This window comes from Astatotilapia calliptera, chromosome 5, assembly GCF_964374335.1.
Source record: "Astatotilapia calliptera chromosome 5, fAstCal68.1, whole genome shotgun sequence".
Lineage (NCBI taxonomy): Eukaryota > Metazoa > Chordata > Actinopteri > Cichliformes > Cichlidae > Astatotilapia > Astatotilapia calliptera.
In genome coordinates this window covers 21281844-21337443 of record NC_137426.1, presented here as the reverse complement: position 1 = coordinate 21337443, position 55600 = coordinate 21281844, and the positions used below count along the sequence as shown (strand labels likewise).

At 40.7% G+C, this 55600-nt stretch overlaps 2 protein-coding genes and 1 non-coding gene across 3 annotated transcripts; all 3 read right to left on the bottom strand.

Moving 5' to 3' along the window:
- Positions 1-1101: 1101 nt before the first annotated feature.
- Positions 1102-6435, bottom strand: ip6k2b (inositol hexakisphosphate kinase 2b). Its single transcript, XM_026167997.2, has 5 exons — positions 5846-6435; positions 3398-3629; positions 3126-3286; positions 2844-3019; positions 1102-2740 (listed from the first exon to the last, which is right to left on the bottom strand). Exons 1-5 carry the CDS (start codon positions 6057-6059, stop codon positions 2147-2149), a joined length of 1377 nt encoding a protein of 458 aa, XP_026023782.1. The 5' UTR covers positions 6060-6435; the 3' UTR covers positions 1102-2146.
- A 28509-nt stretch (positions 6436-34944) lies between these two features.
- Positions 34945-35017, bottom strand: trnaf-gaa (transfer RNA phenylalanine (anticodon GAA)). The gene has a single exon. It is a non-coding gene; the product is annotated as a tRNA-Phe (tRNA).
- A 3798-nt stretch (positions 35018-38815) lies between these two features.
- On the bottom strand, positions 38816-55157 carry LOC113022519 (G-protein coupled receptor 22). The gene is made up of 2 exons (XM_026167996.2): positions 54761-55157; positions 38816-41683 (listed from the first exon to the last, which is right to left on the bottom strand). The coding sequence occupies exon 2, from the start codon at positions 41573-41575 to the stop codon at positions 39887-39889; it is 1689 nt and encodes a 562-aa protein (XP_026023781.1). The 5' UTR covers positions 41576-41683; positions 54761-55157; the 3' UTR covers positions 38816-39886.
- Positions 55158-55600: the final 443 nt, after the last annotated feature.

The window sequence follows — 55600 nt, the reverse complement described above, 5'->3', positions numbered from 1 at the left end:
ATTAAGGAGAGATGTTACTTTCATAAAAGAAAGCATTGTTTGTACCTGCCTAATATGAACAATGGATAATGGATGGAAAAACTCATAGTATCAGGTGCAAAAAAAAGACGCATGTTTTCCACACCATTGATTCCTTATTTTACAGTTTTACAGCAGGTCTAGTTTCAGCATTGTGATATTTGATCTTTTCCCCATTCTAGCAGTTCCACTTCAGCAAATGACTCTTACTGATAATTATGAGTCACGTCTTCCTCAATCTTTGACAGCCTTAGGTGTATTGAAGTGCAGCTTCAAGTTTGATTCATTCACACTGGAACATTAAGTGCACTATGAAAACATCCAATACCTCACACATGACCTCACTTGTGATCTAAATATGATGTCTCCAGTTCAAATGCAGATGATAGTCAACACAAACAATTTCATTTCAGGTTGTTGTTGTTTTTTTTAGTTTATTTTTATTTTTAAATATAGCGCCAAATCACAATAGTCACTTCAAGGTGATTAAAACTGTACAGTAAACACCGTGGAGTAATACAGAGAAAACCCAGCAATCAGATGACCCCTACCACCCCATGAGAAAGGCCTTGGCAACAGTGAGAAGGAAAAAGTCCCTTTTAACAGGAAGAAACCTCAGGCAGAACCAGACTCATGGAGAGGCAGCCATCTGCTGATCAGGGGAGGGACACAGAACATAAGACAGACTTCAGGAGAGACAGCCAGAGTTTAATAATAACTAGTGATGAAATTCACAGCAGTGTATAAACACATGCAGTAAAAGGAGGTGACTGAAGAAAACCTTATTGTATCCTGGGAAGTCACCAGCAGCCAAGGCCTATTGCAGCGTAACTAAGGAATCGTTCAGGGTCACCTGATCCAGCTCTAACCACATCCTTTATCGAAAAAGAAAGATTTAATCTTGACACTGGCAGAGGGTGTCTGTGTTCCCAAATCAAAACTGGGAACTGGAAGTACCACTATTAGTCAAAAGTACACAGTTTTTGGCACACATTAGGATCCTCACGATCTATTTCATAACCCATACTTGTTTCTGAAATTCAAACCCCAAACATACTATAAACACAAACCACAGACAATGAATTTTATCTCAATGAATGCCTTTATTTTCAAGATACTGTTAACACACAGTTATATAAGAGAGCTCTTCCAATAACAAAAGAAATCCAAGTCTGTATAAGAAGGACGTAACATTTATAGTGGTAATATGGAATGTACTTGTTTACATTTTTAACAATCCGTTGAAATAAATAGTCTATAGTCTTTTTAGTGTTTTATCAATATATTCTCTTTGTCAAGTCAAATTTTCAGGAATGAAAAAGAGGAAAAAGATAATGACCAGAAAAAAAGGATAATATTCCCTTTCCAAAAAGTCTTTTGTTTATAGGCAATAAGTACAGGGGAACAACTGTTGAAAAAGGCAGATCCCTTCTTATTGAACTAAATAATATTCTTCCACCAAAAAGTGTAAATCCAAGTGCTTACTTGAACACACAAACCATATAAGGGTCTTAATAGACACAAAATGTCCTTATTTGATGCAAGCTTCTCATTTGCTACAAGGCTGCTGACCCAGCCAGCCAAGGTCAGCTTGTTCAATCAGCTTCCCCATGATTGTGTTGTGCTGTTGGGGACCAGCAGTCAAAGCGACATCCCAAGGGGAAAAAAAGTATCACAGGTAAAGCACCACGACAGGTTTCTAGTTACCTACAGCTTCAATGTTCTCTGCCTCAGGCTTTCTCTCTCAGAGAGAACTTAACAATAAAGAACTGTATCTGTACCAGGGGGCGAGAGGAGGGAAGAGAGCCCTAGGATGCTACAGAAGTCTCTGTTGAAGGACCTCTCTCATACTACACTTCTCCTATCATGTGTTACAAAAAAAAAAAAAAAAAAAAAGGAGCAGTCTCTGAAAAGTGCAAAAAGGGCACAGGCAGCCCAATCCTCTGGCAGGTGAGTGAGACCACAGGTACCACCATTGAAACTATCCCCTCACGCAGAGGCGTCCAACGTTCCCACCAAGCAGACCCCTACATAGGCATAGGGATAATGCATCTTGGTGTAGCAGGGTTTCAGCTCAGTGAGCTCATCCCACGCTTAAAATTTAGACCATGCTGACTAAAGTCCAGCCTCAGTCTGCACTGTGATCCTCGAGCTCAGAGATGATTGTGATCAGGTTCTGGAGGCCGAAGATGAACCCACTGTCCTGGCCTTCGTGCACTACACTGTCTTCTCCATAGTGGCGACAGGTGGTGTGAGCAAAGTCAATCATGCGTACATCCACCACAGGGCTACTAGCCTCTCCTGCGCTGTGGGATGAGCGACTACCGCCACTGTTGCTGCTCCCTCCGGACACACCTGCGCCAACACCCGCAGAGGAGGAGCGAGGGAAACCAAAGGCACCTTCTTCCTCCTCCTCCTCATCAGATGGCTCATCCTCATCACCTTCCTCCCCACCTCTATGTCTAGGTCTAGTGGGAGCCCTGGGAGGGTCGCCATCATAGATGATGAGCAGGGAGCTAGAGTAGAAGCGGTAAGACTCGCAGGCCTCGAGGGCAGCTTGCATTTCGCGAAGTCTCCGCAACACTGGAGACAGCAGCTCATGACGCAAGCGATGCCCATTGTGGAAAAACTGGTAGAGAGCCTCCTTGAAGCCTGCGAGAGTCAGCTTTCGCCCATGGTATTTATTCATGAACATCAGCTGGCCTGGTTCTGACTGGTACACCTGCAAAGGTACCACAGCAACATAAGCACTACAGCGGCACATAAACAAGTAAATACAAAACCCCCCCCACGTATATATGGTTTCATTTATAAATATACTTTACCTGCATGCCACAAAGTCGCACCCCAATAGATGCAGATGTGCTCTGTTGACACTTTCGAATCTGATTGGCTTTCTTTTCCTCTGATGCATCATCTCCATGCTGACGAGTTCCCATCTTCAAGTCTAAGACACACGGTACTCTATAGCGCCATGTAAGGTTTTCTAAAAGGATAAATTCTGTAAAGGGAGAGTCAAGGATCACATGGCAAAAAAAGGGAACACTTCAGCCACTTCAGCAGACACTGAGAATTCTCATATCTTCAAGCATGTGGTAAAAGGATACTGTATTGGTTACGGTGCTTTGCATTCTCCTTCATCCTCTGTAAGTGCTGCTGGTGACATTTGAGACTCCAGGGGTTGTGTTTGATCTGTGACACCACATTGCCTTTTTCCAGGCTAAAGTAAAGTACCTCTGCCTGCTGTTGCATCTCATCACGATTATAACTGCAGAGCAGAGAACGAAGAAAGACATCAGCTTCAGCGCTACAGAGCTTCATAACAATACACGTCTTCAACATGACTTATTTCCGTGAAACAGTAAAGGTGCTCTCTTACCTCATAATCTTGTCTTCTTTACGACTGTGTCTACCTCTGTCTTTGCTATAGTTGTCATTCTCAGGGCCCAAAGGGGATTGCTTTTTGTTGCTCCACTTCACCATCTTGCTCTTGGGCTCACAGTCTGTTGAGGGGTCTTTGTTTTCTAGGTCCCCTGATTCGCTGTGGAGGGGGTAGGCGATGAGGCACAAATTCCCTTCCTCATCCTCTTCAAAACTGACTGAAACTACACCTGAGAGAGTGAGTGAGAGAGAGAGAGAGAGAAATAGAAGGAGAGGTTTTATCTTCATGTTTGTTACTTTTACAAATTCTCACAATTTGAAAAAGCAATTGCACAAAGAAAACTATATGATCCACCATGAGTAAAAGAGATAGAAAATGTAACACTGTAGTAGTTAAAGCATGATAGAGTTTTAAAGTGTCAAATCATAATGATTCAGACACACAGATAAGAATATAGATACTGATATTAAGCAGCAAGTATATCTACATAGTTCATATTTCAAATGCACTACCACATTGTGCTCTGAGGGCTTCAGTTAGTAATAATTAACACAATTTGATAAACTCATGGACTAATGGATGTTTCTGGAAGGCCTTTGATGCCAATGCTAATTTCTGACATGACCCGCAAAAAGCCACCGGGGTCACCCCCCCCCCCAAAATAAAACTCCCTACAAGGACCTGAGTATTGCAGGCAGAGTGGGGGAGGTGTTGCACTGAGAATAAACATCACAGCTGCAAAGGCCGAAACAGATCAACCACAGACAGGAAGGAGGGAGGGGATGTGGTCGAAACAGTTCAAGAGGAACTGTTTTAGATCTGGATGTAACATCCAAGTTACATGACACAAAACACGATACCAAAACCAAGCAGCAGTAGGAGTCATTACAAATCAGCCACTGAATTAGAAAATTAAATGACAGTTTATTACAATGACCAAAAAACAAACAACAAAAAACAGCCATGCAAATAACATGGCACTGGATTTGGATGTTAAATGGCAGGCCCCGGGATCATGGGTGCCATCCTTCTACGCAGGCGGAGGCTTGACTTATGTCATGCGCACTGACGTCATCAGTCTGCAGGAAGCCCCGCCTCTGAAGGAATGTGTGCCTCAGCACTGCACTGTCATTACACCACTGCAGCCAGCAAAGGAACTTATGAGTCACTCCGAGTTTCTTTCAATAAAAAGGCTCATAAATTTGTGATAAACGTATATCAAGTGCGCGATTATTGCGCCCCAGTTGCGCAAATCGAATGTAGTACAGGAGTAGGGCTAAACTGACTTAGACATTATTATTGCTATCAATATCATTTTATTAAGTACAAACGTTCCTGTCCAATCTTTTTTCAGGTCACTGTCGTGACATTAAATTGCAATATAGTATCCTCTACACAACATAAGTGACCCCTAACTTATAAATTTAATCTACATCTGCTCAAAAGTCTTAATGTTTCTAATCCAGTATTCCACTGCAAGATGTCCCTAAATCATCAGATACTGCTGAGACACATTTATCTACAATCGCGGATAAGGAACCTTACATTCCTTTAGAAGAACACAGCTCTTTCCCCGTCTCTCATCATAATGTGAAATGTAAGACTGGAAAATGCTAGTGGGGTTGAGCATTTGAAGGCCCCAGACGTCTACTATACTATTAGCTCCTCACATCCCATTCCATATCCAGGACCTTTTTATAGCCCCATGCTGCATGGCCGTGGATTCAGTTACCACACATCACGTCAAAAGATCTCTGCCTGAAGATCTCCGTATCAGCATGTACTAGGTGTAATTGTCTGTAGGGGAAACTGTGAGAGACTGAATGCAACCAGGGAACATAGCATTCCTGCTTCAGGTCTGTGTGAGTCTTTATGCGTGTCGTTCCCTGAAACCAGACCTGGAAATCTCCTCAAATGACTTGTAAATTATTACTCTGGTGATCTGCCGCAGTTATTTTAGATTTGCCGTGGCCCGCCAATACGCATCTTGAAACTATAGCTGCCTTAAAAGCGTCACACAGTCAAAGACCTCTGGATACTCTGGCTACTCATTCTCTTGGCAGGAAGTCAAGCCATTAGGTTTGACGCTACTTGAAACCCTGCCTTGCACATGAGGGATATAGCCAGAAAACGGATAGCTGTGTCTGCCAAAGGCTCCAACATGACTGACAATGTAACGTGAGTTATTTTGAAGCCAATGCAATCAGCTTACAAATATTCAACATACATTCTGTAGTGTTGTTGTGTACACAATGCACTTTAAGGTATTGCAACGGCAAATAAGCGCAAAATTTCATGTAATAGAAGTTTTGTTTTTTTGCAATGCAATATTAAAAGCACTCATGAGACTCTTATATAACGCATGCACAGAGGTGAGAAAATTAAAAGATGCATGCTGCTCTAACGGGCAGCTCAATAGTTCATATTTGGGATGCACAGACTCACCTTTATATTGAGGGGTGAACTTCCTCATCTCTGGTGGGAGACTCTTATAGAACTGGTGTTCTCGGGGGATGAGGGGTTTGCAAATTGTCTGTTCCCCAAACCGTAGCACACAAGAGTGGCCCCCAACTTGGTGCACGAACGGCTCAAGCATCACCCCTTTTCCGGGATAAGGAGTCCCTTCCGCCTGCATGAGGGCTTCCAGAGCGGGACTCATCCTCACCCCGCATCGGACAGCTGAGCTGGGGGGGCCCACGTCGTACGGGAGGCAAGAGGCTCGGCCGCTCGTTTGGCTCCCTATCCTCAGGCTGTTTCCTGTTCGCTCACAGGGGGGCGCTGCTGCTCTCCCACTTGACCGAAGCAGTAAAAAACAAAGGGCTGAACAGGAAGGACGACGAAATCCCGTATTCCGATTAGTTTCCTTTCCCGCAGAGCAAATTATAAGGCTCACCGACTAAGCGGTATGTTCGTTGTGCTTGTACATTTAGTAAAAAAATGATTATAAAGCTCCTACAAGCTGCCTGAAGAAATTCAAGCAGCGTAAGCAGCGACCACACTCGTCGCCTCCTTTTACCGAAACTGACGGCTAGGCTGATCCGCCTGCTAGAAAACAGCAGAAGCAGTGAGCAAGCCCCACCCCTCTTCCAAAATCACCCAATCAGAAACACGCAGCTGTCGCTGGGAGGAGACGAGATACCTAGGAGAGGATCAAGCAAACAAAGAGGAAGGAGAGAAAACATGGGGGAGGGTAGAACATGAAAAATGCTTCATACAAAACAAAACAGTGGAGATTTATTTTAAAGTTTGCTGTACTTGAAGGTTTCATCGATGTTTTTGCTTTAGAGATCGGCTACAGTTTTCAAGTCCTGTTATTTTAATTTGCACCAAACATAAGCAGTGAATTTAACACCAAAGCAAGCAGGAAATCCAAATTGTTCTTACACTATACCTCTTTGATTATTTTTTCTTTTCGGGGGGACTTTTTCACATCCCATTGATCAGGGCAAAGGTGTGAAAGGTGTATGAGTGAAATACACAACAAATGAGATGGGTATGAAATCTAGATGTTGCTTGTGTTAATGTCATAAGGGAAGGTGGCTCAGGTGGCTTCACATAAAAAAAGCTCTTATCTTTTTTAGATGAGAATGAGAGCATTTGCCTTAAAGCAGGAGCTCAAGAAGTTAATAACTACTCCCTCATATGGAACAGATCATACAGATCACTTCCTTGTTTACAACTTTCAACTGCACATACCATCCATTAACATGCATGGGTCGTGTGAGGGCTGAAATGTGTGTTGCCAAAACAACATAAGTTCTTATAAATTACCTCAGAAGTACAGTCTTTAAGTTTATACTTAGATGAACACTGGGCTGGCAAAGTGAGACCTAAGTTCAGACCTAAAATAGAGATGCACTGAAAGAAAGACACACACAGTGTCATCATTCATCAGGGATGACCATGTTTCATCAGGTACCAATAACAAAATGGCACACAATCCAGGAAGCCCAGTTTGCATAGCACATTTATCTGTCACTCTGCATCTCCCCAGTGCAGTTTCAGGGAAAGTTGTTTATCCAAATCACGTGCCAAAAAGCCTTTTGCCAGCTCTCTTGCAAAACCATTTCCTTCCGCGACCCCATCTGTTGATTTTACAGAGATAATAATACACACATGAAAACAGCTCTCATGAGCTCAACACCTGGGTTTTGTGTGGCACCCAAGCTGTCTCCAAGCAGTAAACTCAAGTGAATAACTGAGGAGGTACAACTTTTTTTTTAAAGTACTTTAACAGCATCAGAGCCATTTATTTACACTGAATACAAACAAATCATGTTACTGTTGATACAGTTTTCACTATCTTGACAGTGTCCCGTCTGTAAAGAACAACATCCTTTTCAATAAAGTGCACATTCCATTAATAATTTCCATTATTCCTTTATGAAAAAAACATTTGTCCAAACAGACTCCAGATACAAGAAAGAAGAATGAAAGACCTCTGAAAGAATCTTCTAGTCAAGCTAGCTAATATAACCCGAAAATCCCCTTCAATATCAAAGAGGTCATTGAAAAGCCCCAAAACTTCTTTTTGAGTGTCAGTTAGCCTAATAAGTTTGACTAGTGTACCAGGCCACATCAAGGTGCATGCACTAATCTCTTATGTTCCAGTTCTGTACTGGGATTACACACAAGAGGAAAATATCCCAGAGCCATACAGGGAAGGATTTTAATGGTCAGCACACAGAAAAGGCACCCACTTGTACTTAAAAGCTTGAAATTGTTGAAAGCATTATTTATGAAAGAGGAAGAGACCACCTGGCTTGTTATCACCAGATAGCTCCAAAAGAGGCAGGGTACAAAAATGGCTTATATTTCTAAGTCACAGTGAAATCAAAAAATACAGTGCTACTAACATTAAATGTACACAATTTTTGAGTTCACAAATCTACATAACAGTTGTGATATTACAGCAGATCCAGTCTGAGGATACAACAAATCGTGTGGGTATTTAAACATAATGAGCTGTCAGCTTTCCAACGTAGTCTCCTTAGCCACAAATGATGGATCGGTGTTATGTCAGCTTAGCATGGATCCATGTCTCTGGAAAAGAGTGCTTGGTTGTGCCACGGGACCCGCAATCCAGCTGTGAATCAGAGCAGTGATTCAATTTCCTTGAACCTCTCTTCATATATGCACACCACATAATGCTCAAAACCCAGGAATCACTGCAAACTCTGTCCACCATAGATGCAGCAGAAAACTCACTGAACAAAGGCATAAGTATCTTAACCAATGAAAAACAAAAATGGTCTGTTTTAATGCAACAACTTTTAAATTCAGTACTACTTATAAATGGATCGGTCTGATCTTAGTGGCAGGTTCTTAGTGCCATGGTAATACATGTTTACATATAAGCAGTCAAGCAAATTAGTGGTTAACACTGTTACCTGACAGCAAGAAAGTCCTGGATTCTTGCTGTTTGGATTTTGCATGTCCTCCCTGAAACTGCGTGGGTTCTCTCATGTACTCTTGCTTCCTCCCACACTCCAATGCATGGGGTTAGGTTAACTGGTGGTTCTCAGGTGTTGATGTGAAAGTCAGTGGTTGTCTGCTTCTCTGTCTGTGTTAGCTCTGCAACAGATTGGTGATGTGTCCGGGGTGCTTACTGTCTCTCAGCCTATGGCAGCTGAGATTGGGCCCAGCACACCCGTGAAAATCAAAGAAAATGGGTTAATGGATGAATATGGATGGATGGATGGATGGATAGATGGATGGATGGATGGGTGGGTGGGTGGGTGGGTGGATCGAGCCTATATCAATAGAAATAGTGGATTTGTTCAGAGCAATGCAACTTTCAAAGGGTCATAATCAGGTCATAATCAAACCATAATCAGCTCAACTTATAACAGAGAATACACGTACAGCTGAAGGTAGCTACATCTAGAAAATGTGACCTATCTTGTTTTTCCATAGCAAGCTTAGGAAACACTATCCATCTACAATTGTCTACAATATACCCAGTTTGTTTAATATACTATTCTTTTGTATTCTTACTCAAACTGATGCCAGTCATTTCTTTAAATGGCACTGGTTGGTCACTGGACAGCTACAGCTTAATAATGCAAATGGGCCATAGTTAAAGTAATTTAACTTAAGGAAGTAAAAGCTTAAACAAAATCAGTATGCCACACTGCAGCCTACACTGTGGATGAAAATGAGTGCCATGAAGCTATGCCTTCAGATGAATTTCTTGGGGACATCACAACAGTGTTATGCTCCTAATTTGACTTGGTATTTTCCAGTCAGTCTGTAAGGCCTTTTAATCATTCCTGCTCTCGTGAGGAAGTGACACATGGGTGTGCAGGGGAGCTTACCAGCTCTGCCCTGTGTGCTGATAGTGATGAATCCTGTTGGAACTCTGACAGCTAATGCAAAGTCAAGGACAAGCTTGTTTATTCCTGCACTCCCCACTGCCACCCACAATCCTCATATAACTCCTTCAGTCATTCCCTTTGTCTAGAATGGAAAAAGGCGCTAAAATAAAATCAAAGCACCTCTTTGTCAGCTTTTGTGGATCTGTCAATATAATTAATAGCACAGATAATATATATATACAAATGCACAAGTTCCTGGATGGTGATTCCTGGTTAAGAGTAAATAAAATCATAAAGCGTGACACAAGGCAATATTCAGTCACTGAGTCAATAATTCATTGGAATGATAAGAGTTTCTCTGCTGTTGGTGTGTATTTCCTTTTTAAAACTAAAAGATAAGGAAATGCAATAAACTCTCCTAAGTATATAAGAAAAACAATCTTTGGCATGGTGCTTAAATAAGGACAGAAAGTAATATGTGGCCAAAAAAAGTTAGGCTTTACACAGACTGATAGTACTGGGGGTGGAAAAAGGCTTATGTAAATAGTATCTTCTGCCAGTGGTTCTCAGGGGTAAGTTCATTTTAATCATCAGAAATGGTCACAAGAACAACAAAATTGAGACTACACTGAATCAAAATGCCAATGATACAAAATCCCAAGTAATACAAAATCTGAGCTGGCAATGGCCTTGTGTCGATATGACATGTGGTTGCTCAAACTGTAGCGGGCACCTAAGCAACCTGACGGATTTAACAGCATTATCTTCAAATACACTAACACATTCCTCAAGTACATTCCTGGAGCTACATGGAGCCCATTAGACCAAAGTGCAGTCACGTCCTACAGTGGGATGACAAAAGGGGAGAGGCGGTCTGCATAGTTTATCCCCATAAAAGTTCATGTTGCTGATGTCCTCCTCACTGATGATGTTAATGAGCAACATGGACATTCAGTTTTAGAAGTTGGAGGCCACAAATCATTGTGCTTCTGAGTGCTGAAGGTGCGTGCGTATGAGTGACAGTTTAAAATATTAACGTATTGCTTCAAAGAAAGCTACTCGGTGCACTGAGCTATGGCAGCAAAATCCTTTTTAAACTGGTGGAGACAAATGCATGCATTCACCAGATGCCTTGACATCAGATAATTGCAGTGATTAAAGTTGCTGTGTCCTCATCAAGCTGATGTTGAAGATAATGCTATGCTATGAGACGCAGACTTTCATGAGACAATCAGCTAGAGCGTAACGTCCCCCGCCCCCTACCCCCACACCCACAGGAAACATCTTGTCTATTTCTCTTAAGTATAAGGAAAGGTGTGGACAAGCCTGGAATCTCTTGTAAACATGTCATACGTGAGAAACTGTATGGTCAAACAGATCACTGGTAGTGTCAAAGTTTATGGTTCCATCTTTGTATTTGTCATCACTCACGTGCCTGTTTTGGAAATACTGGGACATGTTTATTGCCTCATTGTTATGGCTTAGTTTCTACAGTACGTGCAGCACATCAGTGCTCGGCCTGCAACAGCACGTCACCATGGGAACAGTTTGGAAGGGATGGTGCCCAGAGAATGGAGTAATTTAGGAGAAGATGCAGATTGGTTTTCCAAAGTAGAAGTACTAGTTTTTAAAAGAGAAATTTAAAGGTGTAAATGAAAAGTCAAATAAGGAGTTCACGTTGGACTCACTTATTAATATACATGAACACATAGGACACGTCGACGTCAGGCCCCTTTCGACATCTGTCTGGTGATCTGTTATAGCTCAGCTGACACATTTTTCTCATGTATAAACTGCCAACCAAGCCACTGCCAATACCACCCCTCCTCCCCCACACAACCTTACCCTTGACTCCTAACCTCCAGTAAACAACAACAAGTTAGATTTGTACTAACACTGTACACTGATACTAGCTCCTCAAGACCTGGAAAAGAAATTAGGTCAGATTTTTATGCTCCTTGTCCAGGATCCAGGTGGCCAGGTTCTGTCTGCAAGTGGGCTTTGGGTACAAGCCAAGCGGCCGCACCAAGTCTGTTTCACATGATCTGACCCAGACAGTCGCCAGTAGCCCGGCTCCCTCCAGCCCGTGCCCCACATCCTGACTGGCCAACCATCGCATCCAATTTTCGCTAAAGTTAAAGGAAAGTAGGTGTCAGTCTCGGACAAATGGACCAGAATGAATCAGCGCTTGGAGGGAATTATTGAACATCTATAGCTAGGGCAACCTATAACATTTAACACATCCTATCCAGTGCTGCAGAAACCCTTCATCATCCCATAAATCTGCTCTGCACTCACTGCCACCAGCGTTCATTTTGCAGCTTTGTGAAACATAAAATATATGTGATGATGATGATTTTCTGATGATAAAGGTGCAATATTTTTATCTCTATTTTTTATTTTGCACATTCTCTTACTTTTTTCCTTTTTATACCCAGTCACTGGAAAACATTATGGATATTTTTTGTGTCTGAACCCCCCCCCAATATACTTTCATACGTAAGATTACAAAGCATCCTATCAACACAGCAATCCTTGATGTTTTACTGCTCACTGTATCTGCACTCCAAATCAATGTCAACACCTCCACGATTTAAGAGCATGCTGCATGGCTCATGGTTTCTGATGCACATGCAAAGTCTGATGCACGTGCACAAACACACACACATGCACACAGAGATGCACACAAACAATCACAAAGTATACTTCACTGAAAAACAACAAATCAACTCCTCTTGATGCTAATCGCCAACATGTACATTCAGTACAAGCACTGTGGTCATAAGTTTAAAGCCACCATGCTTCCCAGTGCTGTAAACAGGACAAGTGCAAAACAAAACAAAACAAAACCACACACTGTCCACACTTAATTTGATTTTGTGCTGGTAAAAAAAACTTATTCAGCAGATAAGAAAAGTAATGGGTACTTCTTTGTTTTCATGAAATGCAATTTGAACCTCTATGCATGTTCTATTTTGCTTTCTCAAAACAGCAGCGGAGAGTCACAAATATTAACTGCCCTTGACTTCCAACTAAAATCTGGTCTCATGAATGCATTCTTTGAGGTTTACTATGAAGCTGAGCGAAGTTTCCAACCACGAAAATTAGTCCAAATGATATTATCTGTCTTAAACTGTGCAAACTTGCAGGACTTGTTGTGCTGGGCTCTTCCTGTACCTAACTGTACATTAACAAGTTGCATATAACCCAAGTATGCTGAGGTTGAGTGAAGGAAAAAAAATGCTTCTTAAAAACACCCCCTCGCTCCTCCAGTTCTACACGTGTTACACAAGATGTCACGTGGCTTAGAACCATCAAAATGTAGAACCATAATATTTTGATTTTCATGCACACACACGTGCACACTCAAACACATGAGGCATGATTAGTCTGAGCTCTGACTTGTGCACGCTGAAGAGTCAGCCCCAAAACAAACAGCGCAGGGATACAATTACCATTCAAGGGCTTTCATGAAACTCAAGTTTATTAGGGCACATGGAAATAACTCTTAGTTCAAACTGGAGAGGCATGACTGACTTTTTTCTAGTGGTGGTGAAAAGTGAATTCATAATTGTTTTTCAACTTCAAAAGCCATGTACATGAGTGCTCCTGCCGTGTGCAGTGGCCTCCTCACTACTCTGTGGTGTATACCAGTTTTCTTTTTCCAGGAAAAATGGGGTAAACATCATCTGTTAAAAGTCAAATTCAAGACTCCTCCCACTTGGCTGCACACAGTAAGGTTTTTGTTTTTATTCTGCAGATATAAGGGCTTCTGGAGTTCCCTTGCATACCAGTGGTGTCTGAGCTTGTGCGAGTGTGTGTATGTCTCTGTGTGGCACATGTGTGCATGCCTCTGGGTTTGTGTGCATGTGCAGCTGTACGTGTTTGAGAGGGAAGGAGTGAATATAGGTCCTGTCTTCTCATGCTGTGTTATGTAACAGTCCAGTAAATTCAATCTGTCTGTATCTGAACCCCATGACATTATATTGATACAAAGTGCAGGCTGTCCAGAGGTGGCAGCTCTACGAATTCAAAAACACAGCCATGCTGTTGCAACTAATTTCAGTCTTACCATTAAACTGCCTAACCTCTAATTCGTATATGCTGCCCCTGTCAATTCTGACAGTTCAAGCTGGGAGGAGTTTTGAGCATGACTTTGAGCGCATAATGTTTACCTCATTTTTCCTGGAAAAAGAAAGTACATATAGTGGTGAGGACTCGCGTACAGGACCTTTGCACTTTCATTTTTCACCACCTCCAAAAAAAGCAAAAACAGGATTTTATTTTTCACTGCATTAAGAAAAGTTTGGACAGCAAGCAGCCTTTGACAATGATGCAAGTCAAATGCATGGCCTCATGTATCAATCCAGTTAAATGTCTTTAGAACTGCGAACTTTGAAAGAATGTGAACCTCCAGAAGTTATCCAACTCCCTAGAAACTAGGAAATAGTTCAATATTTTGGTGGGAAGTCCTTAAAGGGAGATGCGTCTTAAAGGGAGCTAAAATGTTTCGTTTTAGCTCAAAACAGAGAATTAACTGCAGGGCAAAAAAAGATGATTTTGAGATTCAGAAAGAGATTGTGATGTAGCAGGTTAAGTTCATCAGTCAGCATAAAGGTTTGCTTACATGCCCTATTTTCCCATTTATGTATTCAGTTTTGAATTACATTTGAAATTTACTCAGTCATGTGATGTACTATAAAACTCTCGATGTTTAGTTAGTGACCTAGCCAGTTTGTACTTCAAAACTGAAGACTGAGTAGCCTGACGACTGTGAGAAACCATCAATACTCTATCACATAGAATGGCTTTAAACTAGGCTACTATTGACTTTGGTGCTGCATCTGCTTTTAGTCCTGAGCACTGAAACACACCAATGCAAAAGCTGAGAGTTGATCTGTTTACAGCACAAACCTACAGCCACAAGAAACTGCTCTTTTGCATGAGTCCATAACGAGTTGCTTAAGACATTGTCCAGATGGTGTTGGCTTTGTGGGGCTCACTGCCAATATCGTTCACATCAGCATGTATTTGAAAGTGCCATCACATCCCTACTTACTCTGGTACAAGTTAGAAAAAAAGAGACCAGGGTTCATATGTTCCCAAGGCTGCTGTCAGAAAAGAGTTACTGTGAAGCACTTTGAGAGCATGCATTCCCAAAAGTCCATCTCTGTTCCAAAAACTGAAGTGCAGTTCTTAGTATTATGTTTCCAAGAACTGAATGTTTTTAGTTTCATATCATAGTCTGAGAGTATATCAGAGGAATAAAGTAAAGTAAATGTTATCTGCCACTGCAGAGCATTTTGCTTAGACATCTCTAATCCTAATTCCAAAATAGTTGGGACACTGTGTAAAATGTAAAAAACAACAAAATGCAAATCTCTGCAAATGTCATAAAATTTCATTCACAATAGAACATAGAAAACATATCAAATCTTTAAACTGATAAAAGTTTGAATGTGATGACAGCAACGCTTCTTAAAAATGTTACATTGGGGCAACAAATGTCTGAAAAGTAGGTGGCACTAAAAAGAAATGGCTGGAGAAACATTTAGCAACTAATTACATTTATTGGTAAGAGTTCAGTAACATGACTGGATATAAAAAGAGCTTCTTAGAGAGACAGAGCTTCTCAGAAGTAAAACTAGGCAGAGGTTTACCAACCTGCATCCACAAATTGTGGAACAATTTCTGAATAATGTAAAAGAGTTTCAAAATGTCATCATCTACAGGATATAATATCAACAGATTCTGAGAATTTGAAGAAACGTCTGTATGCAAAGGACATGGCCTTGGCGTTAAGGCCTGCATTAAAAACAGGTATGGTTCTGTCATCAAAAGCACTTCATGGTCTCAGGAAAACTTCTAACACTAGAAATCGATGTCTGTGACCACAGTCTACTGTGCCATCTACAAATTCAGGTCAAAGCTATATCATCAACAGAAATGTTGTTGTTTTCTCCGGGCCAACGTTCATTTAAAATGCACTGTCTGTTCTGTCAGACAAATCAAACTTTAAAATCATTTTTCATAAAAACACTGCATATTGCTTCATTACAACAACATAGCTTCACAGTGGTGCTGAAGGCCACACCTTTTAGCAACTGAAACATCTGGCACATCATTATATTACAAAAATGAAAAAGAGGACCCAGGGCTGTTGCCTCAGACAAGAATTCCTCATTTCTCTGCCAAAATTGTTAGCACACATGCTACACAGATGCTACACAGTGGTAAACATTTCAAGTTTATCTAACAAGCAGCAAAATGTTCCTCCGGCTTTTTCTTTGTAGAACCTAGACTTGTAGTCAAGACTGCCTAAACCAAGACCAAGACAATACCAAAACCAGAGGGTATCGAGACCAAGACAAGACCAAGACCAAGACCATGACAGACCGAGTCAAGACCAAGACAAATTTGAGACGAGACCGAGACAAAAAAGTCTTTAAACTGCAGCCAAATGCTGCTTCGTTTACGGGTGTCAGGCATATTTATGTGTTTTTGCTTTGCACTCGCACAGCCCTCCTCACCACTGTCTACTGTCTCACTCACTTACTGAGAGGACAGACACACGCTGTCACGTCTCTCACCTTCTCTGTTTTTCACATAATGATATTATCCTATATCCTCGCATGCGATTGGCCACAATATGGAGGGATTGGAGCATAGCTGAGCCACTGTGTGAGAACTGAGCATCGAAAGGAAATTAAGTGAGGAGCCGGCTCTTGCTCAATGGGAGTCGACTCTTCTGATTCACTACAAAGCACTCTCTAAGCACAGCTCTTAGAGCTGAAGCTTTTGCGCATGACACATTATCGAACGTCATGTCATAGATACTGTTGACTCCAAATCTCCCGACCACTATGTCAATCTGAGACAGCAAGACCGAGACATCGAGACCAAGACAAGACCGAGACCAAAGTTTGTCGAGACCAAGACAAGACCAAGACCACGTAAAAGTGGTCTCAAAACCGGTCTCAAGACCAAGACCAGTCTCGAGACATCCAACTCTAGTAGAACCACTTACTGTTCCAGCCCTCTGTTATCCCAACCCAACTTTTTGGAGATGTGTTGGAGCCATCAAATAAAAATGTTTGTTCTTTTTAAGTTTAAACATATTTATGATTTTATGTTCTATTGTGAAAAGAAATGGCTGCATGAGTTTTGCAGATCAGTGCATTCTGTTTTTAGAACAGCCAATTGTATTTCAGATCTCAATGTAAGTTACATGCGCTTAGTAACTTAACTCGAGCTCTTTGCAACATGAATTAGTTTTGTGGAGTGTTACTCTTTCATTTTCAATATTAAACGGTCAGAGCCTACTTTATAACACACTGATTTTAGTTGAAGAAGTAACCCCATGATAGAAGTAAACCTGCAGATTTCAGAGGTATATGTACTGCTGTGTCCTGCAGCAGCATCACACAAAGTTAGATTTCTCTGAACATCCCTGAAAGTGCTGACTCAAAAGCAGTACTTGACTTACCTGAAGTGCGAGTCACTCTTGAAACAAATTGAAACATGCCAAAAACAGAACTTTGATTAAGGAGAGTGAGTGGCACTTAGGACTTAGCCTCATTGCAAATAGTGGTATCTAAAAAAAGTGGACTGAATGAGAGCTGGCACAACACACATTTTGTATTCACGTGTCACAGTCCTCCCCTATTTTCTAACTACTTGCCAGCCCATCTGCAGTCTGCATGTTGTTGCTCAATAACACATTAGGTTAGTTACTCTGAATCAATCTGTATGCTACAGTGATTGTTCTGCAACACTGCAGTGGCTTTTTTCTGGCCCTGTGTTTTAATGTCACGTTGATATCTAGCCACAGTGAATTGTTCTGTTCATAACTTTAATGGACAGAATACACAGGTGTAGATAAGTGCTCAGTGGTCCTGGGATCAAGTCATTGCTTTATGTAGATGATGTCGTCCTGTTGGCTTCATTGACTGATGACCTTTAGCTTGGGATGGGCTGTTTTCTTTTCAGGCTGCTGCAGCATCTGTAATCTGGGTATCTCTGAGCTCCTGAGCACTTACATATCACTCTAATTGAGGTAAAAACCGAGCCACTGATAAACGTGTTTCCAACCTGGTGCACAAGTTACAAAAATCAACAAGCTAATACAACACCAAAGCACAGTGGGTGTCAATGATGTCATTTTTGGTGCATAGCACTGTTCACAAGCGTGAAAAAAACCAAGTGCTATGAGTATGCATATTTGAAGTGTGGAAATAAGTGATAATAAATAATATAATGAGTTCAATTTACAATCTAAATCAATCTAAGAATCTAAAGAAACAGCTGAGAAACAAAGTCCCTGACATTTATCAGTCAAAGAGTTACAAAGACATTTCTAAGGTTTTGGGCCTTTGGTGAATCACAGCGACAACCATTATCCAGAAACAGAAAACAAAACTTGGAATAGTGGTGTACTTTACCAGCAGTGAACAGCCCACAAACTTTACTCCAAGAGTGCATGGACAACTCATTCAGGAGGTTGCCAAAGAACCCAGAACAACATCTAAAGAACTACAAACCTCACTTAAAGGGAACCCCGGCTAATACCACATATATGTTATTGAAAGCACAGTGCATATTTTAGTGCAAACATGTCTTAATAGCCGGGGTTCCCTTTAAGGTCAGAGTTCATGACTGAGCAATAAGAAAGAGATTGGGCAAAAATGGCATCCATGGGAGAGCTCCAAGGAGAAAATCACTGCTGACTGAAAACGACACAAAGCAAGCAAGCCTCTGTCTGATCTGTCGATGTGCGGTAGAGGAACTCTATAGGGGGCTTTGCTGTCTCCATTCCTGTTCACCTTGTACATCTCAGGCCTTCAGTACAACTTTAACCTGGCACACCTACAGCAATACTCGAATGTTTCTATTGTGGTTGGATTTTTATTGTGGTTGGAGCACAAAGCGCTAGTGGATGATTTTGTGTAGTGGTCTGGGGGGACTCATCTGCTTCTGAGTATGAATAAGGCCAGAGAGAGATGGTGATGACCTGTGTCTTTTATGGCACAAGATGTTGATGTGGTGCACACTGACAACAACTGGAAGACCAACACGGAGGGTGTGTAAGCCCTATTTCCTAAGGAAGCTGAGATCCTCCAACGTGTGCAGCAAAGGGATGATTGAGATCGACTCAACTGAGATCAACTGTTTTTCCATAACAATCCAGCACTGTCCAACGTGCATGGTTGTCGCCATAGCAATGCATCCCAGTGTCTCATGACGTAATTAATATGCAACATGAACACTACAAAAAAGGTGGAGGTCACGGCAAGAGTATACCTGCTGCTTGGTGTGTGGCTTTTCGTCAGACTCGGAAACCACGGCGTTGTCTTTTATAGTCATTTTCCTCATTGCCAGGTTTCACAAAAGGCGGTTTTAATTTTTGTGAACGAGATGCTCTTATGACTTATCAAGTGATTCTACTGACCAGCTAATCGGTGGCACTGAGTTTGACAATGTCACATTTTAGTACCTTCTCAGATCACTTCGAACCCTGCAGGTACTAAAAAAAACCTGGTACCAGGTATGTGGCGAACTGTGCTGAGTCGATCCGACTAGGTACTACTGGGAAAGGGGCTATTGTGACATCACTGTTACAGGTCTTTCAAGCAGTCCTAGAAGTGTGCATATAATACCAAATTCGCATATAATGGCAAACATCCTCTCGGCAATTCTCAATGTCAGCAATGCCAATTAAGATCTAGCCTCAGCTCAGTACACTTACCCAATTACAGGACCTTGTTTCCATTTTCATATCTTGAACTTCCATCTGCAAGTTTTGGAGAGTGCAGCAACTCGCAAATTTCTCCCTTCCTTGGTTTCCATGTGTCTTTAATGTGGGCAGAAGAATTCAAGAATCTGCAAGGTAAAATCTAATTTAAATGGTCTCTTGCTGCAATCCCCATTCGCCTCAGTTTATTCATAGCAGTTAGCTATGATTAGTCACTTATCTAGTGCTATTTAGCGATCATCTTAATTTTGTCTGGAATTTTCTCTTGTCAACACTAAAAAACCCACTAAATTTCAGTTCAGTTCAATACTTGCTTCAGCTAGTCACTCCTTGTTAACAAACTTAAATTCCTTGTCTAATCATTCAGCCCAATCAATCCAACAGCCTGATCATTCACATTCATCTAGTGTTAAATCTGCAGCAATTCTAGCTAAAACGATTGCATTTAACCCTCCGGAGCTTCCTCCTCGTAAACCTTCTAAAATTTCAGTAGGGTCATGTTTTGAATTAACTGCACAGATAAATGCCTTTTTAGTTCTAAGAGTCATGAGGTGCATTTCCTTAACCCTAACCTGTATAAGCCCACTACACTGCAATAATTATCACATTAAAGCTTTTAAGTTTTTCACTACCAAGTTATATGAAGTAGTCAATGTTTATCTGCAGAATTCAGTTGAGGGGTCCCAGCAACTTTATCGGGTAGGTCTGGATTCCAGAAGCCTCTGTATATCGCAGCTTCAGCCTGTGTTCATATCCTCGTTTTAATCAGGAACACCTTGTTTCCGTATATCCTGATAGGATGATATGTTTAGCTTTGATTTTTATATCCACATGAGCCATTTGTACAGAAGTTCTTTCAGTTCAGTACAATGAGCCTTACATAATAATAATAATAATGATACTTTTCTGTTAGTCTGAGAAACATCTATTAGGTAAATCTCTCTTGTTGTTCACATGTTGATTATTGGCTTACTGACCCTTACTAGCCAATTCAAGCTTTCACCTCATCTTAGGCCATCTTATTTCTTAGATGATTTTGCATACCATGTGTGCAGTTTCTAGGCATTTTAAGTATCCTAGATAATCTTAATGAGTTAACCATCTATTAAGCTTTAGCTTCCTCCCCTGTTTGGCCATCTGACTCTCTTTACTCAAGCCATTGTTTGTCTTCAAATCATTGCCGACAATCATTTTCTCGTGATTATTCATCCTGGCTCTCCAGTGCGACTTCTATTACTTTCTGCCATTAAAGGTTATCTCGGAAGGTTTGCCATACCTGCTCAATATTTTGATTTGTATGTCCTTTTCTATGTCTTCATATTTCCTCTGTCTTTGGGGTTTTAAACATTTAGCACCATGTTTCAGGGGTACTATTGTCAGTAATAGTTAGAAGGAGTAGCCCACCTGAGTTTCTGCTGTTTCCTGTCCTCCACAGGAATTATTCAAGCATGCTTCTTATAAAGTCAAGCTGGCAATATGTGCATTCTAAAGATGGATCCTCGAAACGACCTGAAATTAGAACTAGTAAATCAGTATCTCCATCTCTGCTGTTTCATGGTGAAATTTCAAGTTCAGCCTCAGCAGCTTTACAAGCCTTTCCATCCCATTTATTTATATAATGCCAAATCACTCAAGTCTAAAACTCTTGGCACATCAGCACATAGCTGGTAGTGGTATCGCGGTCTCTGTCTTTTCTCCTGCTTCGCCAACTCTCAGCCTCATTACAGTCTCTGTGATCTATCCTGGCCAATAGTGGCCTTGAGCCTTAATGCAGGCTCTTTTTTCGCCTCTTCCTTTAGCAACTCTCAGTCTTATCGCAGGCGCTCTGCTTTCTCTGCCTTATTGCATGTTCTGGCTTTGTCCCAGCCTTCAGTGGCCTTGAACTTTAAACCAGGTTTTCCTTTCTCTCCTGACCTTTGCCAAACTCTCAGGCCTATTGCAGACCTTCTGCTCTTGCTGCTGTTTTTGCAACTCTCAGCCCATTCAAAGACCCTCTGTTGTCAACTGGCCTTCAGCGGCCCTGAGCCTTAGTGCATGCTCTTCTCTTTTCTGTCTTGCAACTTGCAGCCTTTGGCAGGCTCTCTGCACTCTGCTGTACATCAGCTCCAAGCCTATCAAAGACTCTCCCTCTCTGTTATGCATTTTACGCCTTGCCCTGTGCCATGCATTACTGCCAACATTCATGCATTAATTTCCCTGTAGGTAGGATCTTCCTGCCACGATAAGACTGCTTTCTTTTCCTTGGGAGTCCTGGTGGCTAATCTAAGGTTTATATCACTTCCACATTCCCACACTGTCAAGCTGATTGTGACAATCAAGCTGATTGTCACAATCAGCTTGTCACAATCAGTATGCAGAGTGAAGACTGATTGGCCTTCTTCAGGCCAATCAGTCTTCACTTTGCATACTTTAAATCTCACTGCACATTTGTCATTCTTCCTTGCAGACACTTTGTGGAATCCACCTCCATCCCATCACTGCCTCTCTCTCCTGGATCAGGTTCCATTCAAGTCTCCACCTGAATAATAATATTGCCCATAAGTTAAATATCTAAATAATATCTGTGACTATTTGCAAACAGGCTTGCAATAACAACCTGAGGTGATAAGTAACCACTGGACTCATGAGTTCACATTGACTAGAAAAAGTAAAAGAAAAAAAAATCCAAAATCACTTAATGTAGTTTAAGTTTTCATTGAGATACTTATATAACATTGGACTGAAAATCAGCTTGTAGGTTTTTATGGTGACCCTTGTGTTACCATAGGCTGCTGTATTATTGTGTATTTTATATCAGTGGTAATGGTGTGTATAGGACACCTGCAAATGGATTAGATCTGACAGACATGATAAAATGCACGATGCACATTTCCAATAATCTTTGTGAGTAGTCTTAGCATAAATTCTGGGGGCTTGGATTAAATCTGTAGCTAAGTGTTTGTGGGTGCCAGCTCTAAGCTGTAGTGCTAGGGCGCTGCAGTGTTTTTCTGCTTATTCTCAAAGCACGTGATGATTGATGCACGTTTCTGCAGAGGCTGTAGCCAAAGAACTACATTTTCCTATCCCTCCATCCCTCCATCACCCACTCCCTCAAGGTCTCTCTTCCTCTTTCTGCTGATATACAGGACTCCCTCCTTTATCTCCAAAAGTATTTACATAAATTAACATGATTGTTTAAATAGCTCAAAAATCTACCTCTGTCTTCATATCCCTGTATTTTATTGCATAGTATCAAGGTGAGATAATGATAACAAAAAACAAAACAAAACCTTTTTCTCAGTTTTGCAATGTAATGCATTTCAACATTGTTCATTGCATTGCATCACAGATAACCAAAAGCCCAATTTCTTTCTTTAACTACTGTCACTTATAATATTTTTATCATTGAAAGTGGTAGCATCCTCCTACGATTTATTGCAAAACCCACAGCATGGATTACTTCTTTCAAGCATATTCTATCCCATCCCACCTGCGTCTCCCTCTCCACTGCCACCCCTCGCTCTGCTGCAGTGTGGAATTTTCCAACCAGAGCAAGTGCTGCAGTGCCGAGGCTCAGACTGATGGTGTACAGGAAGATGAAAAGGATAGAGGAGGAGGGCAGGGTGAGCGCTACTTAGCACACATCACAAAAAAACTGAGCCATTGTGAGGATAGATCCATCACCTCACCTCCCTACATGAATTCATTGGAAAAATACCAGACACAGAAGCAGCACTGAAGAGTTGGCGAGCACCCACAACATAGGATAATAGATGTGAGCATATTGATGTAAACTGAATAATAAGTATAGCACTATAATTAAAAAAATGCACAAAAATAGTGCATAATATCCTCATATATATGTGAAAGTAGTTGTAGTTTTCTTCCTTTTTTTATTTATTTATTTTTTTTACTTGCTAACAGGGCCTGCATTTTTTTTTTGAATGCTTTTACTTCTGGCAAAATAACTCCATATGCATTTGTCACATATGACAAACCGCTCACAGATTTATATTATGTCATAAAATTCAGCATCACTATGCGGCCGGAGGATGTGCGGTAATTCTCAGCACTGGTTAGATTAGTTGTTAGGGACGATGAGTTCCCATCAACTGATCTGACGAACAGCAAACAGTCAGATACTGCAGCATCTTTGGTGTAAACGTGGAGGAGGTGATTGGAAATGTGTTAATGACAATCTGTGACTGTGACAACGATGCAGCAGTGAGCATTTGAGATAACGTGGCAATGTCTGCAACTCCGGGTATTTAGTGGCTAAATCATAAGGGAAAATTTCTGCTGCAGTCTGTTGGGCCAGTGTTAAAATGATGACGTTGTAAAAGGTAATCAGAGTGGGAAACTGTGTGTGGGTGTGTGTGTGTGGCTACTCTTTAGATTATTGCCCTGCGTCACCAGATGTGTAGAGCATGACATCATTTACCCAGTGGACATCTCCAGTAACCTCTGTGGTGACATTCTCATACTTTCTGTCCTGCACACGACGAGGCATGCACTCACCCCAAAACATTAACTCTGTGCAGTTAACCATTAGATGTATCATTCTCCGATGAGAGACATGGCAGCATACAGGATTCCGGGAAAATAAAATCAACTTATAACAAGTGAATAAGCTGTCAGTGCAGAGATATACGCAAAGAAAAATCAAACCTAGAAGATCACGCAAAACTGAATATGCCAAAAATACAGTTATCAAATACCACTAAAGAAAGGTTATAATCAGCAAAATATCATGTTTTCAACCAAATTCAGTCCAGTTGCAATAGACTGCTGTGGTAGTGGGTATTGCTGAGTAAATGTATCTGTAATTTGCTTACACTTTCAATTTCTTTATAATAACGATATCATTTGTATTTTTTTCAAGCAGCCTTTTAAAAAGTCTCCATCTTTCAAAAAAAAAATCATAAAGATGCCAAATGAATGCCAATATTAACATGTAAACAGGGTTACGTTTAAATTTGTGCCACTCTGTTGCTTCCCAGCCTTCTATGCCTGCACTGTTACCAGTGCTCACATAAAAGAAAGAAAACACTGACTTGTTTGGTAATGGTGGAGCAGGACTACCCACTTTAAAGCAGACAGTGGATGTTATTGCCAGTTCTACCAGCCTGTTGTCTATAAAAGAAAAAGGCAGCTGATAGTGAACCTGTCCAAAAAGCTGAGCATCAGGAGGGGGATAAACATTCCTCACACTGTGGCCTTTATAACCTAATAATGCAACACAGGTAGGTTACACTCATCTACAGAGAGAAAATTGATTTAATATTATTTCTGATTGCAAAGATTTATAATCTACTTCTTATTAGATGGCATCTTATTCTTATTTTAAGTAAACTAGATTTCAGGGCACAGTGTTGAAAGCTTTGATCCAGTCTGCAGTAGTGTATCCTGCAACATAAACTGGAGCTCAGTGGAATATAAAACCAGTCCATATTGGATTAGAAATGTCAAGGCAACTATTTGGCAAACAGCTAAGCTTACATCACATTAACTGAAAGTTAATTAATAAAGTATGACATACATGAGATCTATCCAGGAAAACAAATACGCACCAGTGCGGATATGTATGTATGTATGTTTGAGAAAAACCAGCCACTCCCCCTGAGTCATCCTATCATTTGCTGCTCTTTTTCTGTCACTTTCTGATGCCAAAGGAAACTGGACCCAGTGAGCCTCAGTGACAGGAGAAGTTTTATGAGAATCCTGAGAGGTTTGGGACCTGGGCCAGTCTAGGCCACTGCCACAGATGCCAATCATCTGTCCTTGTATGTAAAAAGTCTGGGACACTGTCAAAACAACCACAAAAGAATGGAAGAGTGGAATGAAACTCTAGTTTAATAAGTAAGCAGTAAGAAACTCACATGTTAATTCATACTAACTTAAGAACAAATCCCTATGTTAGCCCTTTACATACACGGCATAAACCATAATTGACATCACCATCTCCTCTAAGCTTTTAATATTATAAAGTGTATTCTTTTCAGTGATGGCTCTACAGCAATGTTATCTTAAGCCCTGGCCTATGTACAGTCCTTTCAGCCTGTCTGACTCAATTTGTCCCATGTAATAATCGCAGGGTTGCATAACACTGACCCGCAAGCCCATCATCACAACTACGAGCGGTAAATCCCAGAGATCAAGAAAGGGTCCATACAAAAGGAGGACAAAAAGAACAATGAAGAGATAGGATGAAACAGAAGAAGTCATGGATGTAAAGCCGTTTGACTGGCAGGCAGCAAAGGGCATTTGGCTCTATTCCCTGAGCATACAGACAGCTGAGAACATTGTGCTCAGACGAAGGGCACTGCCAGAAAAGATAGCAGCTTACACTGTGAAAACAAATGTCAACACAAACTCTCAGTGAACAGCGTTCCCAGTTACCATTTGCTGTCAGGAACACTAAAGTGACAAGGCTTAAGGAAATAAGTCAAGTGGTAATTATGCCGACAGGTAATGCACTGCTGGGATAATGAAATGAGCTGCTTGAGGAGTCAAGAGATTCTCTAAGCTAATCCGTATTTCCCACCTATTCTCCCTGATTGGGTGCATAGTCTTCATAAAAAGCTCTGCCAAAAAAAGCGCTGGGAACTGGGACAGGTTCTCCCAAGGTGTAAGAAAAAGTATGTGAGAAAAATTAGAAATGAGATGGAAAGTTTTACTAAAGCTTCACATGAAGGAATGAAAGACTGGTAAATTAGTGGCTGTGCAGGAGAACATTTTCTGTTAATGAGAACAGCTTAAATATAGCAGCAGAGGAAGAGGAAGTTGAGACAGAATCCCCCAGAGTTTCCAGTCAGCATGTTTTTCATCCGTGGTCCTGATGATGAACTTACGTATATGTCCACAGTATACCATGTTAGACTTGGAGCAGGACATGGGGATCTTGCACTGATTTGTGTTATGAATGTAACAAATGATCCACATGCAATAATTTTTAGTAGCCCTAACACAATCTCTGTGCCTGTGTTCACTAAATAAATGATCTGAATGGAGGTGCAGATTTGTAGCACAAACAGAGATTAAGACTGTCGGGGTCATTTTATGCTGTCAAAAATTCCAATTCATTACATCATAACTGCTTTTTAGATAGTTAAATAATGTCTGAAGCCCTTGCCAACGACGCCTCTCTGATGTGAGAAAGTAGCAATTTCAGTAGCTTTCCACTGCAAGCAGAGATTTATCAAATGTGTGGAGGTGAGAAAGTGAGAGTGGTTTGGCTTTTTATCTACATCTTCATTCTGTTTATGCCACTCCTTCCTCCCATTGAGCACACTCAGACCCACATAAGCCAGTGAGTGCTACTCAGACCTTCTCTTACATAAGTGAGATGTCAGGTTTTCAGCCCGTAGTCAACACCCAGCTTTGTTTTGCTTTAATCATGTCAAGACACTTAAGCCAAGCTTGTTGCATTTAATTATTTTATTCATATAAATGTCTTTGAAGTGTTGATGTTTTTTTTTTCCATGGGTGTGAGTGATTATCCCGTCTAAGTAGAACTTAGCTGACGAGGAAATTTAGGAAGTATCACCACAAGGAGCAAATGTAAGCACAAGCCAAGGGTCAGGAATACTGCTAACATGCCTCCACAGAGATCCTTTGCCTTACATAACGTCCAGTGAATGTTAGTGCTGCACAGTTTGTGACAGATGCACTGAGAAAGATCCTTGATTTTTTTTTTCTTCACAGCCTTGGCTTAGAAAAGAAGAATGAAAATAGCGCTCTGGCAGTGGCTCAGTAATTTTCTGTTCTTTCTACTATGGAGCAATGGAGGATGAGAGATTTTGTGAATAGAATAATTATGTGTAAGACATGTCAGACTGCCTAAATCTAAATACCTGAAGATGATTCTTATGAGAGGGGACTAAAATTAAGAGTAGTTCTAATGGTTATCATACTATATACACAGACAAAAGCGTTTTACAGCAATATTCCATCACATTACATACCTGATGCTAATCCAGACTGGAAGTTATTTCACTTGTCAGCTCCTCTCTCATTGTTCTTAAATAAAGGCATTTTACTGGGACATGCTTTTAACAGAGAAATTTGTTTTTCCATCACCTCCAGCGTAATGCTAACTACTGTTAGCTTGCCTGCAAACACAGATGAATTGCCAGCTGCCTAAAATCACAAAACTAGTTTCAGCTAATTCTCCGAATGGATGGTGTTACATGTTAATTAGCTTCTAACTGGCTTCTTTGTGCAAAATATTTTAAAGTTACATAGTAACCAATGAAAGATTCACACTTTTCATTGCTCAGTAGCTACCCCTCAGCATGCTTACTTGCTAACAGCTTCTGTGCGATGGTCTGGCACTGATCCCGCTTGATAACAGTAATGCTAACAAGATATCTAATATGAAACCTGATCAGTTTTTCTTTTTTGTATCGATATGCAGTATATGTTGGTGGTTTTTTTGTATGCTGTATATGCTGGTTGTTCATTGACCTAAGCTAACATTAGTTTGAAACACTGTTGCAAGGCAGTAAACAAGAGCTAGATAGACATATATCTGTCAAGTCTGTAGATCTCTTTAAAGACATATGCAAATGTTCAGTTTTGTATGTCTGAGTTCTTTCATAATAATTCAATTAAATATACAATTGTTGTAGCCAATCCAACTAAAGCTATAAATTTGTCTGTTTCATCTACCCACCCTGTGACAAGAAAAGCTCAGAATATATTTATAGCGAGCTTAAAATTACAACTCTATGCCCTGGGTACTTTTTTTTGGAGTTGTACTGTAGCTGTAATGGTACAGATGTTTGGTGATATTGCATGTCATTGTGTGTCAGGACTCCTCAGGGAGTACGTGTTTCATTTGTTCATCCTAACCCCTTCACTGTGTGTCCTGAGATCCTGGAATGTGGTAATGCAACACTACACAATCTCATTGTGTAGACTCAACCAGCTGCTTAACACTTCAGGGCACCTTACACAGTTAACGATCCTGTGTAGGACAACGTGTGTTTCTGCCAGTGAGTGGAAGATAAAATGAGTTCAGAGAGATAATTATACCAACCCTATGGGCTCTTTTGATGCTCTCAAGAGAAACTGTAAGAATAGAATAGAATGATCTCATCACAACCTCGACCTCATTTATTTTCCATCACGTGCGAAAGACGAGAGGACCTCGAGGGTGTTACAATTATCCCACTACTCGGGGTGCCCGTGCTGTCAAGTAGTGATCTTAGCACCAATCTACTTTCAAAGAGACTGGATCGACGTGTAGTCTGCAGTCATCACAGTTGGAATATATTGTGAAGGAGATTAATTTCACTGGATGGAAGTTATATGGAGGACATTCTCTTAACCTATAATAGACGCACAAAATCTAATAATGTTTACTGCAAGAAGAAGTATAAATGAAATATTCGGACTCGACCTAATATTGCCAACTTGTATAGTTTCTTTTTTTGTGTTTAATGAGACAGGCTTAGCAAACTCCCAGCCAAGTGTCTGCTCCTTTCCCTGCCTCTAGAAAATGTCTGATCTGTGTAAACAGCGGGAAGGGCCGGATTACGCACGACATTAGGTCTACATAAATGCATGTAGAGAGAGGGATGATTGGTAGGCTTGCGAAGATGCGGTTGCTTCACCTGGTGTTTAGAAAAGCTTGCTTCTGCTGAGCTGACAGTCCTGCCACACTGTGACCCAGCAAAGACAATGCCAAATGATGGCCCTGACTCCCTGATGGCCGGAGGTTTTTAAGAGATGACATCCCTGTCTCTGCAAATCCTGCAAACATCACAGTTGGAGCATCATTGGGGTGCGATTATACCAGATTCCCTATCATCAGAGGACTTATAGGAATAATCACCTTGCTGTCAGATGATATATGAGGGTTTTGAATATAATTTTCTTTTTGCTGGAGTCAGGGCTGAGTAAGACTATCTTACAAAGACCTGCACATGTGCCAACGCCCTTGATGTGTTCCCTCTCGATCTGAGCAACAGGGCACAGGTAGAGAAGAACACGTCGATCACGACAGCAGTCACCCCCAGAGCATTGCAACACTAATTGTGGAAGCACTCCTTTAATGTTCATTCCCATTCTATAAATAAAGATTTTCCAATGCACTAGTCAATGGGAATTCTTACCCTGATATAGAAGAGTCACTCCCGCTGTGGTATGTGTCTCACTGGATTGCATTACACTGTTTTCCATCAACAGCTAAGAGAACGGTGAGAAAAGGGGACAACCTGTAAATAATAACATCAAAGGACACCTCCGTACAGTCAAAACAGACACAAAGTTACCTCATACTTTTATTTGCTCTGCAAACATGCATGGCAGGAGTTTGACCTAATGTTCTGTACCTTTCTAGTTTTAGCTCAAGGTTTGTCTATGGCATTCCTACAATTGACATTTTTTTAAGATGAATTACATCTAAGTCAGAAAAACGATAGAAAGCAAAGGAAATTAAAAAATAAAGACAAGGACGTCTTCTTTTTGTTTCATCTGATAGATATTGCTTCTGTTTTGTTTTAAGAAGAATACACTTACATGTCAAATATAACAACAGCTTTCACTCTGTTGACCTTTAATACAAGTCTATTATGGAAACAATCAGTGGACTTTCTGTTTTTTCCCTACTTCAGTGATATAAATACAAAGCATGATTACAAACAGGTCTTCTGCTGATACATCGGAAACAGCTGCACTTACCAACAACTATCCCACTTATTTCTTTATTTAGTGTTTTTTTCATTGACAGGTGTGGTTGAATTGGATGAATGTTACTTTCTAACATCCCTTCTTAGAAAATGAAACATAGAGCAAAATGAAAGGGAGTGTTTACTGCATGCATCGGTGGTTTAGTTTCGTTTTTAGTTTTCCCTTGTGTCTCCAGGTGTTTTCCTTTCCCCTCCTTCATTCTCTGTCTTCCCGTTTCCCAGTCTGTCTGAGTCACCCCTTGTCAGGGTGCCTGTTTCATTATTCATTATTCCCATGTGTGTGTGTGTGTGTGTGTGTGTGTGTGTGTGTGTGTGTGTGTGTGTGTGTGTTGGGGGTGGGGGCAGTTACTCTGTTTTGGGTTTCGATTTTTTTTGTTGTTGCCTGTTTGTGTTTTCTTCTTAAGTCACCCTTTGCACTGAATTTAACACTGAGGTGGAAGATTTCTGTCACAAAGAAATTAACAGGCATGTGATAACTTGAACATACACAAGTTGAAAAATAAATAGATGAACACACACTTAAAAAATCTCTTGTCAGTCCCAAAGGAAACAGCTACCCACAAGGTATTTTCAACAATACCACATAAAAATATACACTACTATTACACTACTATTTTTGTGAAACTAATTGCAGTATACAAATGGGTAGAAAATATGATGTGATTTGATTCACTCAATGAATTTGACATTTTATGCCAGCCTTACAGTATCTAGGTTGTAAAATCAGCCATGCAGCTCATGAAACATCTGCTTATATCTAGTTGAACTCAGGTAGTTAAATCCACAAAGCACGGGTCAGCTGAAATAAATTACTATTTGACTTTTTTCTAAGTGATCCTTTTCCCCCTGTTGAACGTTACAACCGATCTTAAGGTTCCTTAACCTGCCAAATCCCAGGTGTTAGATAATATGTATTAAAGTCTCAAGGTGGATAAGAAAACCCATCACACAACCTGTCCTTTTGCTTTTGTTGTGATAATGGCAATTTTGCATTTGTGGTAACATGAAACAGCTGCTGACTATCTGGAGCAGGTGAGACTTGAACAGGTAGAGACAGGAAGTCAGACTGGCTTTTGTGCATTTGGCTCCATGTCTGTAACTAATAGACAGGCCAGTGTCTGTGCTCAATGATAATGTGTTGAAAGTAACAATATCAGTGACTGGCTCTTTTTCAGTGTCTGTTTTTCCACTTTCTCAGAGGTCAGTCTCTGTGTTACTCTGGGTTAGAAGTCTGATTTCTTACCCAGTGACTTTGTCATTTCTCTTTTTCAGAGGATCTGAGGTCTGGAAAGAGGAAGCACACTGTGGGAGTGGACTGGGTAAGTACAGGAAGTTAGCAAAACAAAGCACTCATCCTGTCCTCTGCCTGCAGTGCTGACATTGAAATTCAACACAAATGCTGAGTAAACATTTAGATTTTTTTTTTTTTAGGGGGAAACGCACGAGTGCAGCGAATAAGGATTCCCAACTGCTTTCATTCAGGTCACCTCTGGGCCAGACTTTTAAAAACTGAACACACTCCTTGTCTTTTTCACACAAGACAGTGGAATCAAATCACAATCTAACAGTTTAAGGTGCTGCAGTGTGTTTTGCTTGCCTTTCACTGCTTACTGGGTCATTTCAAAGAAAGTGGCTTATAGTCCAATTTAATGAGTTACCCTGCAGTGACATGTCCAAAGGTCTTCAGTGAGAAAGGCTAAAGCTGAGTCAGAAATTTCTACATAATACAGTACACATCAAGAGTTTATTTTGTTGTTAATATATAATGACTAATCTGACTAACACATCCACAAGCACACAGACACACACTCACACTTCTACCTGACCATAATTGTCCATAAAGGGTTGAAAAGGGGTGAGTTGCACAGTTTCTGAGTCATCAGTTTGTTCAGTGTGTTATTAAACTCGCAAATGATTTGCATCCTTGGTCAATACAACGCTGAGGTAAATATGGGTTAGGATACCACTAAACAAGTAGTATATCTTTCTTTTTTTCAGACTGTTCAGGAAGAGCATGGTTTAGCATAAATACCTTTTTTTTTTACCCAGGCACTTCCTTGTTATATAATGCTCTGTTATATAATAACACTAAAGTTAAATGTTAAAACGCAAACCACTTAACTATTTCCCCCAAAATTCATATGATGCCCTTTTTTGTATCTGTATATCAGAAAAGGGTTGACTTAAACTTGTCAGTTCAGTTCACTGGAGTTTTATTTATATAGTGCCAAGTAACAACAACAGTCATCTCAGGGCACTTTATACGGCAAGTTAAAAACCATATAGCATTAGAGAGAAAACACAAACAATTTGATGACCTTCTATCAGCAAGCGCTTGGCAAAAGTTTGAAGGAAAAACTCCCTTTTACCAGAAAAAAACATCTGGCAAAACCAGTGTAAACAAACAAATACATTTACACAATCCATAAAGAAATTCTGATTTTAATAGTTCATATTCACTGTTAACTTTTTGAAAATGGAAAAACAATCCTGTAAGCTGGTAAACCTGTTACAAAACATGTTCTGCAAATCAAAATCAAGTACAAACATGAACTCCCTTTTTTTCTTCATGAGCACACAGACACGTGTATTAACAAAAAAGCAAAAAAACCCCCCCCCCCCACAAAAATGCATTCCTATGTCATGTTTACAGAGCACTGGGTTCAGAGTTTTAAGGGAAAAGTGTGTATAAATAAACTAGCAAAGAAACAAAACCAGTTGAAGCTGAAATGGAAGTGAATGAGTTTAGACTTTGATAGAGCCATTTTTACTGTGTACAAAGGTCAAAAACATGTGGTAGATGGAGAGGAGGCAGTGACAGGAAGCAGGTGCCCAGGGTGTGTGTTTACACTTTTTTAAATGTACCAGAAAGGTGAACTCTTTTTTTTTTTAGGAAAATAAAGAGAGAGGGGAGACCTACAAATTGTAGGAAAAAAGTAAAGGATTCTGTGTGCAGGATATTGTAGGTTTTCCAAGGATTGCCTGATCCTAAATATATGGACATGGTGACTGTGAGAGCTGTCTTTAAGTGATACCTTCATGCACACAGATTAAAAGCTTTTTATCTGGATCCCATTTGAAAACCCAAAATAAGAAACAGTGAAAATGATAAACAAAAGTGACAGAGATCACTACTGTGTTGAAATACTGAAACAAAAAAAATGAGTGGCAGTAAATTCCAGGTATTTAACGTGTAAAGTGATGTCACAGAAGTCACGTGAGCGACTTTCTTTGCATATAGCTGCTGATAATGGCGCACCTTTATACCCTCGACGAGATAACAGGTCCACAGTGTAAGGAGCTGCGTTGGCATGGTCATATTTCTTCATTGTGCGAGATGAAAGATGAAATATCCAGTTTCAGAAATTTCTGAAGACCACACAGATCCTATAGTTACTGAGGAAAGACTGAACACTTTTAAAACTTTTTACAGAGAAGGTAACTGGCTGCACGGAGGTCGGTACATGATCCAAAAAACTAAAAGAAGAAGAAGAAGAAAAAATAGGATGTGTCTATGCACTAAAATCTGTAGACCAAATCTGTAACTTTTTTTAAACTGTCTGTCATGCCATGCTTTTTTTTGTTGTTTCTACATTTAGATTGAATTGTACTGCAGAAAAATTCATGATCAGCTTAACCCAAAAATGATTCCCACCTCCTGTTCGTCAAATGAATTGTTCTCCATGCACTGAATAAGTAATGCAGGGATGTGAATATACTATTACATCAATGCATTCCACCAATAGATCCTCAAACACCCTGTACTATGACAAGTTTTATGCCTACCTCTAAAAATATGTCTTTTGTTTCCTTCTTTAATATCCTGTCTTCATGCTTTGCCGTTGAATGGTTGCATACATAAATTCTACATTACCTTGAAAACAATAAATTGTAAGACAGAAATAAGAGATGCTATAATATATATTCTTTGTAGCTGGCCTTTATAGCTCACACCACGAGAAATTTGAAGAAATTTAAGTAAACTTAGTGCCTAAACTGTTGCTTTAAAGCAGACACATTATTCTACAAACTATCTATATGTAGACAGGATGGATAATATTAATTAAAGTTAAGTACACGGGCTTTTCCAGATTCTGAATATTCCCAGGAATGCTGGAAATGAATTACTGTTAATCAAAACAAGTCTGTTATTTGAATGAAATTATCTTTTTTGGCGATAAGCGCTTGTACGCCCCTTGTTTACTGCTCTTTATGAGTTTGAAACTTGCTAAACTAACTGTTAATTGCTTTGAGCTCTGCAAGTAAACACTATGATGTTGAGTGATTTGATGACCAAGACCGCCCTCTAGTGGAAATATCTGCGAATTGCAGTGCTGCTGATTTGCGTCGATGCCTAAACATTAGATTTCATTTGTCGGTCGACACAGGACAGAACAAACCCATGCAGCTGGCACATGAAAAATGTGTTCAGATACTAAGATCGTACACTTTTATGTTAATTTATAACTTGTTAGTATAATTAAATGCTCCAAAACTACTGAATATTATTCAGTTAAAAATGATCCAAACCATAAAACAATGCATATTTGTGAAACCTAATATGCTTAAAATAAACAATTTAAACATTTTTATAAAGCTGTGTAGGAGTGAATATGGCATGTGGCTCTTTTGTATTTTTTATGTCGATGAAATGAAAGTTGTTGCTAATACTTAAATATATGCTATGTCATGTTAGGCAAAACGTTACATGATCCACTTTTAGTGGATGCTCATATTTAAATTAAAGTCCTACTAAATAACGCACTGAATGGTCAAAAAGAGGTAAAAAGTCAACACCATTACTGCCGAAACCCGGGATCGAACCAGGGACCTTTAGATCTTCAGTCTAACGCTCTCCCAACTGAGCTATTTCGGCGGTATGTGCTGCAACGTCGTAAATCTATACCAAATGGTTTTTTACCTATGTGACACGTATGAAGTAAATATGTTTGTATGTGAACTTCGTATTCTCTCCCAACAGCTGATAGTTGACGTAAATAGAGCCATAAAGCTATCTAGAGGACTCAGGTAACGGTAGAATTTCCCTTCAAGCCGCTAGACGTCATAGTCCTGAGCCACAGGGAGCCATAAAGCAGTACGAAAATAAAGGTTTTAATAATACCGCCACTGCTATTACAAAGACAGTGAAAAGAACGAAAAACGACGGAAAAGTTTCAGATAATGTTGCATTTCAGCTGTGATCAGTTACAATTGTTCCAACGTTTGGACACAAGATGGCGCCATTGGCGACCATAACATGCTGTTCCCGTTCATTATTATTATTATTATTATTATTATTATTATTATTATTATTATTATTATTATTATTACTGTTGCTGTTGCTGTTACTGCTATGCTGTCTATGGCTCGTGATAAAAATAGCTGCAAAGTAAAACGGATATCCAGCATCGTAATGAGCTTATTCTGTTCATTTTGTTGGTCAAATCACCATTGACTAGATGCATCATCAATTTGGGACTCTACTTCAATCAGGCCAAATAGATTTTTATTTACCTCAGACTGCTCAGCTGGGATGGGGTGGGATTTATATGAAATGAAGGCAATAAAAATAGTACATATTTACTAGGGAAAAAATAAATATATTTAACAAAATAATTGCAGCATATTTTACGTTTACTAGCATGCTGTATTCCAATGCTCTGACATAGCACTGGATTATTTTTCTGCAATTTGTCCTTCACTGTCTTTTTTCATCTAAAGCCCACATTTCTTCATTCTTAAAGTGCTCCTGATACACATCCTACCAGATATTAATTACATTTACTCTTACACACATTAAAGAAGGCCTTTAGAAAAACTGTGTGAGACTTTGTCATAAAATTGTAGTCTGAAGCAGTATTGTGGGACTCCTCTTGGCCTAAAGTAGAAAACCATAAAGCCTGCTAATCTTATCGTTCTACACTTCTCTTTTTTTCCAACAGGGTTCTGCAGTGATGCAGTGCTGTCCCTTTATTAGTCATACAATATCACAATGCCAGTTTCTCTGCCTCCCGTCCCCTCTCTGTTTTCCCCCTAATCTCCCCTCCATTCTGCCTCTCATTCTCTCTCAATCTCTCTCTCCCATTTTTGTCCCTCTGTCATCCCTCAAGGTGACTTTCCTTCCTTCACAGACACTGCAGCTGTTCCTCGCTTTTGTTCTTGAAGGCCTGAGTGTGGATAAGAGATGAGAGAGATGCAGACCGGCAGAATAAAGAGAAGGAGAGCCAAAGAAGAAAATGGAAGTGCGAAAGAGGAGGGGGACTGATGAGATTATCAAGCAGGATGGAGGAATGTACAGTTTTGACTCACTGCTCAAATCAGTAAGGCAACAAACACAAGTGCATGCGTGACGCGTGCAGACCAATTTGTTCTGGTAAAATTAAAAATTAAGTGTCAACATCAAGCGATTGAGCCGCCTTGACAGATGCTTACCTGAATAACAGGTTTCATCTTCATTATTATTGGATATTAGCACAGTTGTCACATGAGAGTGATGCATAGTGAGGGTTCACTACAGTCAGCACTAAATACTGCAAGTATCTGGGACGGAGTTTCTAAATTTAGGAATCAGAGAAACAGGGAGCGGAAACAGGAGATGTCGAAAGGGAGGAACAGCTGAGGGAAAAGAGACAGATTTGGGTAGTGGGGTCCAGAGAAAAAGGGATGGAGGAATTCCCAAGTTGTCCCGATGAATCCAAACAGTTCTCTGTTAAAACTGCAGATAACTGGGTGCAATTATGATAAAGCCCAATCACATTATTCATGTCTTTCTTTCATTTGTCTTAAAAGCTTTTGCTCATAATTAAAGTGACGCAAATGTCATATCTTATTCTTCTCTTTACAGATCACATCCTTGTCAAATGTTAAACAGTCTTGAGATTTGAGAGACATCACTTGAAGTGAAGACTGTTTGACCTTTCAGTATACTTGTCCGCAATAATTCTGAATGATGATCGAGTCTGTCTGTAGTAAAGGTCTTCTTGGTTGTTCGGTTAGAAATCTGTATCATTTCTATATGATTTGCTCGGCTTTGTGTTCACATTTTCCTCTCCTAGCCAAGTACCTCTAACCAATAGAAAGTTTTCTTATATCAAATATTAGAAACGGACTACTATTTGTATGGTTAGTTTTGCGACAGAATGGCAGTTTGTCCGAGGTGTACCTCGCCTCTCGACCTACGACAGCTGGGATAGGCTCCTTTCCCCCCTACAGCTCTGTTAAGGATAAGCTAAGGAGAATTGATGCATGGATGGATACTACTTGAATGGTGCTTTTCTACCATTTCTGAGCAATCAAAGCGCTTTAGACTACAAGTCACATTGACACAGACATCCCTTAAGTGCTTTCTACCTATCACACTCCCTGTTGATGGATAAAGTAGGGTCATCCCGACTGCACTGACCTTTCAGCTGCTAGACGACCTGCACTACCTGCTGAGCCATAACCACTTTTAAAATAACTCGACGCAGACATGTGGGAAAACAGCTTCTCCCGTGTAACTAAATTGGCTAATAATAGCAGTTCAATATTTGAGTGTTGACAAAAACAATCACCTTGGACATGATATGAGTATTGAGTGACACAGATGGACTTTGATCACCTTTTTAATACAGATGCTGTTCTGCTCTATACAATGACACATATTATAAATCTTATACAATACTAATATTTCTCTATACACATGGTCATAAATGTACAGTACAGTGTACACACATACAGTATTAACACAAATTCACTTACATGTATCTTCTCTTTACAGTAACTTTCCAGCTCACCAAGAGTTTATCACAATGGCTGATTTTCTGTCCGGCAGATGATTGTGGCCAAAGTAAAAGATTTTATCATTATTATTATTATTTGGACTAAAACCTAACTCAGACTCTTTATTATTTACATCCCTGAAAAAATGTACATGAATACACAATAATTACTGCCTTCTGTCTGTCTCACAAATAGTGTAAAAGGGGTGAGGATGAAAGAGGAGATAGCCCAAAGCCCTCCGAAGGAGCACTCCAAGTCTTGAGTCCATACAAAGTTAAAAGTTAAACTAACTACTTAGTGGACATAAATCTTTACTTACTGCAACACCCATAATACAACAGTTGATTGAGGGCTGGCTTATTGGTTTTTTTTGTTTGTTTGTTTGTTTCATTTTTTTATTTTTTTTGGTTGTTTTTTTTTTGTCCAACAAGTCTGGGAATTTGACATAAAGCCCTGAGGAGAAAAAGAGACACCAATATTGTGCAACATGTCCAGGACTCAGTCCAGAGGCGGTCTGTCTCTGTGATCATTCAAACCCCTAACCAAAAGCAGTAACTCTGCTAGCCAGAGAAACAAACAGCTAACACAAAGAGGTGTCTCACGTCTGCGGTGATTTCACCATCGTTCTGATCTCTCAAGTTCATCTTGCTTGTTAACCTGCTGTGACTTGAGAGCCTTTTATTATTGAAGTTTTCAGAAAATATTGCCCTTTAATTATCACTTTAAAAGTGAAGTTGATCCTTTTTCAGCAGTATTTTTAGCAGTTTCCTGCCATTTATACATAGTTACATATTCTCTATATCGTTCACTTTTATGTTCAGCTCCCCCCCGTTAATCAGAAGATTTCCTTTTGCCTTTCTGTTAAACATATGTTGAAAGCCAAAAGGTCTTTGTTCACACTCTCTTTGTTCACATCCTATGGGTCATTGCTTTGCTCGTTTATTGCACATAATCAGTGACACACGCACACATTTCTTCATTTACACAACCACGCAGCTTTTGCAAACGCACATGCATACATGCACACTTGCAAACAAACGCTATCATACAAATATTCTCCATAACCGTGGTCATTAAAGTTCATTTTTCCTTAAAAACAAACAAAAAATAAAAACTCATGCCTTTTAGCTTTTGCTTGCACACATTCTTCTAAAACATGGTGTTTATTGAAAATCAGGTCTAAATCAGTTTTTTGTCTTCTTCATTTTTTGCAGTTTCCTGGTTTAGTATGAGCCTGTAAACTTTGAATCTCAATGCTTGCATTTATCTGCCTTTGATTCTCTATATGCAAACAAGTTTACTCGAAGTTGATACATTGTTGTAAACATACAGCAGGACAATCAGCACCATAAGAATACTAATAACTCAATTAAGGCATGAAAAAAATAAAGCAAAGAACGGGAAACAGAGACTTCCATTAATAATTTCGTTTTTGTCACTGAGAATATCTGTGCAGGTAGATATTGATGTGCTTTCACAGATAATGATTAAATATAGATCAATGTGCAATAATTGGATGAGTGTGTGTGTATCTACCTGTGCATATGTACATGCACATGCAAGTTGAAAGTGCACGCAGGAGCAACACTGTACTGTATGTATTCGCGGTTATCTATCCTTTACCCTACATTTGGGGTGGATGTGAGTATTATTAGCAGTCATGGCTATGATGTTGTCATAAAAAGTTTTGACTAGTATTGCCACAGAGACACACTGGCCATCTTGTCAGTCAGAAAGTGGACTAATGACAGCCTTGGTAAGGAGAGCAGACTCTAATAGAGCTCATGTTTCTCCACATCTGTATGTAGCAAGAGGCCAAGAGACTTTCTCCTGACCTTTATATGCTAGCTGGTTGTCAGTTTTCCTCACACCCCATGGATCATTACACTTCATCTATACAATCCATCTCCATTGTCTTGGTAAGATACACATAGTTCTTCAAATTCACACACATATTCATACATCCACACTCTAAAGACCAGCCTCATTCCCTCACTGCCTCTGTGAGGCACCGATCAGTGCCATCACTGCCCTCCACCCGCGATTTGCGATTCTTTCTTTTGCCTCCTCCCTCTACCCAAGAGTTATGAATAACTGTCCCTCCACTAGGAGCTGGGTCCACTTGCAGAAGTGAAACGACCCTTTTCTTAACACGTGTTTTGAGTGCGCGGCGCAGTTTCTGCCTGGTGAAAGCATAGAGCAAAGGATGAAAGATGGTGGTTCCATAAGCCATGGCCAGGAAGCACAGACGGAGCCGCACCAGGCTGTCGCTCGGACCCATACACAGGATTAAAACATTGACTGCAGACAGAGGAGCCCAGCAGCCGAGGAATGTGGATATGATGATTAGGGACATTTTTAGGACGCGACGCTGACGTTCCCGACGGTCCCGGTGCCGCCGCACTGCTCGCCGCAAAGCGATGATGGCAGAAACTGAGGCCTGTACACCCATGGAGGAAGCTGGCAGTGGTGTGTTGGCGTGGGTCTGAGCTGAGGCTGAAGGTGGGGTTGGAGAAACTGGGGTGGCGGGTGTGGTTGCGATGGGGGTGGTCGCTGCAGTGCTGACAGTGGTGACTGTTGCTCCACTGTCAGACATCCCTTGGGGCATGGAGGAGAGTGGCGGGGGTGATGTCGGTGTAGGCGTGGGGGAGGGAATGAGGGAAGGATGACTGAGGTTCTGGTTCTGGTTGGAGGACACTACCTCTGTGGGCAGGCTTAAGTTCTTCTTCCTCTGCCTCCTGCAGCGTATCCTGCAGGTGGAGTCCTTTGCACGGGTACTCCTCATCATGTGAGAGCCGATGCGGATGTTGAGAGCCTGTAGGATCCTGGAGTAAGTGAACAACATAACTGCCACAGCGATAAAGAAGCAGGGCACTTGGAGGAGCAGGTGGTAATACATTGCCAAGCCTGTGTAATACCCCTGCCCTCCAACACAAAGCAATGTCCTGTTCTGCCATACTGGAGGCAGGTGTTGTGAAGGGGATGGAGGTGTAGTTGTGGGTAATAAGGAAGGGAACAGTGAGGAAAAAGTGGTGGTCTGTTCAGTGATGAGCTGAGAGTCATTGTTCTGCCTTTCCAGCTCCTCATGTTCACCATCCTCAGCCCTTGAAGAGAAGAAGTCCCCCTCAAGGAAGGGCAGGAAGAAAACGGCCAGAGACAAGGCCCACACAGTTGCCAAGAGTAGCGCAGCACGTCTGGGGGTCAGCAGACGACTGGCTGGACGCACTGAGATGTCATATCGGTCCAAGCTGATTACTAACACGTTGACTGCCGTAGCCACGCTAGTGAACGTCACACAGGCCTCATGGAAGCAGCAAAGTGTGGCCAGGCTGCTAACTCCATTTTCATTTGCTGGCAGCAGGATCACAGCCACAGTGAGTGGCAGACACAGCACACACACCAGTATGTCGAGCACATGGAGGTTGACTGTGACCAGGTTGCTGACTGAGTCCACCAGGTTGGACTGAGCACAGTACAGCACAAGAACGGTCAGGTTGCTGCTGAAGCCCAACACAAGCTCCAGCATCAGCACAGTGGTCAGAGACACCTGAAAGCCCAGAGGGTAGGGCGTGCTCCAGCCCTCCTCCACGCCCACCTCACTCCCTCCATCCAGCAGGCCTACCCCCTGGCCATCACTGGTCTCCAGGAGGTCACGATAGCCTTCGGTCTCCATTGACGCCGCGGCAGTCCTTTACACATAGCAACAGAGGCCGGCGTACCTGACCATGTTCCCTTCTTCTCTGGCTCAAAGGAGACAGCGATGGAGGAGATGTGGTTGTATCTAAGAAAAATAAAAAGAACAGACATGGAGGAGAAAAGAAAGAGAGACAGAGAGTGATCAAGCAGTTCGGCAGTCAGTTTACTCAAAAATAACGCTGCACAACAAGTACAAGTCAAACTTGTCAAATTTCACAAGCGAGGGGAAGCTACTAGCTGAAGCTACGAGGGAGGTGAAAGTGATCTCGGCAGTCGAGCGGAGTCGTGGGGTGCAGTTCAAGCTGCTGCTGATGACCCATGATGTCTCGCTGGCCTCAACAGTGAAACAACAACATGCTTCATACAGACAGTGGTAACAACTCAGGGAGGATGTGGGGCAGGATGTGTCTCGGGGTGTACGTGAATATACCTATAATCCACATAGTATGCAGAATTAAAAAGAAAAAAAGATTCCCTCATAAACATGAGTGGGCGAATGTTTGATTCATTCTTATGCAACATACATTATGTGGGTCAGAAAGCTGGCTGGATAAAGCATATACAGATAAACAGGAATAAACCAACACACCTGCACCGTCAAGATGTCAGTGACGTACTACGTGTTGTGTCTAACATCTACCTCTACGAGTACCCATTCCTAAGTGATTAACAACCCACCTTGTGAATTTACGACATACCCGTACAAATCCAATAAGTGTCAAGCTTTGTTGTTAAATCATCTTTCTGTTTTTTTGTTTTTTTCACCAGCTATATAAAATCTTCAGCTTCTACTTTCAGGAGCAGAGGTGGCAGGAGCATTGGTAGCAAGGACATTTGCAGTGCATGTCAACATTGCAGGCAGCCAACTGAGGGTGGCAGCAGTTAATAGTTCTCACAGGGAAATGTAACGAAGACGAATAGATCAATGATCCACAGACAGTGGCGCACAAACAATGCTATCAGAGAAAGACCAGCTCCCCTGGCATCCTCTCTCCACACCCCCTCTTTCTCCTTCTCCTTCCTACATCCTCCACATCCCTTTCTACTCTGTTGCCTTTCAGTTTGCTGGCTGACTGCTTTGCATGTACAGCATGTTATTCACGGCTGGTTGAACGCTCTCTTGCATTAGAGGGAATCATACAAAGTGATTAGGTCAAGAGAAGATGCCTTCATGATTTGCTTTAAGGAATTAAAGTATTCCCTCGAGTGTCTGTCTAAAGAGGAGCTACAGATCAGCGGCAGCGCTGACCCAAGCTTTCCTCTGCCACACTTTTTGTTCTCACCCTCTCGTTTGCCCTTTTCTCTTTGTTTTATTTCACAGTTTCCCTCCCATTTGTCATGTGGAAAGCACCTGCAGGCAGAGCAGGACTCAATGCGGAACAGTGGTCTATCTTAATTCGCTAATGGGTTTCATGGGGTTTGCGGTGGTGCTGGAACATTGATTTAAAGCATCATCGATCTGCCAATTTAACAAGCCTGAGGCGAGGGAGCACATAAACACACTTCCTGTCACACCCTCCCAAGTGTACCTGTGGTCTCATTTTGATTTTGAGAGGCCGGATAAAACAGTTATGAGTGACTGTGTTCAATTCCTGTGTTTTAACTACAGTTTAAGATGTTTTCTTTACTTTATCATTATTGCAAGGCAAAGTATCACGCATGGCTCAGGGGACCGAAAGTAAAATGTGGTGTTTCCCACTTTTATTACTGAAGTTTTTATGATTTTTTTTTCAGAATCATAAAAACTGAATCAATTCACAGACCTCATCACAGGAGTGAAACTTTAAAACTAAGTGGGCTTAGATCTTTTAATGTTAGCGATATTGGTTATGTTTGTCTTTGATCAATATGGCGAACAACATGCTGCAACAGAGTGTCATGGAGCTAACACTCGCTTAAACCAATCACAGTGGCAACATTGTCAGCATTGTGCTTTCCAGCACATGTGAGTGTTGTTTAACCGCTGTGGCAAATTAGGGTTGGGAAAGACTTTTAAATCAATAAATGGCTGACAAAAACTGAAAGGTGTAACACAACAGTCACCTGTCACCTAAACTGTATTTTTCACAGACATTGCGACAACAAAACAGAGAATAAAATTATCCACAAGTCAATCTCTTTCAGCAAACACCAGGTCATCATTTTTTACTCTTAACTGTCCTGCCAATAATTACAAGAGGATGACTGTGTAGCGGCCCGGCAAAAAGGCAGACGACATAGCTTTCAACAAGTGCAATTTATCCTTTTCTATGGCTAATGACTCCTGCGACAGAGGATACTTGGGATGAAGCCGTAAGAGTTACAAAGGGACAGAGGCAATAGAGTAGAAAACATCAAAGTTAGCATGTGTTTGCTCCCAGCAAGACAAAATGTCAGAAGGCCTTTATATGAGCAGCTGTGACTTCGACCTGCGGGCACCAAAACTGACAATAACCTAGTTTTTACAGGGACGTGGGGAGAATAAAATTAAAGCAGACAGACGGGTAAACTTTGGGGAGTTTTTATAAAAATCACAGGTGTTTCTGTTCTTTTAGTGAGAACTTAAAACACTAAGGTTCACCTGAGGTTGCTCGTGCAAGTCGTTATCACAGTAACTGAAGAAAGTTGCAAGAATCATCATCATCATCAATCAATTTATTTCTTTAGTTCTAACAAGTGTTTTGTGTTATTGTGGCATCCTTTTTGCAATCAGTCACAGGGTGTGGGTGTTGTGAGAAAGTGGGTTGTTGGGTTGAGCGAGTTGTGGCAACAGAAGATGGCTGTAAACAAGGGGAAACTTTGCCAGCTGAAATTACATCAACAGTGTGATTGCCAATTTAGACAGGCGGGGGAACGACAGGAAAAACAAACTTAGAGGTACAAATTGTACGATTGCTTGAAAGTTTGAAAAAAGAGGTGAAAGTTAAAGAAAGGAACAGATTTTTGGATTGATTGTAAACCCAACATTAACTGCTAGGATGTCTGTGTATTGTGTTGCATAGATGTCCACTGAAGTTAACCAGCTAGTGCCAGAACCATAAACATAGCCAGCATGACATTACTCGAGCACACACGTAACTGTTAACAACAAGAAAAAAAATGACATAAAATATTAAGAAGATGATAAATAAAATACAGATGTCTGATCACAAAACAATAGGTGAATGTTTTTTGCAATGTCCAAGGCTTGTTTACTTTTTATGTTTCATGTCTTCTTAAAAATCAATCATGTTATTCCCGAAAATTATGCCCATTATTTAAGAAACACCATCTGTGGATAAATTGTTTGGCCATAATAACAAAGATGTGGTACAGTAATTCCCTTTTCCTGTCCATCATTTTAAGACCAAGTTTAATATCGTTAAATTCTAATATGGGTGCTTGATAGTATTTTTCAGAAAACCAATTTTGAAGTGTTATCCAAAAGGTTTGAGTGTAATTACAATCAAAAAACAGATCCTTTGAAGTTTCAATCTCTAAATCCCAAAAAGTACAGGTATTTCTGTTAATGTTGAATCTCTGTCTCAAAGATTAATGTCATTAATGATTTTAAAGTAAGTGGTAGACAGTTATACCAGATACCCTTTCTGGTTTTCAGCTGGGCTTGAACCAGCATCATTTTGATTAACAAAGCAAATACGTAAGCCACTACTGAGCACAACAAAGTGGGCTCAGGCGACGTGGCCCGAGCCCATGGACTCAGAAGGACAGTGCTTACAGAGGAAGACAGAAAGCCATTTCCCTGTATAGAGCTAGCAGTCTTCCTGAAACCACAGCTATCGTCTTCTGGTGGTCTTCAGATCGAATGCAGGGTTAATGCACTTCTGCACTGGCTTAATGTTTGTGCTCCAGAAGCTACGTCAATGTTTTATAGAGTCCATGGCCTGAACATACCCTTGTAGAACACCACTTTGTACTTAAATATGGGACAGTAAGTCAAGTGTCCACTCTGCCCACAATCGAGGGAGGACAAGCGGTTCTGCCTAGAGATAAATTCTTTCCATTGTCTCTGATTTCAACCTTTTGGGCCATCGTTGTGGAGAGCAGGCAGTTGATAAATTAAACAGTAAATACAACAATGTTTGAGAACAGGGTTAAAGAGACAGGGCTGTCTGTCTCTGGTCTGTTTTTCCCTGCGCAACTCTCGTCGCACTTATGCCTCCTTGCACACCACTTACCACATCCTCTCCTCCCAGCCATCATAGTCAAGCCATCAGATCATGCTGTAGCACTGTCTGGCAACACAAACACCAGCTACCCCTACATTAATGCCTTAGAATTAAAGTTTGGCTAAGAAACTTTTTTTTAAGTATTTCTTCAGCCCTGAAACAAAGTATCCCACTTATTACATTTTTAAGGCATGTACAAAATTTTACATTGCAAAACGACTTTGCCTTTAGTGCTAAACCAGGCAAATAAATCTGAGAAGCAATTTTAAAGTTTAATGTAGCAGCACTGTTCAATTCTGCTAAATTGGTTTGGGTAGCCCCATGGGTCTTCTCTTATCAATCACCAGCAGAATTTACAATCATGTACTGAAAGCGAAATACAATGACTGCTTGGTTCGGTGCGGAACTGAATGAGTAGCTGTCATCGGGAGATTTTACTCAGGCTTTACAGATGTTTTCATCACATCTGGTCTCTCATTTACTGTAGCTTGTATGACTCTCTCCAAAACAACAAACTGTGTCCTAGATTTCACAGCTTCCTGGGCCCTGCTGTCGGGGTCGTTATAGGTGTTGGGCAGGAGATGACAAGCTGTCAAGCCTGTTCTCACATTATCAGAGGGTGAATAGTAAAGCAGATCCCGTTAGTGCCAAAAACTTCACTTTCCTCCTTTCTTTTCGAACTTTCCTCCTGCTTTGTGATCTTGCATTCACTCTGCACACAGGTACAAACAAGCTCTCCATGTATTTAATTTGTACTCCTGACAACAAGTTTGCTGCCAGAGGCTTAATTACTTCTTCCCAGCACAAGACAAACAGTCGGCATGCTTGCGTCCCAGGCATCATCTAAAACAACATGGCGTGAGGTGTTTCTTGCCATATTTCTTACTGTGAGAGAGCGAGGAGAAGGAGAAAAATAGATGAAGAAAAGGTTGTATATAAATAATTATAGCAAGAGTACAATACATTGTTCCAATCGCAGCCACCAGGGAGCTGACAAAATCCACTTTGCACAAGTTCAGAGTGAAGCAGTAGCTCAGTAGAAGTCAAGATAAAATTCAGGTTCCAAGTTAATGGCACAGCTCTTTGCCACCTGTGTTTACTCAACCGCTGTTTTTATATTTTTTACTGCTTTCCTTTTATTGAACTTGGCTTCGAGACCCAACTTTGTAAAAACACTATAAAGTCATTTCCATTATGCTACCTCAATTGGTAAAGTCACTTGACATTCACTTCAAAACTAGTAGAACTCCCTGGACATGAACCACACACACATTTTCCTTGCAAGTCTGCAGTGAAGCACAAAGAGTTTATTGAATCTGGTCCTGCGTGTCGTGACCTCAGTCCATCGTGCTGCTGCGTGGCAGGGTATCTGCAGTACCTGCTGCTGCTGAAAGTGCTGATCTGTGCCTAGGATCATGTTCCAATTTTCACCTCAGTCCTAGGCAATATAGAAGTGACAGTGGTTGGTATGTATGAGACTTGGGATGATGGGCCAATTATGTAAAAAAAAAACAGAAAGCTTTTAGTGCTCAAACTGCATCTATCTGAGGAAGAAACTAATTTTTACAGAAGACAATATCCACAGAATCTCTGCAGAGAGTTTGTTGTCTTTGGATGATTCATGAATCTGAGTGTTGCTGTAAGTTGGAAAAATAAGACAAAGGTGTCAAAGGCTGAATATGAAGTGGAGGCACTTCAGGATGACAGATATACAGCTCTTTTTTTCCATGCAGTAAGCAGTACTTTTATTGGCACTGTGGATTGATTTAAGTTAGTCAACTTGGTGTCTCCTACTGCAAGAAGTTCTTAAGTTCTCCTGATGGACTTAAATATCTCTTTTAATCTGTTTAAAACTATTTAACTGTGCTGCGTCACATTGGCGACCTGTCCAGGGTGTACTCCACCACTTGCCTTATGGTAGCGAGGATAGACTCCAGCCCTTCCACAGCCCTGATAAGAATAAGTGGATGAGAATGGATGGATGGATATTTAACTGTGACTCTCTCCTCAAGGATGGAGATCGTCAGATTGTCAGTGTTCTTATGTAAATGTCGAGGCTCTTACCAAAAGCGATGAGAGAAGGAAAATGTTATAATATTAACCTGTACCAAGAGAGCACTGCCTCTGAGTACAAAGATGGAAGCTTCATTGTACTATGGCTTATTTAGGTTCCTATCTACAATATGGAAAAACTGTTATCTCCTTTTCTGATGGATTTTTCCTTGTAAAATGTCAGTACAAAATGGTAAAATGTGAACAAAGGCTTTGTTCTTTGATTCGACAAGACTATCACCAAAAGTTGACATTTAGGGAAGAAAGTAAATCAGTAGGGAGAGTGATAGGACAGGGGAGGAGATAAGGAGGGGGGAAAGTGAATGCAAACAGGATGATGGCGGATGCGGCACGCTGACTCATGGTTTTCTTAGGTATTCCTGATGTCCGCAACAAGACAATCGATCAAAGGCTTAACTTTCCCATGTAATTCATCTCGCAGCACTAAGGGCAAGCAGCCACCAGCTGGGCAGCAGCATCCCTGGCAGGCTCCCAGTAAAGCAGCCTGGACAGGCCAGCAATAGATCCAGTTCAGTGAGAGCGCCAACCTACCTAATGTGCTCCTCATCAGGACAGCTTTCGGAACTTCGGGAGAAAGGCACACAACAAGATCATTACTGTGTGCTTGTTACAGGTGGAAATATCCACCTGTAACTCAACAACACTTCTCTTAAGTGAGGCCAAACAATCACAAACCCATAAAAATTTCAAAATGGGTTATCATAAATCCTGCCAGGCTTACCAAAGACATACAAGCACACGATGTAGTCCACAATGTATTACTAACTGCCACCCACTGCCAGCCCACGTCTCTGCTTGCTCTCCCTGCCCGTCTGCACTCCACAGATACAGTGAAAGATGGATTGCTATCTGAGGTGAATGACATGTTGTGTGCTTAAGAAACTGCTGAATCCCAGCCACACAAGTGGAGGAGAAAGGTATGGGGGTAGCAGGAGGTAAGATAAAAGCAGGAGGTAGGTGCAGTGAGGGACTGATGGATAGGAGGGAGGCTTAGGGGTGTGCAGATGGATGCTGAGTTGTGTGCTTGCTCGAGGGGAAAGTCTGCTCCCCGCTCACTACCACAATCCATTTCTCCTTTGAATAGTTACACCATCAGCCCCCTACACCATCTATCTTACAACCAGCACATGGCTCTTTGCTTTTATACTCTACAATATCTTTGTGTAATCCCCCAAGACTTTCAGGACAGACTGTGATTTTTAATATTAAACTAGCTTTATAATGCAACTCTGCAAGGAGCCTCCCATGGATTACACAAATTACATCAGAGACGCATAAAATAACACAACACTAGAATATCCAGACATCTTCTATATGATACATTATTTCTGACAGGGTGCTACCTATAAAGATGCCATGCTAGGCAGGTATGTAATCTATTAGTTCAGCTCTGTATAGAAATAAGACTCTGGTCCCTAAACAGCTCTGGTCCACAGGGTGTGAGACATCATTACCACCTGACAGAACGTTCGATGGATTTCATTTGGCTCCCCCTTTCGTTAAAGATACTCCTCTATATCATCTATCCAGCTCTAAACTGTCAAGCCCATAATTTTGTTATTGCACACACCACCCATCAATAAGCACTAATCAAGGCTGCTGTGCAATCACAGCTTTCTAAAAGAAGCAGCGATTAAAATCAAGTGTGAGAGCTGGTCAAAGCATAAATAAAACACAATAATAACAATAACAATAATAATGATGATGATGACGATGATGAGGTGGAGGAGGAGGCTGTCCACTGCCACATAATGACAGAATGGAAAGGATTAGCAATTATATAAGACAACAAAACAGGATAGATAAATGCCCCTTCATTTCTTATGTGCTCTAAAGTGATTGTGATTAGCAATGTGTCCCTCCACTTTTCCATTTCAGCAGCATTTTCCACCAGGAATAATGGCCAGTCTGAATGGAGTCATCACGCTCAAGTGCTGTGCCCACCTCTCATGATTTATATTGTACTGGAGTGTTGTGAATAAATAGTCAAGTCACAGTGTGAGCTCTGCAGCCACTTTAATGACACTCTGGTAATGCCAAACCAGCAGCTGTGTGATAACAGGCTTAGCGCCACTTATTTAGCACAGAGTAGCTTGAATCCATGTTATTTTACACATATCTACATTGCCACACTAAATGTATCAATTCATAAATGCTCCAAGTCTCAGACAAGCATGAGCTTTTATCCCAGGATGGTGGGATTGGTCTTTCTTCATCCTTTAATAAAAGGGTGACTCTTATTTTATTTATTGCTGAAAACTTGTATCAGATTTACTTACCAAATTATCTAGTACATAACCTGGGGAAACAGTTAGATTATGTCTGCAAACTCAGAAAGAAACATCATCATTTATATCTTAAAGATGACAGGGCTTCGGGCATACATAGCAAAAATTTTGCATTCAAAGTTTTATATCAGGGGTTCATAAATAGTGGACAGTTAAAGATGCTGTTTAGCTGCCTTGGGGGAATCTGGAGTTCCCTAATATTTGGATATTCAGTACGAAATTTCTGTTTTTCTCTGGGAAGGCATCCAACATTGTTTCAACAGAGTAAATCTTGACAAGTGCATTAATTGGGTTTGCACACTTAAGTTTTTCCTCCATCTGGAAAGATTGCTTAACACAGCAGAATAAACAATAGTGTACATGTAAAGAAAAGTATCCCCACACACATGAAGGCTAATTGTGCAAGATTTGAATCAATGATGCAGTGATTGTATTTTTGTTTGTTAACACAAAACAGCAAGTTGGATTGTGGCTCCTTTATTTTCTTTGCATTTGCAAAGAGAGAGAGATAAGATCTTTTTCACTGTGTTCTGTGGAGTCGTATGCTAAACAAGCATATTTTAATGTTATCAATCCTGGCTAGGCTCAGTTTACTGCACAATAACATCGAATTTGATTAATTCTTTTAGGCTTATCGAAATGTTTTGCATGTTTCCCTGCAATCGTTGGCTCATTAAGGTTGTATCAGTGGAAAAGTATAAAAGCATGAGACCATTGTCGCTCTCTGATTTGTGCATGAGCAGCTTTGTACAAGCAAAAACAGCAACTCAAGCATAACAACACTGCTCCACTGCACTACTAATGGTCAAAATCTCAAAAAAGGGTGTAAAAGAAAGTGACCCACTGAAACTGTGTGTCAGCAACAGAGCAGCTTTTTTTTAAAAATTTATTTATCATTCAAAGCTAATGGGACAATTTTGCACTAATGTAGTGCTCCCAGTCAGATTAAACTAAACCTGGCCTTGCTTTCAATCAGTGGCTCTCTCTGTATACAGAGAGCGAAATCTCTCTATGCACTCTCTCTCTCTCTCTCTCTGCTCTTTGAAGCAGATTCACACTCAATGTCCACTCAGTGCCTGAGCTTAGGAGAACTGGGGAGCAGCTCAAGAGGTCCAAAAGCTGAAAATGAAAGAAAAAAAAAGATTTGAAAGCATTTCAGTGCAGTGGAGTAAATCTAAGTGATGATGAAGTTGTCTGCACCAGGTTAAAATGATTGAGCTATCTCACTCTAGAAGGCAATTAAATCTCAATTAATTTCATTCATCTCCTGCAGACAGGACATGATTGGCCAAGAGGGGAAGGATTCACTGTAAGCATCTATATTGATGACATTTAGAAGTTTAATCTGAGAAAGGGAACACAAACACATGCTCAAACATGGTGTACATAACACCATAACTTCTATACACACCTTCAGCCAATGTAGCAGAGGTATATGTACATGTAATTATATTACATCATAAGCAAATATGTTATGTAAGCAAAGCAAAAACAAAAACCTGCAGTGTTAGTATACAGACGGGTGGAATAATGGAGTTCTCTTCCTTGTTGCCTCTGCCTCTCTTTACTTGATAGTCTATTTACACATGCTCACTACATTCTGCTTTTCTAATGATGTATTGTTCCATCCTCACTCTATATTTGCTCTTCGTGTGCTGTGCTTCTACTATCATCCCCCTCATCTGCTTCACCTATCTGTTTTTCTGCACTCGCACACATCAAGGAACAGTGTTATTTGGAAATTAGGTTTAGTGTGGATTTTAATTTCACACAGTGACCGGTGGTGCACTGAAAAGAAGGAAGAGCAATCTCAGCCATCATTTATCGCTCTGTGGACAAGGAAGTTAATGGCATTTATTAAGTCTTGAGTTTTCTTTGTTGTGCTATTCCCAAGGCTGCTTTTCTTTAAAAAATATTTTTAATTTCTGACAATTTTATGCACGAATGTGGGCGCATTTATACCTCATGTTCAAAAATAGCACAGAGGTCTGACAGCTTTTATCAATGATTCAGGTTAACCGAAAAAAGGATGTGACCAGTGCAGTGGAAATATTGTTCTAATTATGAACATACAAATATAGACACTGTTTGATTAATTTAACTACAGATGTCCTTAATTACAGCTGCTTTTAAACCTTGCTGGAGGCTTGGACAGCAGTAAATTAGATTTTCAGTGACTGCAAAGTGATTTTGCACACATCCATCAAAACGTATTCACGACAAACAAGCAAACAAAAATTGAATGTGACACTTAAGTCGTTGAAAGTTTCATTGACAATTAAACACAAATTTGACACATTCCTTACATATAAAAAAGTAAAGGGATATAATAAAACAATCAGTTGTGTTAAAACAAGATTCTGCCAACAGAGAAAATGGGAACTTACTATAGCAAAGGAACAGCTCTCCCATAAATCTTGTGTACTTTTCCCCACACTGATGTTGTCCTGCAGTACCCTTTAATCATCTCCACTTCAGTGTTGATATATAAATCAGCATGTCAGATTATAAGTACTCCATTGGTTATTGCGCTGAAACAAATTATTGCTGCTTTTGACTGTGCTGCGACATCTAGAGTGACATGCGTGATGCGTCCCCACCAGCAGCATCAAAGCTCCTCTATAAATACACGCATAATCGCAAACACATAATGACCCATATGCAAAGCAAACATACAAGCTGCTACTATATAAGAGTGAATGGAAATGGAAAAACAATTAGCCCTTTTGAGACTCACAGCGGGGAATGCAAAAGAAACAGAGCTCTTAAATGAGCACACATGTACAAAAACAAGGTTTTCACTCGTAGTTTTTTGCATGCTTGTACTCCTGATACATGACACTCAACATGAAGCTACATGTGAAATACATTTATCTGTCTTGTGTAACATACAATTTAACAACAGAGAGAGTTCATCTTTTTTGTTATTACAAGACTTTTTAAAAACAGGTTTTATTGTTATGTTCCAAATCAAGTTACTATATATGCATCTTTGTCCAAAAAAGGGTTAAAAGTTACCAAAACTGATATGGTTGTGTTCCTGAAGAGTACTCTTCAAGCCCCTTTTTTAGCTGGATTTTGAATGCGTTTTGTTTATCTTTGTAAAAAAATAAACAGTGACCCCCCTTTTATATGTATTTTTTTCTAGTTAGATTCACTGAGGTAAAAACAATGCCCCAGTATTTTAGGCTGAGCTCAGCAGAAATTGTAATTAGCTGACACATTATTGCAGTATATATAGCGCTAGGTGTTACAAGTGATTACGACATGTCAGAGGGTGTTTGAAAGAGGAATTCAGTGCAATAATGCAGGAGAATGTGAGAAATGAGTGAACAAAAAAGTTCATAAAAATTCTTAATTCATATTAATGAATTAATTAATGCAATAATAAAAAGCTTCCTGCTATGCACAAATATGATGCTATGTAGCAAAATATTTTCCTTCATTTTTATCATGCAGATGACTTCTTGCAAACGGGCAGCACCACTGTAACTACTGGAAAATGTGTTGCTTTGCAGGTGCAAAGTTCTTTGGCAGACAGAAACCTATCTCACAAGACCAGCGTACCAGTGCTCTCCTATTTTATATCTAATGAAGAAGAGAGGAGTGTTTAAAACCGTCCTGCTCCTCACTCAAAGAGACAGTCTGCGGGAAACTATCAACATAATAATGTAGACTTTAAAAAAACATTGCTATTTCCTCCAGGAAATTTAAGGAAGACCAGGGAGCTTAACAGTGAGACATCATCACATTTTTTTTTCTTTTTAAATAAAATCAAAACTCTACAGCACAAACCATCCAGTCATTAATATTGATATTTTTCGCAGGCTTTGATGAAGGGCAGCAGCTCGGCCAAAAATATTATGCTATTAAGCATATATGCATAAATGTAAGATATGTAAATAAATGCAGGAGAGCCTTGATAAACTATCCTTTGAAATCATGATATCAGTGGGTTATAACAGTTGGAGACCAACAAAGCATGTTTAATGTGGAATAATTTTATCTGACTAAAACATTAAACGTCAAAACGTTAGTTTATGCACCGAGTACTCGCTCTTAAAACGATCAAACGGTGCACCTTCACCAAGCGTGGCGCATGCATGTGGCTGAAGCATAACAATCACTGTGGGTCTCTGAAAAATGGGGGACTTGGAGGATGAAAATCATCATCTGATCATATTCAAAAAGAATCAGAGAAAAAGAGCAAAAAACAGCACAGTGACCCCCCCCCCCCCAAAAAAAAGGAAGAAGAAAAAAAGGTTTGATTTAGATATATTTTTTACTGCAATACAAGAAACTTATTGTCTGCTGTTACTGAACAGAACGATGAAGCCTATCTACACCGTCACAAACTGAATGATTGCTGTCCTGCTGATCACTTTATATTTGAGAGCGAAAAAAAGCGATTAAAAAGATCCCCCTAATGTGCTGTTCTGACACCAGGGTGATTTGTTATTGTTGCCTGTAAGATGCAATAAAACTGTCTTATCCCGCCATAAGAGACCCAGCATTTGTTTTATTTTGCAGTATCCATTTGACAGCCAAAAACCTTTCTAGTCAAATGAGACTAGTATCTTATCCCTAAGATACTAGGAATTAATAAAAGCAAGTCTAATGAGAAAAAGTGCCTTAGACAGATGTTAAACTTACCAGCTTGGTTAATGGGAATTCCCTTTACATCCTACTGCAGGTGTCGGTGCGCTGCGCTTTCTCGAGCACTGGACCCCCGATTCACTCCAGCGCTCTCCAGGACAGCCGGCTGTCAGCCAAAAACGTGACCGGAATAATTTGCCTCCGTTTTGTCATAAATATTACAACGGGAGGGGGGGGAAACCCTTCACGGCTGCAGATACGGGGCGCAGCCAGTGGCTGCTGTGCGCTCACGAATAAGGTAAGATGAGAGTGTGTCTTGGCGTTTTTCTTAGCCTCCCCCATTCAACAAGGCGCGTTACACCTGTCCACTTTTATTCCGCGGACTTGTACAGCATCCCACGCAAGGACCGGCCAAACGCATGATCATGCGCTAACCGCTCGCTGGAGCGCAGTCGCCGCTCCATCCCAGCGACCAATACGGTGATCTGCAAGCGGAGGGTGGAGGGAGGATGGAAAGGGGGGTTTTCGTTGGAAGGGGTGGAGACAGGGATGCAGGGGGAGCGGTGTGTGTGTGTGTGTGTGTGTGTGTGTGTGTGTGTGTGTGTGTGTGTGTGTGTGTGTGTGTGTAAGATGGTAGCCTTTCACAAGGACGACCTGAAATTCCTCAAGGATGAGCGCTCTCCTGTAGTAATTCAGTGAGATTTCCCATTCTCCTACCCTCCCTCTCGCAAAACATTAGGCACACTTCACATGTCTCCCTCAAAGGAAAATGACTGGATATATTCTTGACATGATAATATCACTTTGCCCCGCCACCATTGTGAGGAGGCTATTTGAGGGTCTGTCTTGGTTGCACTGGGGGCTGTACAGTGAATGTCTGCACAGCTCATATCAGAT

Excerpts from the sequence above, each read along its gene's own strand:
- ip6k2b (XM_026167997.2), bottom strand. The coding sequence starts at position 6,059 with ATGAGTCCCGCTCTGGAAGCCCTCATGCAGGCGGAAGGGACTCCTTAT. Across the intron at positions 3,630-5,845 it reads GTTCACCCCTCAATATAAAG|GTGTAGTTTCAGTCAGTTTT; the intron begins GTGAGTCTGTGC and ends TCACTCTCTCAG. Across the intron at positions 2,741-2,843 it reads TGCGACTTTGTGGCATGCAG|GTGTACCAGTCAGAACCAGG; the intron begins GTAAAGTATATT and ends GTACCTTTGCAG.
- LOC113022519 (XM_026167996.2), bottom strand. The coding sequence starts at position 41,575 with ATGGAGACCGAAGGCTATCGTGACCTCCTGGAGACCAGTGATGGCCAG.